General features: G+C 44.6%; 2 protein-coding genes across 2 annotated transcripts; both read left to right on the top strand.

Annotated features, from left to right (window-relative positions):
• Positions 1-12,210: 12,210 nt before the first annotated feature.
• Positions 12,211-13,146, top strand: LOC311105796 (olfactory receptor 8I2-like; the record flags this gene model as incomplete). Its single annotated transcript, XM_084147996.1, has 1 exon — positions 12,211-13,146. One exon carries the CDS (start codon positions 12,211-12,213, stop codon positions 13,144-13,146), a length of 936 nt encoding a protein of 311 aa, XP_084004122.1.
• A 28,478-nt stretch (positions 13,147-41,624) lies between these two features.
• On the top strand, positions 41,625-70,841 carry LOC311105795 (olfactory receptor 8I2-like; the record flags this gene model as incomplete). Its single annotated transcript, XM_084147995.1, has 2 exons — positions 41,625-41,918; positions 70,203-70,841. 2 exons carry the CDS (start codon positions 41,625-41,627, stop codon positions 70,839-70,841), a joined length of 933 nt encoding a protein of 310 aa, XP_084004121.1.
• Between the last annotated feature and the right edge of the window lie 1,248 nt (positions 70,842-72,089).

The following is a 72,089-nucleotide window of genomic DNA, read 5'->3' as shown; positions in this document are numbered from 1 at the left end:
TCCGCTTTAATGATTTTCAATTTGAGCGTCATTATTTCTATATAGCCAACTCTTTCTCGTTGTAAACTTCTAACGCTAGTGGGACGGGTGTGGCTTCTTGACAATGATCAAGAGCAGCTGCTAACCAATTTGATAGCTCCAAAGCACTTACACCTTCGACACTGCCAAAACATAAGCTATGTGGGTTTCGGCTATCACCGGTTAACGCTTGATCTGATTGAATCTAGGCCTTAATGAGAACCCACTCTAACACACAGTTATGTTAACTGTATTGCACTTTTCATGTAGACTACCTTTGGTGCAGGTTGGCATTTATTGTAATGAGTCTTGCTCTGGAGGCAGCTCTTCAGAGTGGTCACTAGCTGGCACAGCCACAAAGTCATAAAATCTGATTTTAACCGTAACCGTAACCCTAACCTAAACCACACTGCTAACCATAACCTTAAATGAAGACCAAAAAGCAAATGTTTGTTTTCATGAATTTTTACGATATAGGCACTTTTGACTTTGCAGCTGACTCATCTAGCGGAAAACACTCAGTTCTGCCTCCAGGGCAAGATTCATGACAATAAACGTCAACCTGTACTTTTGGCCAGCTAATAGCCTAATCACCGATCAAGCAACATTATGGACTAAAAGTTCAAATCATATTACTGCAGGATTATTTTACTGTGACAATATAGGTCAAATTAAGATCCTGCATCTGTAACACCTATGCTTCACTATTTTCTAATATTCCAGCCACTTTTCAATCCAATTATAGATGGAGTGAGGATGACCAAAATAAGACTGGCTTGTAAATACTAGGTCTATACCCTAAAATATAAGTTAATCTTCTGATTGTTTGATTGTGCTATTGAATTATGTGGCTATTTACTTATAGTTGCAATCACTGACTGTACAAATGGCAATGGAATTTCACTGTTGCTCAAAGACTATTAATCTTTTGCATTCAAGTTGATCAGTTTGTATTTAACATTTATTATATGCCTCTTGCCATATCATCTTCATATTCATACCCAGTAACATGATAAGGAACACATCCACATATGACAGTATTACTTCACAGTTTCTAGTAATAAATAGTTCATTGTCATGTTGTTTCATTACTTTATAATGGCATAAGGGGTGCCAGTGCAGGCTGTGTCTGAATTGCACACATACACAATCTATTTCTGAATTGTCTCAAGGCTTAAAATTCCTTCTTTAACCTGTCTCCTCCCTTTCATCTACACTGTTTGAAGTGGATTTAACAAGTGACATCAATGAGGGATCATAGCTTTCATCTGGATTGACCAGGTCAGTCTATGTAATGGAAAGAGCAGGTGTTCTTAATGTTTTGTATACTCAGTGTATATTTATATTCTGACAAAAGGAAGGTCTATATTAATGTTCTGAAAATTCAAATGTATGTAAATTATTGAAAATGAACTACAGACATATCTAATTTACATAAGTATTCCATACATGTTAGAATCCCCTTTGGCAGCGATTACAGCTGTGAGTCTTTCTGGGTAAGTCTCTAAGAGCTTTGCACACCTGGATTGTACATTATTTTTGAAATTCTGTCTTGTTCGTTGTTGATCATTGACAGACAGCCATTTTCAAGTTTTGCCATAGATTTTCAAGCCAATTTAAGTAAAAACTGTAACTAGGATACTCAGGAACATTTAATGTAATCTTGGTAAGCAACTCCAGTGTATATTTGGCCTTGTGTTTTAGGTTATTGTCCTGCTGAAAGGTGAATCTGTTTCCCAGTTTCTGTTGGAAAGCAGACTGAACCAGGTTCAGAAATTTGCCTGTGCTTAGCTCTATTCCTTTTATTTTCATCCTAAATACTCTGTCACGATCGTTACAGGAAGCGGACCAAGGCGCAGCGTGCTATGCGTACATCTTTTAATGAGTACTTTTCAACCAACTACAAAACAACAAAACGATACGTGAAGTCCTAAGGTTAACAAAACACAAACCTCTCCGGAACAAGATCCCACAAATGACAAGTGCAAAACAGGCTGCCTAAGTATGGTTCCCAATCAGAGACAACAAGCCACAGCTGCCTCTGATTGGGAACCACCCCGGCCAACATAGAAACACATGAACTAGAAACTAACACCCTGGCTCAACATATAAGAGTCCCCAGAGCCAGGGTGTGACAGTTCCCGCTGGCCGGAGCTGGACTGGACACCGGTGGAGCGGATTGAACAGGCACGGGCTGTGCCGGACTGACGACGCGCACCACTGGCTTGGTGCGGGGAGCAGGAACAGGCCGGACCGGGCTGACGACGCGCACCACTGGCTTGGTGCGGGGAGCAGCAACAGGCCGGACCGGGCTGGCGACGCGCACCACTGGCTTGGTGCGGGGAGCAGGAACAGGCCGGACCGGGCTGGCGACGCCCACCACTGGCTTGGTGCGGGGAGCAGGAACAGGCCGGACCGGGCTGGTGACGCGCACCACTGGCTTTTTGCGGGGAGCAGGAACAGGCCGGACCGGGCTGGCGACGCGCACCACTGGCTTGGTGCGGGGAGCAGGAACAGGCCGGGCCGGGCTGGCGACGCGCACTACAGGCTTGGTGCGAGGGGCAGGAACAGGCCGGGCTGGAGACGCGCACCACAGGCTTGGTGCGAGGGGCAGGAACAGGCCGGGCCGGGCTGGCGACGTGCACCACAGGCTTGGTGCGAGGGGCAGGAACAGGCCGGGCCGGGATGGCGACACGCACCACTGGCTTGGTGCGAGGTGCAGGAACATGAACTAGAAACTAACACCCTGGCTCAACATATAAGAGTCCCCAGAGCCAGGGAGTGACATACTCCCTAGTCCTTGCTGATGACAAGCATACCCATAACACAATGCAGCCACCTCCATGCTTGAAAATATGAAGAATGGTCATCTATGGTGTCAAATCCGATTCAAAAGTTGAACGCGCACGAAAATAATTGCGTAAGCAAACACTGAGTCGAGTGAGAAGAGGATGGGTCCCACGAGTGTGCAGGCCATTCGAGAGTGCAAATGCCAGAGGGGAGTCTTTGGAAGAGTGGGTAGAACGGGTCGGTGATGATCTTTCCTGCACGCTTTCTTGCCCTGGAGTCATGCAGGACCTCGATGGAGGGCAGGTGACAATCTGTTACAGTGATGGAGGAGGTGAGGATGGACTCGATGATGGTTGTTTAGAACTGAATCAATACACACAGCAATCAAAGGAGGTCTGAGGACAAAACAACACTAAACATTGCACTGAGGAAAACAGATTTGTTTTATAGTAATTGTCTGATTCGGAACTACCATTGTCTATCAATTATAGAATCTCAATTTCAATTTGTCATTGGAAGTTTTATTGAATACAGTCAGTAATATCTCAAATTTGTTCAATTTGGCATTGGAAGGTTTATTGAATACAGTCAGTAATACAGCAGTCAAATTGCATAGGGAGTCTCATCAGATCAGATGTTATCAGCAAGCCAGAGCCATCTGTGGAAAGAGCACAAGTAGAACCAATATATAAGTGCAAACAGAATGTATCATTCAATATAAGTTTCTACCTAAAACAATGACATGAGCTCTGTCCTAATTAATCTCTGCTCTACTCCCCACTTCCTCTACTTACATCTTTCTCAAAACCCGTTGGAGGTCTGAGGTGAGGAACCTTGGGTCGTCTCCTCCAATGGAGATTTAGAAGGAGACGTGATGGTCAGTCCTCGCATCCATAGCTCTGTCTATGAATTTGAGAGTGCTTACATTTCTCCAGCCCCATCCCTCAGCTTTTTAATGAAACAGGAGCAGGGAGTATGCTTTGTTACCGTTTCAACTGCTGATTGCCACTTTAAAAAACACATAAATGAGCACACAAAGTATGTTTAAGCATACATGACTGTTGGGAGTGTGATGCCATACCTTTAGCTCCCAGGTGCAGCAGAGCTGACACAGTAAAGATGAAGTTGCAGCAGATGTCTTGACCACCCTCTGGCTGTTCCAGGCACTGTTTATGGCCACGTAACCTCCCTTAGAACCAGTGAAGATCTCCAGGTTCTTACATTGGGGCATCAGCATAATCTACAGTATAGAGAGGGCAGAGCAGTACAGGAGATGGAATTAGATTTAGTATGGAGTCCAAGTCCCAACTTAAAATCCTTCTACAATCCATAGACATTGGTAAAACGGTAAACAAAAGTAGGGCACTGGAGTTTTTGTATGATGTGCTGAGTTGTGTAAGGCATAGGATGAGTTGGTGAACGGCTGGTCCATCCTCTGCCTCGTTGGTGTACTCGTCCAGGGTGATGAAGTAGAAGCCTGCCTCCACCTGGTCAAACATGTTCTCTCTACAAACACTGACCTGTCTCCTGAGAACAACTGGAGTGAGAGAGAGAGAGAGAGAGAGAGAGGAAAATAAGATGTCAGAAAATGTCACAGAGTTAAATTGGAGTTTAAATGTTTTAACATCTTAATGTCGCATTCAAGGTAACAGTCCATGATAAGACTGCTGTGGCTGTATCAAAAGAGGCAACTATGGATAATAATTTAGTCAAATAAGTGATAACACACGATTTGGGACTGGACTGAGCCGAGCTGTAGAGCAATTCCTCGGTACAGAGTGATGCTGACACTCAGATTTTTCACTTTAAAATGTATGTCAAACAAAAAACAATTATTTCAAAGTGAAACAAACCATACAACTCAACAATACATACTGTGCATACAATGCAACATGCACAAGGACTACTTTTAACAATTTGCAATCATTGGTTTGTTTTACATATACATTGAAAAAATACATAAGCCAACATGCAACAATTTCAAAGATTTTACTGATATATAAGGAAATCAGTCAATTTAAATAAATTCATTAGACCCTAATCCATGGATTTCACATGACTGGGAATACAGATACGCATCTGTTTGTCAAAGATTCCTTCTTTTTTTTTAAAGGTAGTGGCGTGGATCAGAAAACCAGTCAGTGTCTGGTGTGACCACCATTAGCTTCATGCAGCGCAACACATATTCTATGCATAGAGTATATCAGGCTGTTGATTGTGGCCTGTGGAATGTTGTCCCAGTCCTGTTCAATGGCTGTGAGAAGTTGCTGGATATTGGCGGGAACCGGAACACAATGTCGCACACGTCGATCCAGTGCATCCCAAACAAGCTCAATTGGTGACATGTCTAGTAAGTATGCAGGCCATGGAAGAAATGGGACATTTTCAGCTTCCAGGAATTGTGTACAGATCCTTGCAACATGGGGCTGTGCATTATCATGCTGAAACATGAGGTGATGGCGGTGGATGAATGGCACCACAATGGGCCTCAGGATCGCGTCACGGTATTTCTGTGCATTCAAATTGCCATCAATACAATTGTGTTTGTTGTCGGTAGCTTATGCTTGCCCATACCATAACCACACTGCCAAAATGGGGCACTCTGTTCAAATCAAATCAAATTGTATTTGCCACATGCGCCGAATACAACAGGTGTAGACATTACAGTGAAATGCTTACTTACAAGCCCTTAACCAACAATGCCATTAAAAAAAAAAAATATATATATATTAAAAAAGTGTTAAGTAAAAATATAAAAGCAAATAACTAAAGAGCAGCAGTAAAATAAAATAACAGTAGGGAGGCTATATACAGGGTGGTACCGGTACAGAGTCAATGTGCGGGTGCACCGGCTAGTCGAGGTAATTGAGGTAATATGTACATGTGGGTAGAGTTAAAGTGACTATGCATATATAATAAACAGAGTAGCAGCAGCGTAAAAGAGGGGGATGGGGTGGGGTGGGGGGGGGGCAATGCAAATGGTCAAGGTAGCCATGATTAGCTGTTCATGAGTCTTATGGCTTGGGGGTAGAAGCTGTTGAGAAGTCTTTTGGACCTAGACATGCACCGCTTGCCGTGCGGTAGCAGAGAGAACAGTCTATGACTAGGGTGGCTGGAGTCTTTGACAATTCTTAGGGCCTTCCTCTGACACCGCCTGGTATAGAGGTTCTGGATGGCAGGAAGCTTGGCCCCAGTGATGTACTGGGCCGTACGCACTACCCTCTGTAGTGCCTTGCGGTCGGAGGCCGAGCAGTTGCTATACCAGGCGGTGATGCAAGCAGTCAGTATGCTCTCGACGGTGCAGCTGTATAACTTTTTGAGGATCTGAGGACCCAAGCCAAATCTTTTCAATCTCCTGAGGGGGAATAGGCTTTGTTGTGCCCTCTTCACGACTGTCTTGGTGTGTTTGGACCATGATAGTTTGTTGGTGATGTGGACACCAAAGAACTTGAAGCTCTCAACCTGTTCCACTAAAGCCCTGTCGATGAGAATGGGGGCGTGCTCAGTCCTCTTTTTTTTTCCTGTAGTCCACAATCATCTCCTTTGTCTTGATCACGTTGAGGGAGAGCTTGTTATTCTGGCACCACATGGCCAGGTCTCTGACCTCCTCCCTATAGGCTGTCTCATCGTTGTCGGTGATCAGGCCTACCACTGTTGTGTCGTCTGCAAACTTAATGATGGTGTTGGAGTCGTGCCGGGCCATGCAGTCATGGGTGAACAGGGAGTACAGGAGGGGACTGAGCAGGCACCCCTGAGGGGCCCCCATGTTGATGATCAGCGTGGCAGATGTGTTGTTACCTACCCTTACCACCTGGGGGCGGCCCGTCAGGAAGTCCAGGATACAGTTGCAGAGGGAGGTGTTTAGTCCCAGGGTCCTTAGCTTAGTGATGAGCTTTGAGGGAACTATGGTGTTGAACGCTGAGCTGTAGTCAATTAATAGCATTCTCACGTAGGTGTTCCTCTTGTCCAGGTGGGAAAGGGCAGTGTGGAGTGCAATAGAGATTGCTTCATCTGTGGATCTGTTGGGGCGGTATGCAAATTGGAGTGGGTCTAGGGTTTCTGGGATAATGGTGTTGATGTGATCCATGACCAGCCTTTCAAAGCACTTCGTGGCTACAGACATGAGTGCTATGGGTCGGTAGTCATTTAGGCAGGTTATCTTAGTGTCTTTGGGCACAGGAACTATGGTGGTCTGCTTGAAACATGTTGGTATTACAGACTCAGTCAGGGACATGTTGAAAATGTCAGTGAAGACACTTGCCAGTTGGTCAGCGCATGCTCGGAGTACACGTCCTGGTAATCCATCTGGCCCTGCGGCCTTGTGAATGTTGACCTGCTTAAAAGTCTTACTCACATCGGCTACGGAGAGCATGATTAGATAGTCATCCGGAACAGGTGATGCTCTCATGCATGCTTCAGTGTTGCTTGCCTCGAAGCGAGCATAGAAGTGATTTAGCTCGTCTGGTAGGTTTGTGTCACTGGGCAGCTCGCGGCTGTGCTTCCCTTTGTAGTCTGTAATAGTTTTCAACGAGCATCAGAGCCGGTGTAGTACGATTCAATTCTTTGCCTGTTTGATGGTTCGTCGGAGGGAATAGCGGCTCTACCCTTTAGCTCAGTGCGGATGTTGCCTGTAATCCATGCATTCTGGTTGGGGTATGTACGTACGGTCACTGTGTGGACGACGTCATCAACGCACTTATTGATGAAGCCAGTGACTGATGTGGTGTACTCCTCAATGCTATCGGAAGAATCCCGGAACATATTCCAGTCTGTGCTAGCAAAACAGTCCTGTAGATTAGCATCTGCGTCATCTGACCACTTTTTTATTAACCGAGTCACTGGTGCTTCCTGCTTTAGTTTTTGCTTATAAGCAGGAATCAGGAGGATATAATTATGGTCAGATTTGCCAAATGGAGGGCGAGGGAGAGCTTTGTATGCGTCTCTGTGTGTGGAGTAAAGGTGGTCTAGAGTTTTTTCCCCCTCTGGTTAAACATTTAACATGCTGGTAGAAATTAGGTAGAACAGATTTAAGTTTCCCTGCATTAAAGTCCCCGGCCACTAGGAGCGCTGTCTCCACTAGGAGCGCTGTCTCTGGATGAGCGTTTTCCTGTTTACTTATGGCCTTATACAGCTCATTGAGTGCAGTCTTAGTGCCAGCATCGGTTTGGGGTGGTAGATAGACAGCTACGAAAAATATAGATGAAAACTCTCTTGGTAAATAGTGTGGCCTACAGCTTATCATGAGATACTCTACCTCCGGCGAGCAAAACCTTGAGACTTCCTTAGTATTAAATTTTATGCACCAGCTGTTGTTTACAAATATACACAGACAGCCACCCCTTGTCTTACCGGAGTCAGCCGTTCTATCCTGCCGATGTAGCGTATAGCCCGCTAGCTGTATGTTATCCATGTCGTTTTTCAGCCACGACTCGGTGAAACATAAGATATTACTGTTTTGAATGTCCCGTTGGTAGGATAGCCTTATCTTAGGTCGTCCAATTTGTTTTCAAATTATTGAACATTGGCTAATAGGATTGATGGAAGAGGCAGTTTACTCGCTCGCCGTCGGATCCTTTCAAGGTACCCCGACCTACGTCCACGATATCTCTGTCTCTTTCTCATGCGAATGACAGGGATTTGGACCTTGTCGGGTGTCTGTAGGATATCCTTCGCGTCCGACTCGTTAAAGAAAAAATCTTCGTCCAATACGAGGTGAGTAATCGCTGTCCTGATATCCAGAAGCTCTTTTTGGTCATAAGAGACGGTGGCAGAAACATTATGTACAGAATGAATTACAAATAATGTGAAAAAACACTCATTATAGTACAATTGGTTAGAGGGCTGTAAAACAGCAGCCATCTTCTCCGGCGCCACTCTAGTCACAAACGTTGACATCAGCAAACCACTCGCCCACACGACGCCATACATGCTGTCTGCCATCTACCTGGTACAGTTGAAACTGGGATTCATCTGTGAAGAGCACACTTCTCCAGCGTGCCAGTGGCCATCGAAGGTGAGCAATTGCCCACTGAAGTCGGTTACGACGCCGAGCTGCAGTCAGGTCAAGACCCTGGTGAGGAAATCTGCCCCTTTTTTTCTCTGTACCCAACGCACTAGAAGACCAGTTCTTAAAGCCTTTAGCCATATCCTTATTCTACTCCTCCTCTGTTCCTCTGGTGATGTAGAGGTTAACCCAGGCCCCGTAGCCCCCAGTATCACTCCTACTCCCCAGGCGTTATCATTTGTTGACTTCTGTAACCGTAAAAGCCTTGGTTTCTTGCACGTTAACATCCGAAGCCTTTTGAGTTATTCACTGTATTAGCACGCTCCGCCAACCCTGATGTTTTAGCAGTGTCTGAATCCTGGCTTAGGAAGGCCACCAAAAATTCAGAAATGTCCATCCCCAACTACAACATTTTCCGTCTCGATAGAACTGCCAAAGGGGGTGGGGTTGCAATCTACTGTAGAGATAGCCTGCAGAGCTATATCATACTATCCAGGTCTGTGCCCAAACAGTTTGAGCTTCTACTTCTAAAAATCCACCTTTCCAGAAATAAGTCTCTCACTGTTGCCGCTTGCTACAGACCCCCCTCAGCCCCGAGCTGTGCCCTGGACACCATATGTGAACTGATCGCCCCCCATCTATCCTCAGAGTTCGTATTGCTTGGTGACCTAAACTGGGATATGCTTAACATCCCGGCCAACCTACAATCTAAACTAGATTTCCTCAATCTCACACAAATTATCAACGAACCTACCAGGTACAACCCAAAATCTGTAAACATGGGCACCATCATAGATATCATCCAGACAAATGTACCCTCTACAACTCATCCAGAATGCCGCAGCCCGTCTGGTGTTCAACCTTCCCAAGTTCTCTCACGTCACCCCCCTCCTCCGCACACTCCACTGGCTTCCAGTTGAAGCTCGCATCCGTTACAAGACCATGGTGCTTGCCTATGGAGCAGTGAGGGGAACGGCACCTCTGTACCTTCGGGCTCTGATCAGTCCCTACACCCAAACGAGGGCATTGCGTTCATCCACCTCTGGCCTGCTGGCTCCCCTTCCTCTGCGGAAGCATAGTTCCCGCTCAGCCCAGTCAAAACTGTTCGCTGCTCTGGCACCCCAATGGTGGAACAAGCTCCCTCACGACGCCAGGACAGCGGAGTCACTCACCACCTTCCGGAGACATTTGAAACCCCACCTCTTTAAGGAATACCTGGGATAGGATAAAGTAATCCTTCTACCCCCCCCCCACAAAAAGTGTAAAGTGGTTATCCCACTGGCTATAGGGTGAATGCACCAATTTATGAGTCGCTCTGGATAAGAGCGTCTGCTAAATGACGTAAATGTGCCCTTGAGCAAGGCACTCAACCCTAATTGCTCCTGTAAGTCGCTCTGGATAAGAGCGTCTGCTAAATGACTAAAATGTAAATGTAAATGTAAATACACCCCCGCTCTCTTTAACCAGGATCTCAGCGATCACTGCCTTATTGCCTGCGTCCGTAATGGGTCCGTGGTCAATCGACCACCCCTCATCACTGTCAAACGCTCCCTAAAACACTTTAGCGAGCAGGCCTTTCTAATTGACCTGGCCCGGGTATCCTGGATGGATATTGACCTCATTTCGTCAGTAGAGGATGCCTAGTTGTTCTTTAAAAGTGCTTTCCTCTCAATCTTAAATAAGCATGCCCCATTCAAAAAATTCAGAACTAAGAACAGATATAGCCCCTGGTTCTCCTCAGACTTGACTGCCCTTGACCAGCACAAAAACATCCTGTGGCGTACTGCATTAGCATCGAACAGCCCCCGCGATATGTACCTTTTCATGGAAGTTAGCAACCAATATACACAAGCAGTTAGGAAAGCAAAGGCTAGCTTTTTCAAACAGAAATTTGCAATATTGTTATTTATTTTGCTAATTTGCACCCCAGTATCTCTATTTGCACATAATCTTTCGCACATCTATCATTCCAGTGTTAATACGAAATTGTAACTATTTTGCACTATGGCCTATTTATTGCCTTACCTCCATAGTTTACTACATTCGCACACACTGTATATATATTTGCTGTTGTATTTTTGAATTTATGTTTTGTTTACCCCATATGTAACTCTAGTTGTTGTTTTTATCGCACTGCTTTGCTTTATCTTGGCCAAGTCGCAGTTGTAAATGAGAACTTGTTCTCAACTGGCTTACCTGGTTAAATAAAGGTAAAAATAATAATTTCAAAAAACTGCCATGAGGCCTGTGAACAGTCCGCTGGGAGTAGATAGATGACACGGACTACTTCAATATCAACTTAATGAAGGTTATAGTACTTTGTACAAAGACCCGTTTTTATACACTCTGACAATATTTTACAGTGCATTTTGCACAGGATTTTTTTTCTTTACATACATTTGTATCATTAATTCATGCAGAAACTAGCTACTACCAAAGTCTAGCCCTCCTCTGATTCACTTCCTGGAGATGAACAGGGTTAAAAAAAGATTTCCACAGATGTGAGCTAAACTTTGCTGAGATCTGTACATTTTGTGGAAAGTCTTTAGAGACAAATAAAAATGTACCCTTGTGGTCCAAATACCAATTAGGAATTTGGCAATGCTTTAAACAAGTTCTGTTCAAAATGTAGCAAGGTGCCAAAAAAACTTGAACTTGAACAACATTACTTGAAAACATAAAAATTGCACAGAAGTGAACTAAACTTTGCTGAGATCTTTGTATTTTTTGGAAAGTGTGAATATGAACCAACAATATTACCTTACTACATAAACCAAATCTTGTTCTATCTATCTCATATCACATCTCCTAATCGGTCTTATTGACATGGTCTCATTAGGAAGGTAACCTCCAGCGTGAGCAGTGTGTATCTGAGGGGTTCATCTGTCTGTCACTCCATACATCTCACACGTTGCTATGGCAGTTGAGACACTCAGATACTGCCCCATAAAGGAGTGGTGCGGAGAGTGGTGAAGTGTCATACCTAGGTATGATCTGGTCTGCGCAGGTGGAGGTGGTCTGCTCTGGCCATCAGTACAGAGATACAGAGACCATACAAATACACAGACCGTACCAATGATCATCTTCAAGGAGAACTTTGAAGAAATTTTTTAAAATACTGGTCTGTGTGCTCACTGCATTGTACTGTAGGTGGCTGCTGAAGCTGGTTGGTTTTGGGTTGACTTGTCCTGCAATCAAAATAATGTTTGACATCTGAATACCAACAACACTGAAGGAGAGCTATCATTGTTGAGAGGCTGACAGACTGCTATATGGTTGGCAGTTAATGTTAAAGTGTCATCAAATTGTTTTTAAATAGACCAACCAACAAAACTTGGATAAACTGAACATTCTCGGGTCTTTCGTAAACTAACCATGTGTGCCTGCTGTCAATGACAATGGAGTTCAACTCCTCCCAGGAGATAGTGTTTGTTCTGCATGGACTGAACGCGACACAGACACACAAACACATCTACTTTGCATTTACTCTCATCCTATACCTCTTCACCATTGTTGTGAATCTGACACTGATCGTTACCATTTTTCTGGAGAAAATGTTGCATGACCCTATGTATTTATTCCTCTGTAATCTGTGTATTAATGGTATCTATGGCGCTTCAGCTTTCTACCCAAAGATACTTTATGACCTTTTATTTGAATCTCATGTGATAACATACATAGGGTGCATGACCCAGATATTAGTCATCTACTCCTATGTTTTCTGTGAATTCACCAGCTTGACAGTGATGGCATATGACAGGTATGTTGCCATCTGCAAGCCTTTACAATACCACTCTATCATGACTACTCGAAAAGTGTGGACACTGCTTCTTCTTACGTGGCTTTTCTCATGGCTAGAAAGTAGCATTGGGATGGGACTAACAGCTAGGTTACCCCTCTGTGGCCTCGACATCGATAAACTCTACTGCTCAAACTGGGCCGTCGTGAAGCTCTCATGCGTTGACACCACTCTGAACAACCTCTATGGCTTCTTTCTCACGTTTTCTCATTTTTCTCAAACTATACTCATCCTGATTTCCTACATGAACATCATCAAAGCCTCTTTGCGTTCCCGGGTGGAGAGGAAGAAGTTCATGCAGACCTGTCTGCCTCATCTGATCACCCTGACTAACTTCACCATATCCCTCACCTTCGATTTGATGTACGCTCGATACGGTAGCAGCACCAGCCTGCTGGCCCTGAGGAATATCATGGCGGTGGAGTTCCTAGTTGTGCCTCCTCTCGTGAACCCTATGATATACGGGATGAAACTCACTCAGATTCGGACTAGAGTTGTACAGATGTTCAACCGGAAAGTTGCTGCCCTAAGCTAAATGTATTGTGGTGATGCACTTGTGTGTATCAACATACCTTTTTTGTTGATCTAAAGGTGTAATATGTTTTACATAAAGCTAGATTGACACTTTTCATGTGTTCTTTTTCATGGACATTAGGAAGGAATAGGTGCAACTCTCGCTCACAATTAAAATCTTGGTACTTTTTCATGGACATCATGTGGAATAACTTTTCCCCTCTTATTTGTTGTCAATGACTGAGATTCAAGTGTTTGGCTTCATGGAGTCATCTTGTTACCCTGACCAACTAACTGAAAATAACTGTGTATAGCCTGCTTTATATATGTACTGTATATATCCTGCCCTTACACTTTTAGAAAAAAAGTTGCTATCTAGAACCTAAAAGGGTTCTTCGGCTCTCCCCGTAAAATAACAATTTAAAGAACAATTTTTGGTTCCAGGTAGAACCCTTTTGAGTTCCATGTAGAACCCTTTCCACAGAGGGTTCTACATGGAACCCAAAATAGTTCTACCTGGAACCAAAAGGGGTTCTCCTATGGGGACAGCTGAAGAACCCTTTGACTTAAGAAGCCATTTCCACTCCTGTGGTGAATTTTTATCTTAGGCCTACTACTGATTCACGTTAGGGCTCTATTCAATCAGATCCGCTTTAGCCGACATCCACATAGTGGTTGTTTTGGCGGTGTCGGAGTTGGAACTGCGTTAGAGCTGTCAAATCAACAAGCGACTTCTGGCATTATACCTAAACCGGACATTGCCATTGGCTGCATGAAGTCGCATTAACAGAAATCTCATGCAGCCTTGTTTACAAGTTCGAAGACTGGAATGTGAGATGTAATCTACACCTCGATTAGGCTGATAGAAATCCGAATTATTTATTTTAAAGGTGCACTATGCAGAAATCGCTCTCTGCCATTTCCTGGTTGCAAAAATTCTAATAGTTTCAGTTTATGTGACAAAACAAGCAGGTATAGTGTAGAGAATCTTTGTACCATCTAAACCGCTGTGAAATATATTTTCCATAACCAAAAATATTGTGTTTTCAACTGTTTGAAGCTTGTGTACAAAAAAAAAGTTAGTAAAAGACGCAAAAACAAAACTTAAGAAAGGGAAGCATATAAATAGCGCGCATAGAACAGATCTACCGCTTCTTAGACTTGCTTTCAATGAGAATGACAGATCTATAACTCACATTTCTATGTGAATTTGGTTGAGTCGCCCCAAAGAGTTACATATTTCAGCTTTAATGATTTTCAATTTGAGCGTCATTATTTCTATATAGCCAACTCTTTCTCGTTGTAAACTTCTAACGCTAGTGGGACGGGTGTGGCTTCTTGACAATGATCAAGAGCAGCTGCTAACCAATTTGACAGCTCCAAAGCACTTACACCTTCGACACTGCCAAAACATAAGCTATGTGGGTTTCGGCTATCACCGGTTAACGCTTGATCTGATTGAATCTAGGCCTTAATGAGAACCCACTCTAACACACAGTTATATTAACTGTATTGCACTTTTCATGTAGACTACCTTTGGTGCAGGTTGGCATTTATTGTAATGAGTCTTGCTCTGGAGGCAGCTCTTCAGAGTGGTCACTAGATGGCACAGCCACAAAGTCATAAAATATTATTTTAACCGTAACCGTAACCGTAACCCTAACCTAAACCACACTGCTAACTGTAACCTTAAATGAAGACCAAAAAGCAAATGTTTGTTTTCATGAATTTTTACGATATAGGCACTTTTGACTTTGCAGCTGACTCATCTAGCTGAAAACACTCAGTTCTGCCTCCAGGGCAAGATTCATGACAATAAACGTCAACCTGTACTTTTGGCCAGCTAATAGCCTAATCACCGATCAAGCAACATTATGGACTAAAAGTTCAAATCCTATTACTGCAGGATTATTTTACTGTGACAATATAGGTCAAATTAAGATCCTGCATCTGTACCACCTATGCTTTACTATTTTCTAATATTCCAGCCACTTTTCAATCCAATTATAGATGGAGTGAGGATGACCAAAATAAGACTGGCTTGTAAATACTAGGTCTATACCCTAAAATATAAGTTAATCTTCTGATTGTTTGATTGTGCTATTGAATTATGTGGCTATTTACTTATAGTTGCAATCACTGACTGTACAAATGGCAATGGAATTTCACTGTTGCTCAAAGACTATTAAACCTTTGCATTCAAGTTGATCAGTTTGTATTTAACATTTATTATATGCCTCTTGCCATATCATCTTCATATTCATACCCAGTAACATGATAAGGAACACATCCACATATGACAGTATTACTTCACAGTTTCTAGTAATAAATAGTTCATTGTCATGTTGTTTCATTACTTTATAATGGCATAAGGGGTGCCAGTGCAGGCTGTGTCTGAATTGCACACACACAATCTATTTCTGAATTGTCTCAAGGCTTAAAATTCCTTCTTTAACCTGTCTCCTCCCTTTCATCTACACTGTTTGAAGTGGATTTAACAAGTGACATCAATGAGGGATCATAGCTTTCATCTGGATTGACCTGGTCAGTCTATGTAATGGAAAGAGCAGGTGTTCTTAATGTTTTGTATACTCAGTGTATATTTATATTCTGACAAAAGGAAGGTCTATATTAATGTTCTGAAAATTCAAATGTATGTAAATTATTGAAAATGAACTACAGACATATCTAATTTACATAAGTATTCCATACATGTTAGAATCACCTTTGGCAGCGATTACAGCTGTGAGTCTTTCTGGGTAAGTCTCTAAGAGCTTTGCACACCTGGATTGTACATTATTTTTGAAATTCTGTCTTGTTCGTTGTTGATCATTGATAGACAGCCATTTTCAAGTTTTGCTGTAACTAGGATACTCAGGAACATTTAATGTAATCTTGGTAAGCAACTCCAGTGTATATTTGGCCTTGTGTTTTAGGTTATTGTCCTGCTGAAAGGTGAATCTGTTTCCCAGTTTCTGTTGGAAAGCAGACTGAACCAGGTTCAGAAATTTGCCTGTGCTTAGCTCTATTCCATTTATTTTCATCCTAAATACTCTGTCACGATTGTTACAGGAAGCGGACCAAGGCGCATCGTGCTATGCGTACATCTTTTAATGAGTACTTTTCAACCAACTACAAAACAACAAAACGTGAAGTCCTAAGGTTAACAAAACACAAACCTCTCCGGAACAAGATCCCACAAATGACAAGTGCAAAACAGGCTGCCTAAGTATGGTTCCCAATCAGAGACAACAAGCCACAGCTGCCTCTGATTGGGAACCACCCCGGCCAACATAGAAACACATGAACTAGAAACTAACACCCTGGCTCAACATATAAGAGTCCCCAGAGCCAGGGTGTGACAGTACCCCCCCCCAAAGGCGCGGACTGCGACCGCGCCACACAAACTCAAGAGGGTAGGGGCTGGGTGGGCATTCCGCCTCGGAGGCGGATCCGACTCCGGGCGTGACCACCACTCTCTCGCAACCCCCCTGTAGCGCCCCTGGTCTGGTCCCGCTGGCCGGAGCTGGACTGGACACCGGTGGAGCGGATTGAACAGGCACGGGCTATGCCGGACTGACGACGTGCACAACTGGCTTGGTGCGGGGAGCAGGAACAGGCCGGACTGGGCTGACGACGCGCACCACTGGCTTGGTGCGGGGAGCAGCAACAGGCCGGACCGGGCTGGCGACGCGCACCACTGGCTTGGTGCGGGGAGCAGGAACAGGCCGGACCGGGCTGGCGACGCGCACTACTGGCTTGGTGCGGGGAGCAGGAACAGGCCGGACCGGGCTGGCGACGCGCACCACTGGGTTGGTGCGGGGAGCAGGAACAGGCCGGGCCGGGCTGGCGACGCGCACCACAGGCTTGGTGCGAGGGGAAGGAACAGGCCGGGCCGGGATGGCGACACGCACCACAGGCTTGGTGCGAGGGGCAGGAACAGGCCGGGCCGGACTGGGAACACGCACCACTAACTTCGTGCGGGGAGCAGGAACGGGTTGGGCCGTACTGGGAACACGCACCACTAACTTAGTGCGGGGAGCAGGAACGGGTTGGGCCGGACTGGGAACACACACCACTAACTTAGTGCGGGGAGCAGGAACTGGTTGGGCCGTACTGGGAACACGCACCACTAACTTAGTGCGGGGAGCAGGAACGGGTCGGGCCGGACTTGGAACACACACCACTAACTTAGTGCGGGGAGCGGGAACGGGTCGGGCCGGACTGGGAACACGCACCACTAACTTAGTGCGGGGAGCAGGAACGGGTTGGGCCGTACTGGGAACACGCACCACTAACTTAGTGCGGGGAGCAGGAACGGGTTGGGCCGTACTGGGAACACACACCACTAACTTAGTGCGGGGAGCAGGAACGGGCCGGACCGGACTGGTGACACACACCACTTGCTTGGTGCGAGGAGCGGGACTGGGTTTCCTCATAAACCTCCGCTCCCTCTGCTGCCTACTCAGTTCCTCTCGCCATGCCTCCACACTCTCCTTCTCCCTCCTGACCAATGGCCCCCGTAACCTGGTGGCCTCCTCTCCTAGTCCACAAACTCGCCCTGTAGCTGCCTCCAGCAGCCCCGTCGTCCATGCTGTGTGCCCCCCCAAAAATGTTTCTTGGGGTTGCCTCTCGCCTGTCCGACGACGGCCCGGTTGGCGCCGCTTCTCCTCTCCTGCCTGGACATCCTCCCTCATCGCCCTCCGGTAGCGGACGGCCTCCTCCTCGGTGATCTTCCCCCAACCGAGGAGGACATCCACTAGCGTTACCTCCGGCGTTTGCTCCTGGACACGCTGCTTGGTCCTTATTTGGTGGGATCTTCTGTCACGATCGTTACAGGAAGCGGACCAAGGCGCAGCGTGATATGCGTACATCTTTTAATGAGTACTTTTCAACCAACTACAAAACAACAAAACAATACGTGAAGTCCTAAGGTTAACAAAACACAAACCTCTCCGGAACAAGATCCCACAAATGACAAGTGCAAAACAGGCTGCCTAAGTATGGTTCCCAATCAGAGACAACAAGCCACAGCTGCCTCTGATTGGGAACCACCCCGGCCAACATAGAAACACATGAACTAGAAACTAACACCCTGGCTCAACATATAAGAGTCCCCAGAGCCAGGGCGTGACATACTCCCTAGTCCTTGCTGATGACAAGCATACCCATAACACAATGCAGCCACCTCCATGCTTGAAAATATGAAGAATGGTCATCTATGGTGTCAAATCTGATTCAAAAGTTGAACGCGCACGAAAATAATTGCGTAAGCAAACACTTGAGTCGAGTGAGAAGAGGATGGGTCCCACGAGTGTGCAGGCCATTCGAGAGTGCAAATGCCAGAGGGGAGTCTTTGGAAGAGTGGGTAGAACGGGTCGGTGATGATCTTTCCTGCACGCTTTCTTGCCCTGGAGTCATGCAGGACCTCGATGGAGGGCAGGTGACAATCTGTTACAGTGATGGAGGAGGTGAGGATGGACTCGATGATGGTTGTTTAGAACTAAATCAATACACACAGCAATCAAAGGAGGTCTGAGGACAAAACAACACTAAACATTGCACTGAGGAAAACAGATTTGTTTTATAGTAATTGTCTGATTCGGAACTACCATTGTCTATCAATTATAGAATCTCAATTTCAATTTGTCATTGGACGTTTTATTGAATACAGTGTGGTAAACAAGACCGAGCTTTTGCTGGTAATGCCGTAGTGATAAGAAGATCCGCCGACACTGTACTCTGTTTTCAAAGGTTTATTATAACAAAGGTTCCAGCATCAGAATTTGACAGATTCTGCAGATATCTGTGAGACAGCACAGCCAATCAGTATTTTGCTGTTCCCCCTCTCTGTTCAAGACATGGCATTTATATCATACATGGCCAGAGCATGGCGTGATTCTAACATCCAATCCCTGGCCATTACCTATCCTCTTTTCCAGGAATTTAGTAATGCTTTCCAGATGTTTCCAGCACTGTAGAATAGAGTTACATCATTTTGCCACATCAGCAAAATCTTAGGGCCACGTTTCCTACTTTAAGCAACGGTCAGCATTTCTAGACTGTTTAAGATACTACATATTCCCCCCTTCGAGACTAATTAAGTCTCGAAAACAAAAAGAATAGGATTATGACAAATAACAATTCTTGCTCTTGAGTAACTTTAACAATAAACCAAAATTAATGGAGATTAAACACATGTTTATATAGACACATTTTTGTATGTAGTGTAAATACATTATTATGGAGTGTAAATAAATTGTTATGGAGTGTAAATGAATTGTCATGGAGTGTAAATGAATTGTCATGGAGTGTAAATGAATTGTCATGGAGTGTAAATGAATTGTCATGGAGTGTAAATGAATTGTCATGGAGTGTAAATGAATTGTCATGGAGTGTAAATGAATTGTCATGGAGTGTAAATGAATTGTCATGGAGTGTAAATGAATTGTCATGGAGTGTAAGAGCGAAAAACCTGTCTGGCAGCTTTCATTCCAAATATCCATCAGTCAGTCAAGACAGGAAAATTCTCTCACGGCCCCTCTGCCCTAGGCGACCACCTAAGTACTCCAGATCAATTCACACATCTTCATGAATACATTTTAAGCTATGATGCAATTGAATACATATGAAAACCCCAGCAAACAAAATACAATCAAAATGTCCACATTCAGGCTGGTCGACCCATCGGACCCTCCTGTGGATTCTCTCTTTCCTTGCCTAGACCCCATATCCCTAAACTTCAACGAAATAAACAAAAACATCTGAGGTCCCCACATGTACCCAACAACAGAAAACATAATTCTTCAAAAATTAATACAGAAAGAATATAACACTGGAATATAGTCCACTACACTTCATCTCCTCCACAGTGTCGTCTTTCAATGCGACGTTGATGATGGAATCGGAACATTTCCACTCCTTCCTTGTTCCACTTCCTCCAGTCCATTCATATTGTCCATGTTTGAGTATTTGAGTCCCTCTACATATTCCCCCATATGCTTCTGGAAGAAAAGAAAATACCAAACAGTATCTTTTGCAAAACAACACATGCAAATTAAAATATCAATGTCAACTAAAATTGATATATAAAATTAGATATAAAATGAATGACATTCCATTTCCCCCCTTTGATTCATATCAAAACACTAAATATCACAATAATATGTAAAGACGTGAAAAATGATCGGATATTTAAAATGGATATCTATCCATCAATACTCCATCTAGCTCTACTTGTTTATCTCCATCCAGTTCAGTAACAGCTAACAACGGCATCTGAGTGTTGTCCCCAGGCATCACAACTCCAACCCATCTCAATATCATAGCCTTCGCAAAAGTCAACAACAGAGTACAAAAACAAAACATCACACACAGCGCTATAAGAGCTGCTACTAAAATCTGAACTATCACTGCTCCCACTGGGCCCAACTGATCTTGCAACCAAGCCTTCGCTGACCATCCAGCTCCTTCTGACTGACCAAACGCATCCCTTATACTCTTCAATGCATCTATAACACTAGTGATATTATCGGAACTATCGGGGATCAAAGTATAACAATCATCTCCCGTCAGATTCATAGCCACACATAAGCCACCTTGTTTGGCTAAAATATAGTCAAGAGCCATGTCATGTTTCAACAACGTCAGTCTGTGACTTCTCTGAGTATTTGACAGAAGATCAAACCCTCGTATTGTTTCATTTGCAAAACCCTGCAAAGTATAGGTAATATTATCAATGTGATCTGCCAAAAATGTTACACCATACCATGGAAAAAGTCCAAGTCCCCACTTCTCTCCTAGACTTATCCTCCAATGGTAGGACTCCAAACTATTAAATTGTGCCATTTCCCTTTTCACCCTATTTCCAGACCTAGAATCAGATTTAGCAGTGTCCGATGCCTTTCCCTTTTGGATAGTATAGACCTCATATGGAAGTTTCAACGTCGACATGTAACAACATCCTGTCCATCCATAGGGTAAGAATATATATGCTTTATCACCACAAACCCACCAAATATCTCGAAAATTCCCAATAGTCACATTTCCAGGCAAAAGCTGATCTTTTACCATCAAAGTCCTTCTATTCTTACTAGATGGAACATGAAAAGTTACTTTATATGTCTCACCACTAACCTTACGTTCATGCTTATCCAAAGTCATCATATACTCATCACAATCTGATATACCCATAAACATACCTGGTCCATCATATGTTTTATTTGAACAAAAACAGCTTCTAGCCCTTATTGGTTTTACCTCCAATGCTTCAGGAATCGCTGTTAACTGATTTTCATTCTGATCTAACAAATTGACATAGGGTAATTCATTTAACCAAGAGCAATTAAACTTAGGCCTAAATAAATGTCTCGACAATGACATCATCATATCTGTTACTGATTGTTGCTGATACAACAACCATGATAAAGCATAAGATTGACACGCGGTTGATAGAGGTTGAGCCACTGTCTCTAAGATTGAACCCCACGTGCCTGGTGATGGAATTCTCAGCAGACATGGACCCTCAAGATTCCTCACTGATCTTACAGAATGAGTTAACTGCTGGAACCATAAATTCCTACCTGCCCATCCATCTTTAATTTGCAAAACAGAAGAGTCAAATCCATATGCTTTCCATTTAGTTTCTCTCTTCCCTAACGAGCGGTATTGATCAGATATATGTTCTTGCCTTCCATCAAAATCCAAGAACTCATTCTGTACCCCCGGGATAGTATTCTCCACTATTTCAGATGAATGTACATGATTCACTGCTACCATCTGTTCTCCTGTTTCAACACTATCCTTACTACCATTTACAGCACTCTCCATCTGTATCACAGACTTCTGAGTCACGTTTACTACATCCTTTAGTTTCAGGAAAGTTGTTATTGGTGTCTGTGTCACATTTCCGGGGCTTGTTATCGCTGTTGTAACATTCATTTCTTCCAAAGTTATTGTTAAAATAGTGGCTTTAGTTGATGTATTAACACTTTTGATTAGGTCCAGTGGCAAAGTTACAGATGTCTTCTGTGTATTATTTTTTGTTGGAGTAGCTACTGTAGTATGCTGCTCCTGAACTCCTTTGGTAACTGTGGAAACTTCAACAGACTCTAAAGTTTCTATCATAAGCGTCACCTTACGGGTTACATAGCCTTCTAACCAGTAATTCTTAACCGGAACAAATTTGAATGCTGGCTCTAAATAAGTACAAGTATATTCTCCCTGATCTTCCCATGTAATATTACGCAAAATGAGTGAGCAATCACTCATAACCCTTTTCCATTTCATATCGTTGTACAAAATATACTTCCTTTGGCTAGGTGGCACAGCTTCTACTTCTAGTCCTGATAACAACAATTCTTCTCCATAATTATCTCTCCACGTGGGAGGAATATCACCACCCCCACTCCGTCTCTCACATCTACAAGGAAGATGAGCTGTACCACCCATCCTAGCCCTAATGACAATATTTTTGTCTAAAATTGGTGTTGGAACGAGTTTCTGAGGCGCCATTGTAATGAAATGTGATACATTTATAGCTTTAACAGCTGTCAATGTTGAAAGAGTTGAATTGCTTCTTACTGTTGTTGCATTAGGTTGGAGTGTTGATGTAATAGTTGTGGATTCATCTATTTTCCCTATACCTTGGAGCTCTTTACTTATACTTCCATCTATCACCACTAGTGTCACTACATTAACTCTTAGTCCCGACTCTAATCCCTCACTTTCAAACTGTGGATTATAAAAAATACATTTATAATCACCTTGATCCTCCTGCTGGGAATTGTACACATAGAGAGTACAATCACCCTCAATCTTCATTCTTCTCTTATCATTCAGCAACGCATACTTTCTCAATGCAACTGCTCCTAATAGATCTAAACTCCTGCCATGGTTGTCTTCCCACTGAACTCTAAATTTCCCTTCACCACTGTTCTCTCTCGTGCACTGGCATGGAAGCTGAGCTGACTTTCCTAGGGTTACTTCTACCCTAGTTTTCGTAACGTTTTGGTCTGACTTTTCTCCTAACTGGTCTGGGCCTACTTTGTCTAACTGAATCATCAGCTTCTCCTGTAACAGAGTTGCCCTTGGTGATCTCTGTGGTTTCACAGTCCACTGAAGTATTCCCTGTTGTGTATGGGACGTATTGAAAGTCAATGTCCCCAAATCTCTTTTCCTTCCCATCCATTGCAGAGTCATCTCTGGCATCATCAGAAGTGTACACATTATCATCAATGTTGTCCACAACATGAACAATCTCTCCTTCCGGGTGTTGACTCTGGATATTGTCAGGCATCTCTCCTTCCACCTGTTCTTCCCTATCGTCATCCTGCTCTCTTGAGCCTTCAACATCCTCTCTCTCTATGCGTGGCACCACTTCTCCAGGCGCTTTAACGCAATGTGACAAATGATACCACGTTGGAGATCCTTTAACCTGCACAGCTGTTCCAGTACTACGAACAACCTCAAATGGTCCCTCACGACGTTCGTTATACCACTTCCTTCTAAATACCTTCACGAACACCTTGTCCCCCGGTTGCACTGTACTCCTTTTTTGCTCATCAAGCTTCTCCTGCACCTCTTCTTTTCTTTGCCTGTCAGAAACATACGTGGACAGCTTTTTATGAAAATTGGCCATATATGTAACGTATGCTCTCATTTCATCTTCCAGGAGAGCCAAGCTTGGACCCTTTCCGCTTGTTCGCAAACAAGGCGTAGGCATCCTTCTTCCTGTGACCAGTTCATGGGGTGTCATACGTAGATCACGCAACTCACTTGAGTGACACACCATTAATGCTAAAGGAAGCGCCGCTATCCAGTTTAGACCCGTATGCTGGCAAATTTTGATAATGCGATTTTTCAAGACACCGTTCATTCTTTCACAAATCCCTTGACTTTGTGGGTGATAAACTGCTCCTAGACGTTGCTTAATTCCCAATTTTTGCAACGTCAATTTCACTGATTTATCCACAAATTCTTTCCCATTGTCTGAGGATATTCGGTCGGGAAATCCCCACCTGCTTATGACTTCTTTGCACAAGAACTTTGCAACCGACTGAGCATCTTTTAGCTTAGTTGAACATCTTATGAACCTCTTGGTATATGAATGTAACCAAGAATAACAGTCACACATTATTTTTCAGACAGATTATGCACCTACCTATGACATAGTCAATCTATTCAAGAAAATATAGTTCCCAAAAACTATACTCCTTTGTGATTTTTATCCTAATCTCCCATTTACAACATAAGCTATCCCATAGCTTACTAAATCATCATGGTTTCTCCAAAACAATAATTGATTGCTACTCTAACGATTTTTCTATCGTCTTCAAAACACTTGCTTTTGAAAGTCCTTCAATTTCTGGTTCAATCCCTTGGATTTCTTCATCTTTCAATGGATACTGATTCTTCCAAGGAGGTCTGCCTCCTCAACTTTCATCTCAATTGAGCTGATTTCACAAATCCAATATCAGTCCTACTTTGATATCTCAAACATTCTTGAACCTTTTTCAACATCTCTTCTTCCATAGATTCTCAATTCATCTTCACACTTCAAATATATTCATTTGTCTTCCGTACAGCTTATGACTCTCCTTGTCCTTGAGTCAAAATCATCATTTTCAGAAATCGCTGATCTTCACTCCTCCAAATCCTTCTCCTAATTTAGTTGATTTGACATAGTGAGATGTGTAACCTCTTCAGGCTGAACACAGATAAAAGCTTTTCTGCTATCCATCATCACTTCCCATAGTCCATTGTTTATTTTCACTTCAATTGTTGGATCTTTTTCTCTTCTTCTCTAATCGGTGCTATCAGCCGAAACTCCTCCTTTTCGGATCTTCTGGGCACCTCTAGAATTCTTGCTCCTTTCCCCTAAAGGTTCACCTGTCCTCCAGATGATCTTCACTTGCTCCTGTATCTTCCTCTGAAATTATTTCTTTCCAGAAACTATCTATGGATATGAAACAATTGGTACCGCTATTGGTGTCTGGTACAATTGTATTTGACCTTGTTCAGTTGAAGCTGTAGCAGTGATTGTTATTTGGTTCACACTGATTCTGCATAACCAATGCTTCTCTTCTCCTTCTTCTCCTCCAGTTGTATTTGATTGAGTTTTCTGAGAGTTTCTTGGTCCTGTTCTTTCTGGTTGTGTTCCTTTTTCCGGTACAGATCCACTTGATGGGCTATATGATCTGTATAGACGCCTTTTGTCATGCTCCCAAGTCCAACCACTTCTGCCAGTTTGCTCCTTACCGGTGAGGGCAGTCCCATCTGTAGTTTAGCTCTCAAGATTGACTGCTCAATTTGACTCACATCTGGATCATTTCCGGTAATATTTCTCCACACTTGATGAACTCTTGACACGTAGGCTCTCGGATTTTCTTGTTGTCCTAGTGGGTCAATCAGAATGTTGTCAGGATGCACATTTGTTGGAAACGTATCTTTCAGTGCTCTCCACAGCCGATTCCTGCTTGCAGCCAACAATTCAGGATCATTCACAGCAGTTCCCACGTATCTATGAAGTCCAGCTCTCTGAAAAATTTCTTCCATGCCTGGAATCCCAAGGAGATTAGCCAAAAGTCTCTTAATGTCTCCTATTGCAGACTGTGTTCCCACCGTAATTTCTTCCAACTTTGAAATCCAAGGATATGCTCCATCTTGAAGAGTAGGCAGCTTCTCAAGTATATCTGACATATCGGTATTCTGCAAAGGCTTATATTCTAGGTTTTGTCCTCGAATGATCACCGGCATAATTTTCTTACTAGTGCCATCTTTCCTTGGCCTCAATGTATATCTCTTCTCAGATTCTTGGGATTCTTTTCTCAGCAGCTTCTTCTCCTTTGTCTTCAGCTTTTTGAGTTGTTCTTCCAGTTCTTTTACTTCTTCTAAGTTATTGGCCTTATACAGGTATGATACGCATCGGTCTATATCTCTTTCTATTTCTTCTGTGTTAGTCATTGGAGGATAAAATCCTCTTGAACATGAAGCACCTTTAGTCTCCAAATCTTCATCGCTGTCTCCATCTTTATTTTCATCAGGGCTTGAATCGCTTGTATTCTTCTTTTTCCAACTTCCATCACCCCTTCTTTCCGCTCTGGCCAACCTCTGTCTGATGACAGGGTCATATCCACCCATGATCTCTTCTGAATCACTCTGATCATCATCATCATCATCATCATCATCATCATCAAGTTCCATCCTCCTTGACCTCACTCTACCCTTAGTCTCCAGACATCTCGTTGTCTTCCTGCCTTTGGAGTTTGGATTCATCTTTATGGTCGTTTCTGCTTGTCCTCTCTCTATTATTCGTTCATCCTCATCTCTGATGCAATAATCACCTTCCTGAATGATCACTGGAAGCTGAGGATAAACGTCCTTAAACTTGGCTTCTTTCTCATAAGGTGGGGGTGTTTTTGCTGAATCCATATATGAGAAAGGTGTATTGACTTCTGCAATCAGTTTTTCTGTCACCTTCACCTCTTTTGCCATTTTCTCTGCACCTCTGTCTCTCTTATCTTTTGTGTCTTTTATCAGTTTTTGTCCTTCATTTTCAAAAAGCTTAAGAACACCCAGCTCTCTTTGTCTTTTTTCTTTACGAAATTTTCCTTTCTTCCCCTTCTTTTGATCTGTCTTATACGTGGATACAAGCACTTGCATTATCTTGATGACGTCTGGATTAAGCGTGCCTTCCAATGGCCATGGTTGTTCAATGTCAGGCCAACGTTTATTCCATTTTTCAGATAATTTTGCTATACCATTAACTAGTGGATTACTATTCTGTACTACATGAAGAGGAGTAATTGCTTTTGTAGTTTTGATGTCCTTTTTCCCCATTGTAATGACTATGTTATGTGTTTCCCTCTAGTTTCCCCCCTTTTTTTTTTTTTTTTTTTTTTTTTTTTTTTAAATTAAAAAATAATTAATCAATTAATCCAATCAATCAATTAACCAATTCAAATCAATACATCAATCAACCAATTCAATCAATCAATCAATCAATCAATCAATAAATTCAATCAATCAACGAAATCAAATCAATCAGTCAATCAATTACTAATGAAAGCAATCAATCAATTAATCCAACCAATGAACTAACTAAATCAATCAATCAATAAATCAAATTTAATCAATCAATCAACTAATGAACCAATCAATCAATCAATCAACAAATCAAATCAATAAATCAATCAACTAATTCAATCAATTAATCAATCAATCAATTACCAATGAAATCAATTAATCAATGAAATCAAATCAATCAGTCAATCAATTACTAATGAAATCAATCAATCAATTAATCCAACCAATGAACTAATCAATCAAATCAATCAACCAATCACTAATCAAATCAATTAATCAATTAATCCAATCAAGTCAATCAATCAAATCAATCAATGGATTACCAATCAATCAAATCAATCAATGAATTACTAATCAATCAAATCAATCAATGAAGTACTAATCAATCAATCAATCAATTAATGAAAGCAATCAATCAATCAATTAATGAAATCAATCAACCAATCAACCAATCAAATCAATCAAATCAATCAATCAAATCAATCAACTAATCAATCAATCAATCAATTAATGAAATCAATCAATCAATCAATTAATCAAATAATGAATTACTAATTATTCTGTGAATTTTATTTTACCAAATTATTGATTAGTGGCAATCTTACCACATCCGATGAGGAAGAGTAAAGGAAAGTAGTCAACTCCAGAGCAATTCAATAATAAAAAATAAAATAAAAACCTGTACCAGCAACACTACCCAATTGCTTAATAAGCAATTAATTACCTTAATTTTACAGAATAATTTCAATGCTGGATTTCCAACACAACTCTAATCAAAACAAGTCATTGACAAAAACTCTAATGTGCAATTATCAATTACATGAATTCATCAGTCTGTTGCCAAGCTCTTGCGAAATGGTCACAACATGAAATATTCTATGTAAACACAATGTATCAATTATATCCTGTAAGGGAAAGTAGATTTGTGAATAATAACAGCACTGGCCTTGATTTGGACTGGGTTGCCGTCTCTGATGTCAGTTGATGTCAGCCCCTCCTCTCTCTCCCTCTCTCTCTGTCTCCTCCTTCTCGTCTCTCGTATGACAGAAGGACAAAAGGACAAGCAAGAATTTAGTTCATCATTATTTATATATATATAAATATATATATATATATATATATATATTCTTTTCACATTCACGCTAAGAAATAAGCAAACAGCTTAACTCAGGAATATTATAAATAGCTCAATAACATTTTATTTTATTCATTTATTTTATTATTATTATTTTAAATCCGTCAATATATCTCTCATTCACCAACTCAACCGATTATCAACCAAACAGTTTTACAGTCAAGCAATAGTTAATTCAAAAGAAGATTTCACTTGTGTGCAAAATTCCCCCTCCCGTTTTCTTTTTTGGCTGCACTGAAGTGGACTCTCCCAATCAGTTCAGTGCAGGGGAGTGGCTAAAGTCATAAATCCTACGCGTGCGCAGTTCAGTCACCAATGTGATTTCAGAGTGTAAGGACCGGACAGAGCAGACTGTTGCTCCGTTCTCTCCTCCCATAGACAATAACACTTAAGACTTTAACAGAGCTCACAAACTGAACACATAGAACATACAGAACACAGAACACAAATCCCACTTCCAAGTTATGTTATCTTTCACTTGTCCTAGTTTGCAGATTGATAGTTATGCTGTTATAAATTACAAAACATCTCTATACACTCTTAAAAAGTCCTCCCTGTAGGGTCATGCTATTGTAATAGTTAATGAACATTCTCATTTTATAGAGAATCATAAGGTTTGACCTTAACTAACATATTTCCTTACAAAAGAGTAAAGCCCTGTATTCGACACACATCTGGAAGTAATCAGAGAAGCAGCCCCCCCCTTCACTCTGTTTCACACACACGCAGACACAGAGACATACAGGATCCATTTATCGCCGTTCCTATTTCTTTATATTTCTTTTGCTAAATTTCTGCTACCTTAAGTTGCCGACATTAAATGAGAGGTCACATTGGACATACAATTCGTCAACCATATTCCAAGAGGTAACATACAATTTAATATATGTCGTACAAACTCACTGTTCCCAGAACAGACTTTGAGAGTTAATCTAATAACTATCAAGATTTATGGCCCATCTCTAATGATCGCCTCGTTTGAGGGCTTCCTTAAATTAACGGCGCCCTAAAAGTATACTGTCAACTCATTTCAAGCGTTATCCTCTAAGCCTTTCCTTGGACACTCCTTGCACTTTTATTCAAGCCAAAACATCGGTGTCCTGTCGGTGTGTCCTACAGACACTCAAACTAATTTAGAAAATTTAGAACGGAATTCCTATCACACAGCAAAAAGAACCAGCAAAATGCACGCATAAGTAATTTAACGGTACATCTTGAACGCACACACTCTGGACTCACAAAACGACCAGCGCCCAATGATTTAGTGATAAAAAGCTCACCTTTTTGTTTTTTTGCCGGCTTCTTTGAGCGGTAGTCACTTTGTAGCCCAGGAGTGGAATGCAAAGAAAAGACGTAACACGCCCCAAAAAGAATAAAAATAAAATAAAACTACCTCGTCGCCATTAAATGTGGTAAACAAGACCGAGCTTTTGCTGGTAATGCCGTAGTGATAAGAAGATCCGCCGACACTGTACTCTGTTTTCAAAGGTTTATTATAACAAAGGTTCCAGCATCAGAATTTGACAGATTCTGCAGATATCTGTGAGACAGCACAGCCAATCAGTATTTTGCTGTTCCCCCTCTCTGTTCAAGACATGGCATTTATATCATACATGGCCAGAGCATGGCGTGATTCTAACATCCAATCCCTGGCCATTACCTATCCTCTTTTCCAGGAATTTAGTAATGCTTTCCAGATGTTTCCAGCACTGTAGAATAGAGTTACATCATTTTGCCACATCAGCAAAATCTTAGGGCCACGTTTCCTACTTTAAGCAACGGTCAGCATTTCTAGACTGTTTAAGATACTACAACAGTCAGTAATATCTCAAATTTGTTCAATTTGGCATTGGAAGGTTTATTGAATACAGTCAGTAATACAGCAGTCAAATTGCATAGGGAGTCTCATCAGATCAGATGTTATCAGCAAGCCAGAGCCATCTGTGGAAAGAGCACAAGTAGAACCAAGATATAAGTGCAAACAGAATGTATCATTCAATATAAGTTTCCACCTAAAACAATGACATGAGCTCTGTCCTAATTAATCTCTGCTCTACTCCCCACTTCCTCTACTTACATCTTTCTCAAAATCCGTTGGAGGTCTGAGGTGAGGAACCTTGGGTCGTCTCCTCCAATGGAGATTTAGAAGGAGACGTGATGGTCAGTCCTCACATCCATAGCTCTGTCTATGAATTTGAGAGTGCTTACATTTCTCCAGCCCCATCCCTCAGTTTTTTAATGAAACAGGAGCGGGGAGTATGCTTTGTTACCGTTTCAACTGCTGATTGCCACTTTAAAAAACACATAAATGAGCACACAAAGTATGTTTAAGCATACATGACTGTTGGGAGTGTGATGCCATACCTTTAGCTCCCAGGTGCAGCAGAGCTGACACAGTAAAGATGAAGTTGCAGCAGATGTCTTGACCACCCTCTGGCTGTTCCAGGCACTGTTTGTGGCCACGTAACCTCCATTAGAACCAGTGAAGATCTCCAGGTTCTTACATTGGGGCATCAGCATAATCTACAGTATAAAGAGGGCAGAGCAGTACAGGAGATGAAATTAGATTTAGTATGGAGTCCAAGTCCCAACTTAAAATCCTTCTACAATCCATAGACATTGGTAAAACGGTAAACAAAAGTAGGGCACTGGAGTTTTTGTATGATGTGCTGAGTTGTGTAAGGCATAGGATGAGTTGGTAAACGGCTGGTCCATCCTCTGCTTTGTTGGTGTACTCGTCCAGGGTGATGAAGTAGAAGCCTGCCTCCACCTGTTCTCTCTACAAACACTGACCTGTCTCCTGAGAACAACTGGAGTGAGAGAGAGAGAGAGAGGAAAATAAGATGTCAGAAAATGTCACAGAGTTAAATTGGAGTTTAAATGTTTTAACATCTTAATGTCGCATTCAAGGTAACGGTCCATGATAAGACTGCTGTGGCTGTATCAAAAGAGGCAACTATGGATAATAATTTAGTCAAATAAGTGATAACACACGATTTGGGACTGGACTGAGCCGAGCTGTAGAGCAATTTCTAGGTACAGAGTGATGCTGACACTCAGATTTTTCACTTTAAAATGTATGTCAAACAAAAAACAATTATTTCAAAGTGAAACAAACCATACAACTCAACAATACATACTGTGCATACAATGCAACATGCACAAGGACTACTTTTAACAATTTGCAATCATTGGTTTGTTTTACATATACACTGAAAAAATACATAAGCACAACATGCAACAATTTCAAAGATTTTACTGATATATAAGGAAATCAGTCAATTTAAATAAATTCATTAGACCCTAATCCATGGATTTCACATGACTGGGAATACAGATACGCATCTGTTTGTCAAAGATTCCTTTTTTTTTTTTTAAAGGTAGTGGCGTGGATCAGAAAACCAGTCAGTATCTGGTGTGACCACCATTTGCTTCATGCAGCGCAACACATCTTCTATGCATAGAGTATATCAGGCTGTTGATTGTGGCCTGTGGAATGTTGTCCAACTCCTGTTCAATGGCTGTGAGAAGTTGCTGGATATTGGCGGGAACCGGAACACAATGTCGCACACGTCGATCCAGTGCATCCCAAACAAGCTCAATTGGTGACATGTCTAGTAAGTATGCAGGCCATGGAAGAAATTGGACATTTTCAGCTTCCAGGAATTGTGTACAGATCCTTGCAACATGGGGCTGTGCATTATCATGCTGAAACATGAGGTGATGGCGGTGGATGAATGGCACCACAATGGGCCTCAGGATCGCGTCACGGTATCTCTGTGCATTCAAATTGCCATCAATATAATACAATTGTGTTTGTTGTCGGTAGCTTATGCTTGCCCATACCATAACCCCACTGCCAAAATGGGGCACTCTGTTCAAATCAAATCAAATTGTATTTGCCACATGCGCCGAATACAACAGGTGTAGACATTACAGTGAAATGCTTACTTACAAGCCCTTAACCAACAATGCCATTAAAAATAAAAAATAAAAATATTTAAAAAGTGTTAAGTAAAAATATAAAAGCAAATAACTAAAGAGCAGCAGTAAAATAAAATAACAGCAGGGAGGCTATATACAGGGTGGTACCGGTACAGAGTCAATGTGCGGGTGCACCGGCTAGTCGAGGTAATTGAGGTAATATGTACATGTGGGTAGAGTTAAAGTGACTATGCATAAATAATAAACAGAGTAGCAGCAGCGTAAAAGAGGGGGATGGGGTGGGGTGGGGTGGGGGGCAATGCAAATAGTCAAGGTAGCCATGATTAGCTGTTCATGAGTCTTATGGCTTGGGGGTAGAAGCTGTTGAGAAGTCTTTTGGACCTAGACATGCACCGCTTGCCGTGCGGTAGCAGAGAGAACAGTCTATGACTAGGGTGGCTGGAGTCTTTGACAATTCTTAGGGCCTTCCTCTGACACCGCCCGGTATAGAGGTTCTGGATGGCAGGAAGCTTGGCCCCAGTGATGTACTGGGCCGTACGCACTACCCTCTGTAGTGCCTTGCTTAGTGATGAGCTTTGAGGGAACTATGGTGTTGAACGCTGAGCTGTAGTCAATTAATAGCATTCTCACGTAGGTGTTCCTCTTGTCCAGGTGGGAAAGGGCAATGTGGAGTGCAATAGAGATTGCTTCATCTGTGGATCTGTTGGGGCGGTATGCAAATTGGAGTGGGTCTAGGGTTTCTGGGATAATGGTGTTGATGTGATCCATGACCAGCCTTTCAAAGCACTTCATGGCTACAGACATGAGTGCTATGGGTCGGTAGTCATTTAGGCAGGTTATCTTAGTGTCTTTGGGCACAGGAACTATGGTGGTCTGATTGAAACATGTTGGTATTACAGACTCAGTCAGGGACATGTTGAAAATGTCAGTGAAGACACTTGCCAGTTGGTCAGCGCATGCTCGGAGTACATGTCCTGGTAATCCATCTGGCCCTGCGGCCTTGTGAATGTTGACCTGCTTAAAAGTCTTACTCACATCGGCTACGGAGAGCATGATTAGATAGTCATCCGGAACAGGTGATGCTCTCATGCATGCTTCAGTGTTGCTTGCCTCGAAGCGAGCATAGAAGTGATTTAGCTCGTCTGGTAGGTTTGTGTCACTGGGCAGCTCGCGGCTGTGCTTCCCTTTGTAGTCTGTAATAGTTTTCAACGAGCATCAGAGCCAGTGTAGTACGATTCAATTCTTTGCCTGTTTGATGGTTCGTCGGAGGGAATAGCGGCTCTACCCTTTAGCTCAGTGCGGATGTTGCCTGTAATCCATGGATTCTGGTTGGGGTATGTACGTACGGTCACTGTGTGGACGACGTCATCAACGCACTTATTGATGAAGCCAGTGACTGATGTGGTGTACTCCTCAATGCTATCGGAAGAATCCCGGAACATATTCCAGTCTGTGCTAGCAAAACAGTCCTATAGATTAGCATCTGCGTCATCTGACCACTTTTTTATTAACCGAGTCACTGGTGCTTCCTGCTTTAGTTTTTGCTTATAAGCAGGAATCAGGAGGATAGAATTATGGTCAGATTTGCCAAATGGAGGGCGAGGGAGAGCTTTGTATGCGTCTCTGTGTGTGGAGTAAAGGTGGTCTAGAGTTTTTTCCCCCTCTGGTTAAACATTTAACATGCTGGTAGAAATTAGGTAGAACAGATTTAAGTTTCCCTGCATTGAAGTCCCCGGCCACTAGGAGCGCTGTCTCCACTAGGAGCGCTGTCTCTGGATGAGCGTTTTCCTGTTTACTTATGGCCTTATACAGCTCATTGAGTGCAGTCTTAGTGCCAGCATCGGTTTGGGGTGGTAGATAGACAGCTACGAAAAATATAGATGAAAACTCTCTTGGTAAATAGTGTGGCCTACAGCTTATCATGAGATACTCTACCTCCGGCGAGCAAAACCTTGAGACTTCCTTAGTATTAAATTTTATGCACCAGCTGTTGTTTACAAATATACACAGACAGCCACCCCTTGTCTTACCGGAGTCAGCCGTTCTATCCTGCCGATGTAGTGTATAGCCCGCTAGCTGTATGTTATCCATGTCGTTTTTCAGCCACGACTCGGTGAAACATAAGATATTACAGTTTTTAATGTCCCGTTGGTAGGATAACCTTATCTTAGGTTGTCCAATTTGTTTTCAAATTATTGAACATTGGCTAATAGGATTGATGGAAGAGGCAGTTTACTCGCTCGCCGTCGGATCCTTTAAAGGTACCCCGACCTACGTCCACGATATCTCTGTCTCTTTCTCATGCGAATGACAGGGATTTGAACCTTGTCGGGTGTCTGTAGGATATCCTTCGCGTCCGACTCGTTAAATAAAAAATCTTCGTCCAATACGAGGTGAGTAATCGCTGTCCTGATCTCCAGAAGCTCTTTTTGGTCATAAGAGACGGTGGCAGAAACATTATGTACAGAATGAATTACAAATAATGTGAAAAAACACTCATTATAGTACAATTGGTTAGAGGGCTGTAAAACGGCAGCCATCTTCTCCGGCGCCACTCTAGTCACAAACGTTGACATCAGCAAATGTCTGCCATCTACCTGGTACAGTTGAAACTGGGATTAATCTGTGAAGAGCACACTTCTCCAGCGTGCCAGTGAACATCGAAGATGAGCAATTGCCCACTGAAGTCGGTTACGACGCCGAGCTGCAGTCAGCTCAAGACCCTGGTGAGGACGACGAGCATGCAGATGATCTTCCCTGAGATGGTTTATGACAGTTGCAGAAATTATTTGGTTGTGCAAACCCACAGTTTCATCAGCTGTCCGGGTGGCTGGTCTCAGACAATCCCGCAGGTGAAGAAGCCGGATGTGGAGGTCCTGGGCTGGCATGGTTACACGTGGTCTGCTGTTGTGAGGTTGGTTGGACGTACTGCCATATTCTCTAAAACAACGTTGGAGGCAGCTTATGGTAGAGAAATGAACATTCTCTGGTGGACATTCCTGCTGTCAGCATGCCAATTACACATTCCTTCAAAACTTGAGACATCTGTGGCATTGTGTTGTGTGACAACACTGCACAATTTAGATTGGCCTTTTATTGTACCCAGCACAAGGTGCACCTGTGTAATGATCATGCTGTTTAATCAGCTTGTTGATATGCCACACTTGTCAGGTGGATGGATTATATTGGCAAATGAGAAATACTCACTAACAGGGATGTAAACAAATTTGTGCACAAAATGTCAGATAAATACGCTTTTCATGCGTATGGAACATTTCTGGGATATTTTATTTCAGCTCATGAAACATGGGAGCAACACTTTACATGTTGCGTTTATATTTTTGTTCAGTATATTTTAAAGTGAAAAATCTGAGTCTCAGCATCACTCTGTTATCGTAGAATTGCCCTGTACCAATACAAGCCACTTGTCAATCAGCATGGCTGTCACGATCGCCAATGAAGTATGACCAAAGCGCAGCGTTGGGAGTGAACATGATGATTTTAATTTTGAAACACACGACAAAACAAAAACACGATCCGTGAAGTCCTCAGTGACAACTACTGAACAATGAACAAAAACCCACAACCACAAGGTGAACACAGACATTTAAATATGGCTCCCAATCAGAGATAACGAGCCGACAGCTGACACTCGTTACCTCCGATTGGGAGTCACTGACCAAACATAGAACGCGAACACCTAGACACTACCCACAGTACACAACACACGGAAATCTACACACCCTGACTAAACACAAAAAGTCCTAGAACCAGAGTGTGACAGTACCCCCCCCCAAAGGCGCGGACTGCGACCGCGCCTAACTACAAGCAAACAGGGGAGGGCTGGGTGGGCATTCCTCCTCGGCGGCGGCTCCGGCTCCGGGCTTCCTCCCCACTTCCTCTCCAACCCCCCAAAGTACCCCTGGTCCTGTCTAGCCCCGCTGGCCGGAACCGGACTGACGACACGCGCCCCTGGCTTGGTGCGTGGATCCTGGCTGGACGGCTCTGGCGGATCCCGGCTGGACGGCTCTGGCGGATCCCGGCTGGACGGCTCTGGCGGATCCCGGCTGGACGGCTCTGGCGGATCCCGGCTGGACGGCTCTGGCGGATCCTGGCTGGACGGCTCTGGCGGATCCTGGCTGGAAGGCTCTGGCGGATCCCGGCTGGACGGCTCTGGCGGATCCCGGCTGGACGGCTCTGGCGGATCCTGGCTGGACGGCTCTGGCGGATCCTGGCTGGACGGCTCTGGCGGATCCTGGCTGGACGGCTCATGGCTGGCTGACGGATCTGGCTGCTCATGGCTGGCGGAAGGCTCTGGCTGATCCTGTCTGGCGGAAGGCTCTGGCTGATCCTGTCTGGCGGACGGCTCTGGCTGGACAGGGCTGACGACGCACCCCGTAGGCTCGGTGCGTTGAGCAGGAACAGACAGAACCGCACTGGGGACACACACCCCTGGCCCTACACGGGGATCAGGAACGGGCCGGACCGGACTGGAAACACCCCCCAGTACCTCTCGCCGTGCCTCCACACTTTCCATCCCCTTCGTAACCAGTGGCCCCCTTAAACTGGCGGCCATATCTGCCAACCTCTTGCACTCCTCCGGGCCGTACACCTTCTGCCCCGACGTCGTGAGCCCCCCCCTAAAAATTTTCTGGGGGTCTCTCCTCTCGGTGGACCAGGCCTCCATAGTCCTCTCCCAACCTTCGCTCTTCTGGCTCCACCACTCGTATTCCAACTGCTGCTTGGTCTCGTTGTGGTGGGTTTTTCTGTCACGATCGCCAATGAAGTATGACCAAAGCGCAGCGTTGGGAGTGAACATGATGATTTTAATTTTGAAACGCACGACAAAACAAAAACACGATCCGTGAAGTCCTCAGTGACAACTACTGAACAATGAACAAAAACCCACAACCACAAGGTGAACACAGACATTTAAATATGGCTCCCAATCAGAGATAACGAGCCGACAGCTGACACTCGTTACCTCCGATTGGGAGTCACTGACCAAACATAGAACGCGAACACCTAGACACTACCCACAGTACACAACACACGGAAATCTACACACCCTGACTAAACACAAAAAGTCCTAGAACCAGAGTGTGACAATGGCTCAGTATTGAACAGCCTGCTTTCATTTCATGCCTAACCCACCTTGTGAAGAGCTATCCTCCAATAGGTTTTCACTTCATATTTTACCTACACTACTCATATTGTTTAGCAATGACTATCACATACATTCAGTATAGAACCATCTTTCTAACCAACAGACAGCAGCCGGTCATTATCCTCTCTATGTGACAAATGTCCTATGCACAATAAGCTGACATATGGAATTGTTTTAAGATGGTCATACCATGGATCATTTAGATATTTGATTTTGAATTTTAGAACCTATTTAGGTATCAAAAGAATGCATAAAACATTATTTGATAAAATACTGAATTTGGCCTTTAGTACCAAATCCCATAGAAACGCATTGAAAAACACATTCATAAATGGCAAAAAAGACAGTTAGAAAATAACTCATAAGGAATAAGGTATTGAAGTGTCTGTCCTATATCTAGGAGATATAAGAAAGCTCAGGAAATTCAGTGGGGAAAAAAAGTATTTAGTCAGCCACCAATTGTGCAAGTTCTCCCACTTAAAAAGATGAGAGAGGCCTGTAATTTTGATCATAGGTACACGTCAACTATGACAGACAAAATGAGAAAAGAAAATCCAGAAAATCACATTGTAGGATTTTTAATGAATTTATTTGCAAATTATGGTGGAAAATAAGTATTTGTTCAATAACAAAAGTTTCTCAATACTTTGTTATATACCCTTTGTTGCAATGACACAGGTCAAACGTTTTCTGTAAGTCTTCACAAGGTTTTCACACACTGTTGCTGGTATTTTGGCCCATTCCTCCATGCAGATCTCCTCTAGAGAAGTGATGTTTTACATTTACATTTTACATTTACATTTTAGTCATTTAGCAGACGCTCTTATCCAGAGCGACTTACAGTTAGTGAATACATATTTGTTTTATACTGGCCCCCCGTGGGAAACAAACCCACAACCCTGGCGTTGCAAACGCCATGCTCTATCAACTGAGCTACATCCCTGCCGGCCATTCCCTCCCCTACCCTGGACGACGCTGGGCCAATTGTGCGCCGCCCATGAGTCTCCCGGTCGCGGCCGGCTGCGACAGAGCCTGGATTCGAACCAGGATCTAGTGGCACAGTTAGCACAGCGATGCAGTGCCTTAGACCACTGCGCCACTTTTGAGGCTATCGCTGGGCAACACGGACTTTCAACTCCCTCCAAAGATTTTCTATGGGGTTGAGATCTGGAGACTGGCTAGGCCACTCCAGGACCTTGAAATGCTTCTTACGAAGCCACTCCTTCGTTGCCCGGGCGGTGTGTTTGGGATCATTGTCATGCTGAAAGACCCAGCCACGTTTCATCTTCAATGCCCTTGCTGATGGAAGGAGGTTTTCACTCAAAATCTCACGATACATGGCCCCATTCATTCTTTCCTTTACACGGATCAGTCGTCCTGGTCCCTTTGCAGAAAAACAGCCCCAAAGCATGATGTTTCCACCCCCATGCTTCACAGTAGGTATGGTGTTCTTTGGATGCAACTCAGCATTCTTTGTCCTCCAAACACGACGAGTTGAGTTTTTACCAAAAAGTTATATTTTGGTTTCATCTGACCATATGACATTCTCCCAATCCTCTTCTGGATCATCCAAATGCACTCTAGCAAACTTCAGACGGGCCTGGACATGTACTGGCTTAAGCAGAGGGACACGTCTCGCACTGCAGGATTTGAGTCCCTGGCGGCGTAGTGTGTTACTGATGGTAGGCTTTGTTACTTTGGTCCCAGCTCTCTGCAGGTCATTCACCAGGTCCCCCCGTGTGGTTCTGGGATTTTTGCTCACCGTTCTTGTGATCATTTTGACCCCACGGGGTGAGATCTTGCGTGGAGCCCCAGATCGAGGGAGATTATCAGTGGTCTTGTATGTCTTCCATTTCCTAATAATTGCTCCCACAGTTGATTTCTTCAAACCAAGCTGCTTACCTATTGCAGATTCAGTCTTCCCAGCCTGGTGCAGGTCTACAATTTTGTTTCTGGTGTCCTTTGACAGCTCTTTGGTTGGTTGTGGACAGGTGTCTTTTATACTGATAACAAGTTCAAACAGGTGCCATTAATACAGGTAACAAGTGGAGGACAGAGGAGACTCTTAAAGAAGAAGTTACAGGTCTGTGAGAGCCAGAAATCTTGCTTGTTTGTAGGTGACCAAATACTTATTTTCCACCATAATTTGCAAATCAATTCATTAAAAATCCTCCAATGTGTGTTTCTGGAGAAAAAAAATATCAATTTGTCTGTCATAGTTGACGTGTACCTATGATGAAAATTACAGGCCTCTCTCATCTTTTTAAGTGGGAGAACTTGCACAATTGGTGGCTGACTAAATACTTTTTTTCCCCACTGTATATATATATATATATATATATTTTCTTTCTTACACATACAGTAGCATCTTTGCTGAACGTCTCCTCTGACAGTTGTTTTGTGATTCTACAAGGCAGCTATGATACTCCATATCTTCCACCTATACTTTGCACTATTTTATTAGTTTATTTTCCAATATGTCCACCACTTTTTAATCTTACTGTGTATGGTGTTAGGATGGCTTAAATCAGGCAGGCTTCTAAAAAGGTACTAGACCTTAAACAAAACCAGATTTATTTTTGTAATACTGAATGGTGTGTTTTGTTAGTTATAGTTGCTATAATTGACTACAAATATGTGCCATTTTGGCATAATTTCATCTGTATCCAAAAGTTTATTTAAAAAATTGCATCAAATGTATCATGTATTGTCACTGAGAATGTTTTATTTCATTTTAGGTACCTGATTTTTATAATTCACCAAATAAAAATGGTGTTCCCAGGGTTCTGTTCTAGGACTGTTCTGGATTTCTACAGTTTTCAGTATTTGGGTGAAAATTTTTATTCTGCTGGCAAACGTTTGGATTGGTTAATACAGTGCATTCGGAAAGTATTCAGACCCTTTCCCTTTTCCACATTTTGTCCCGTTACAGCCTTATTCTAAAATGGATTAAATAAATAAAAAGTCCTCATCAATCTACACACAATACCCCATAATGACAAAGCGAAAACAGGTTTTTAGATATTTTTTCAAATGTATAAATGTATAAATAAAATATACCTTATTTACATAAGTATTCAGCCCCTTTGCTATGAGACTCGATATTTGAGGTCAGGTGCATCCTGTTTCCATTGATTATCCTTGAGATGTTTCTACAACTTGATTGGAGTCCACCTGTGTTAAATTCTATTGATTGGACATTATTTGGAAAGGCACACACCTGTCTATATAAGGTCCCACAGTTGACAGTGCATGTCACAGCAAATATCAAGCCATGAGGTCAAAGGAATTGTCCGTAGAGCTCCGAGACAGGATTGTGTCAAGGCACAGATCTGGGGAAGGTCTCCAAAAACACAGTGGCCATAATTCTTAAATGGAAGAAGTTTGGAACCAGCCAGACTCTTCCTAGAGCTGGCCGCCCGGCCAAACTGAGCAATCGGGGGAGAAGGGCCTTGGTCAGGGAGGTGACCAAGAACCCGATGGTCACTCTGACAGAGCTCCAGAGTTCCTATGTGGAGATGGGAGAACCTTCCAGAAGGATAACATCTCTGCAGCACTCCACCAATCAGGCCTTTATGGTAAAGTGGGCAGACAGAAGCCACTCCTCAGTATTGTGTGTAGATTGATAAGGGGGGAAAAAACGATTTAATCAATTTTAGAATAAGGCTGTAATGTAACAAAATGTGGAAAAAGTCAAGGGGTCTGAATACTTTCCGAATGCACTGTACATAAAGAGACTGAGTAAATAGAATCAAATTAGTTGCATGTCATAAACTCAATATAGTTCCATCTCTATGGAGTGGTTACATGTTGACACTGAAACTACAATCCCATGTGAGCATACACTATGATATATTTAGAGGCTAACAGGACAAGTTATTGGAGCAGTATCCCTCTGTCAAGCAAGAAGACATTTCATGGACACAAGTTTCTTTATTTCTTTTACACCTCAGAAGTCTGATAATATACAGATATTATCTGGATCTTTTTTTATTTTTAAGAATAATAGTTTGATGGAGGAGGTGAATTTGTTTTGTTAAAACGATTGTGTTTAGTTTGAGCCTACACAGAATCAAAAAATTCAGACTCGCATTCATTCACATCCATACACACTCAAGCCTTGTAAGGACTAAGAATTGCTGCATTGACCAGAGAAAGAAAATGAACAATGGAGAACTCAACGCAAGTCAAGTTCTTTTACCTATTTGGCTTACAAGAGACATTTAACAACAAATCATTATATTTTATCTTGTCTCTTATCACATACCTTCTCATCATCACTGTGAATTTGACTCTGATCATTACAATCATTCAGGAGAAAGGCCTCCATGAGCCCATGTATATCTTTCTGTGTAGTCTATGTGTCAATGGATTGTACGGAACCGCTGGTTTCTACCCCAAGTTCTTACTGGACCTTCAGTCAGATGTTCAGGTGATATCTTATGGTGGATGTTTGATTCAAGCCTATGTAATATACACATCTGTCATGTGTGAAATGTCTATTCTAACAGTGATGTCTTATGACAGGTATGTGGCAATATGCAGACCATTACTATACCATACCATTGTGACATCTTTAACTGTTAGAAAGTTACTCTTATTTTCTTGGTGTTATCCTTTGTTTATAGCACTCATTACACTTAGTTTAACAGTCAGACTTCCTTTGTGTGGATCTCGCATTGACAAAATCTTCTGTGACAATCCGTCTATACTGAAACATGCATGTTTACCCATAACCATCAATCAGATTTGGAGCAAATGTATAATAGTGGGTTATGTTTTACAGATACTTTTCATTGCCTTTTCTTACTGTCAGGTTGTAAGGACTTGTGTAAAGTCAGCTGAGGGAAGGATGAAGTTCACACAGACATGTGTGCCACATTTATTGACAATGGTTATTTTCATCACAGTGACCCTGTTTGACAATTTGCAAGGGTGGAATAGTAATGTTAATATTACTCTAAATATGCGTAATGCAATGGCTGTACAATTCCTTGTTATACCACCTGTATTAAACCCTGTCATATATGGACTTAACCTCCAGAAAATTAGAAGGGCAATTTTTAGAAAGTGTAATATAAATAAAATCCTTGATATGAGACGTTAGTTACATGATGTTACACAACAGGGAGACTTCCTGATATCAGAAGTCAACAAAAATAAAGGTAAAATCTGCCAAAAGTGTTGCAAGGTTGAATGGGCCCTCATTCCTTGATATATCTATCGCCCTATTCTGGGAAAGTGATTTACAAATATTCCAAGAATAGAGTAATTGTAGCACACTTCCTGAGCAGAATAATGCCTGAATATGTCCCAAATGGCACCCTATTCCCTATATAGTGCAGTACCTTTGACCAGAGCCAAAGTAGTGCACTATAAAAGGAATAGGGTGTAATTGATAGCATAAATATGTTACTCCTTATGCAGTTAAGAACTTTCTAAAGAAGTTATTCTTAAATATATATTTTCCCCACCGGGTGATTTATTGTTAATACAGTCCCCCCCCAAATAATGTCAATAACGCTTGTAGTTACAGTACTGTAAAATAGTTATTTTTGTAGGTTATTGAGTTATGATAACGCATCTATGTGCTTATAGCCAGGCCTCTTCCTCAATGCATCTCTAAAAATAAATGGATATTTACGACCGCTTTAGAAGGCAATTCATTGTTTCATTGGTGCAATAACAATATGCATGTAACTAGAAAGTATGGTTGAATGTAGGCTACACATTTGGAGTGATATAAATTGCTTAAACAAGATACAAGAAATACTGAACAGAAATATCACATTCTGAATTTCCATTGAATTTAATCACTACATTTGTATTTTTATCCAAGTTGAACATACTGCATATTCTATATTTATATACTGAAAAAAGGATGATGTATTTTCACTGTCTTATGGTGGTATGAATGATTGTTTTAGCAATGAAACCAAGTAGGCTATGTATAGCTTCAGGCAGTAAATCAAACGATTTACACTCGTCATTGGACAAACCTTGCATCTTGAGTTGGATTGACATATTGACTAGCCAACCATTGATTGTAGCGTTGCTGGACCTTCCCTTTCTGATTAGGTAGTGGTAATGTTATGATTTTTTCTATTGGGATAACAGGACGAAAAATAGCCTACTATACAGAGGTCACTATTGGATCAAACATTTGTGAGAAATGCAAACTAAGCAAAATGCATGCTTTTTTCTCGGTCCCATAAGCCAGATTTTAATTATTTTGTAATAACTCATTTGAATGGTACAGAAATTGAGTTCCTTCCTTCCAACACATTTTTTGGTATCTGGCTTGATGACAAACTGTCATTTAAAAAACATGTCACTGAGCTGGTGAAGAAGTTGAAGTTCAAGGTTGGTTTATTTTACAGAAAGAAAGCATATTTTACAGAAAGAAAGCATGTCTGACTTTTGTTAATAGGAAGGAAATTGGCCAGGCCATGTTTATGTCTATTTTAGATTATGGGGATATTATCAATATGCAAGTGTAACAGTACTCTTCTTGCGTTGTAAACAATAATCGACAAGGACTCCAGCATGTAGCACCAGTCATGGATTTATTATCTGATAGAAAAACAGCACGGATAGTACGTAATGCAATGCAGCCACCACAGATAATTCTACTCTCTTCATGCGCGCTGTACAAAATACATAAAACACCCCCAGACACCGTGAATAACCAGCTTGCATTTGCTGAAATTATATTCAACAAAATGTACCACAAGTATTCACAAACAAAACACCATATCTCATTTACAATATTCCAGCAATGTTTACAAACAAATGTATATAACTTGTACATTCCGATCTGCACTTAAGAGTATAAAAATCACTTTGGATGTACAGTGCTTTGCAACAGTTAATTTACCGCTGGTTTGGTGCTTGTTGACTGGGATTATTCTAACTCAAACACCACCCTTCGTAAGCAAGCAATGCAAACCAGCTAGTAAGATTCCATGTTGATTAGGTGAAGGTAATACCAAAACAAAAACCAAAAAACGAATTGGCTTACAATAGAGTGGCTACGGGAATCACCAATAATAACCCTGTTACACTCCCCCCTACTGAATTCCACTTGCAAACTAAACAGAAAATACACAACTGCACTATGCAAACATACCAGGTACAGGAACACTCAACACACTGTATGTAGAAAATGATGCAGAATAATTTTCTTTACAACTTAGAAGAGAAAATAAAAAGGTAGAGATGTGTATTGAGGATGCAGACCCTACTTCTAAAACAGTCACTAAATATTCCAGTCGTCAGACTATTCTCCACGAGAATTAGAGTGAAAAGAGGTTGATCAGTCCCCTTAGCCCTCATAGGTAAACATGCCTGTCACATGTTAATTATACTCAGTGACTTGAAAGGACCTCAAATAAAAAAGAAAACCACAATAAGGGACTTATTAGATCCTCCTCTCATTCTTTGACATCTAACCATGTCCACAGGGTTGTAAAAAAAATAAAAAACAAAAAATATGTAAATACCTTTGACCCTCTGTATTCACATATTAGCCTTTAACAAAACAAAATACTCATAAGAGAGATACCTCACATTTACATTTACATTTACGTCATTTAGCAGACGCTCTTATCCAGAGCGACTTACAAATTGGTGCATTCACCTTATAGCCAGTGGGATAACCACTTTACAATATGTTGTTTTTTTTTGGGGGGGGGGGGTAAGGGGGTGTTACTTTATCCTATCCCAGGTATTCCTTAAAGAGGTGGGGTTTCAAGTGTCTCCGGAAGGTGGTGAGTGACACCGCTGTCCTGGCGTCGTGAGGGAGCTTGTTCCACCATTGGGGTGCCAGAGCAGCGAACAGTTTTGACTGGGCTGAGCGGGAACTGTGCTTCCGCAGAGGTAGGGGGGCCAGCAGGCCAGAGGTGGATGAACGCAATGCCCTCGTTTGGGTGTAGGGACTGATCAGAGCCTGAAGGTACGGAGGTGCCGTTCCCCTCACAGCTCCGTAGGCAAGCACCATGGTCTTGTAGCAGATGCGAGCTTCAACTGGAAGCCAGTGGGGTGTGCGGAGGAGCGGGGTGACGTGAGAGAACTTGTGAAGGTTGAACACCAGACGGGCTGCGGCATTCTGGATGAGTTGTAGGGGTTAATGGCACAGGCAGGGAGCCCAGCCAACAGCGAGTTGCAGTAATCCAGACGGGAGATGACAAGTGCCTGGATTAGGACCTGTGCCGCTTCCTGTGTAAGGCAGGGTCGTACTCTCCGAATGTTGTAGAGCATTTTTTTTGCGTGCAGGGACCACCAGGTTAGAGTGGCAGCAGCCATGCGGTGTGAGGCGTTTGTATAGCCTGTGCGGAGAGGAGAGAACAGGGATAGACAGACGCATAGTTGACAGGCTACAGAAAATGGCTACAATAATGCAAAGGAGATCGGAATGAAATGAACTAAACATCTGGGAAAGCGAGAGAGCGGGGCCTCCCTCACTTACGTTACACTGAAACACCCAAATATAACTCTCCCAACTTCCACCTCAGAAACTATAATTGTTGTAAACTACAGCGGTTCAATGTTTTCTAGGAATAGACTAGCTTAGTTTATTCAGCTAGCTAACTTGGTACAGTATTCTTCCGTGAAAACCGTCCAGGGCACCGAATCCTATGATGCCACAGCCAACTAGCATGCCAGCCTCCAACAACATGGTTTAGCACCAATACTCGGCCACAACAAACCACCAGTGTGTCAACATGCCAAGCAGTGTCACACCCTGGCTCTGGGGACTCTATATGTTGAGCCAGGGTGTGTAGTTTCTATGTGTTTTGTTCTATGTTCACAGTCTAGTTCTTGTATTTCTATGTTGGCCAGAGTGGTTCCCAATCAGAGGCAACGAGTGTCAGCTGTTGCTGGTTGTCTCTGATTGGGAGCCATATTTAAACAGTCTGTTTTCCCTTAGTGTTTGTGGGATCTTGTTCCGTTTGGTTTGTTCCGTGTTGGTTGTTTAACCTAGGACGTCACGTCATCGTTTTGTTTGTGTATTCACTTTGGAAAATAAAGTATGTTCGCTCATCACGCTGCGCCTTGGTCTACTCTCTACGACGATCGTGACAGAAGATCCCACCATACCAGGACCAAGCAGCGTGTCCAGGAGCAGGCAGCCTGGACATGGGAGGAAGCGCCGGGAAAGGAGCTGGAGAGGTTGGCGATGGCCCAGGTGGGCAAAGTGTGGTCCTGGGAGGACATGCTCGGGGGAAAAGGGCCATGGGCTAAGATTAAGGCCCTGGCGAGAGAGGAGCAACGGCGTCAACAATGTCGTCGTCGGACGGACGAGAGGCAACCCAAATTTTTTTTTAGGGGGGGTCACACGGCATGGGCGACTGGGCAGCAGGAGGCTGCCACAGGGCGAATTGGGAGGTTGGCAGAGGAGGCCGCCAGGTTACAGGGGCCACTGGTCAAAGAGGGGAAGGAAGGTGTAGAGGCACGGCGAGAGGTACTGGGGTGTGTTACCAGTCCGGTCCGGCCCGTTCCAGATCCCTGCGTAGGGCCAGTGGTGTGTGTCCCCAGTACGGTCCGGTCTGTTCCTGCTCCCCGCACCAAGGTAATGGTGCGTGTCGCCAGCCCGGCCCGGCCTGTTCCTGCTCCTCGCACCAAGCCTACGGTGCGCGTCGCCAGCCCGGCTCGGCCTGTTCCTGCTCCCCGCACCAAGCCTACGGTGCGCGTCGCCAGCCCAGCCCGGCCTGTTCCTGCTCCCCGCACCAAGCTAACGGTGCACGTCGCCAGCCCGGCCCGGCCTGTTCCTGCCACTCGCACCAAGCCTACGGTGCGCGTCGCCAGCCCGGCCCGGCCTGTTCCTGCCACTCGCACCAAGCCTACGGTGCGCGTCGCCAGCCCGGCCCGGCCTGTTCCTGCCACTCGCACCAAGCCTACGGTGCGCGTCGCCAGCCCGGCCCGGCCTGTTCCTGCCACTCGCACCAAGCCTACGGTGCGCGTCGCCAGCCCGGCCCGGCCTGTTCCTGCCATTCGCACCAAGCCTACGGTGCGCGTCGCCAGCCCGGCCCGGCCTGTTCCTGCCACTCGCACCAAGCCTACGGTGCGCGTCGCCAGCCCGGCCCGGCCTGTTCCTGCCACTCGCACCAAGCCTACGGTGCGCGTCGCCAGCCCGGCCTGGACTGTTCCTGCTCCACGCACCAAGCCAGGGGTGCGAGTCGTCAGCCCGGTCCGGCCCGTTCCTGCTCCACGCACCAAGCCAGGGGTGCGCATCGTCAGCCCGGTCCGGCCCGTTCCTGCTCCACGCACCAAGCCAGGGGTGTGCGTCGTCAGCCCGGTCCAGCCCGTTCCTGCTCCACGCACCAAGCCAGGGGTGCGAGTCGTCAGCCCGGTCCGGCCCGTTCCTGCTCCACGCACCAAGCCAGGGGTGCGCATCGTCAGCCCGGTAAGGCCCGTTCCGGATCCACGCACCAAGCCAGGGGTGCGCATCGTCAGCCCGGTCCGGCCCGTAGCTGCTCCACGCACCAAGCCAGGGGTGCGCATCGTCAGCCCGGTCCGGCCCGTTCCTGCTCCACGCACCAAGCCAGGGGTGCGCATCGTCAGCCCGGTCCAGCCCGTTGCTGCTCCACGCACCAAGCCAGGGGTGCACATCGTCAGCCCGGTCCGACCCGTTTCTGCTCCACGCACCAAGCCAGGGGTGTGCGTCGTCAGTCCGGCACAACCCGTGCCTGGGTCACCGGTGCCTGGTCAGGTACCGGTCAGCTGCTCCACACCGGAGCTGAAGCAATCCGCTCCTACGATGTCCAGTCCAGCTCCAGCCAGCGGGGCCAGACCGGACCAGGGGCGCTACGGGGGGATTATTGGAAGGTGGTGGGCAAGCCCGGAGCCGGAACCGCCTCCGAGGAGGAATGCCCACCCAGCCCTCCCCTGTTTGGTTTATGTGGAGGCGCGGTCGCAGTCCGCGCCTTTGGGGGGGGGGGTACTGTCACACCCTGGCTCTGGGGACTCTATATGTTGAGCCAGGGTGTGTAGTTTCTATGTGTTTTGTTCTATGTTCATAGTCTAGTTCTTGTATTTCTATGTTGGCCAGAGTGGTTCCCAATCAGAGGCAACGAGTGTCAGCTGTTGCTGGTTGTCTCTGATTGGGAGCCATATTTAAACAGTCTGTTTTCCCTTAGTGTTTGTGGGATCTTGTTCCGTTTGGTTTGTTCCGTGTTGGTTGTTTAACCTAGGACGTCACGTCATCGTTTTGTTTGTGTATTCACTTTGGAAAATAAAGTATGTTCGCTCATCACGCTGCGCCTTGGTCTACTCCGTTCAACGATCGTGACAAGCAGATCATTCGTGTCCATGTCTAACGTTGTGTAATGTTCTGGGTTAGTCCTGACAGCTTGAGTGAGTCTGACGTCAACTTATTCAGCCAGTTAGTTAGCTAGAATAGCTAGCATACTAGCTAGCCATTGCTTTCTGCCAACGAAAAAAACCCTCCTCCCATGGCACGAACACACAGAGAGAGCCAAGCTAACGTTAACTAGTCACCAATGTCCCGAATTCCCTTGAACGACTCTGGTTACCAGTATGTAAAAACAAAACACAAATGTAGGTTAACTTACCCCTAGCAGCTACTGTTAGCTATCCAAGGGCAAAGCTAGCCACTGAATCGACTCAGCCAGTTTGCATCTATTCGCTAGGTCGTTCCAGCTATTGTTTAGTTAGCTATCCAGGTAGCAACAAGCTAGCTACATTTCGAGCACAGTAGCTACTAACTACCTAACGTTAACGCTTCAGACAATGAGGTTAGAAAAACAGCTGAATGGTAGGCAGCTAGCTGGCGTAATTACAGGTACTCTCAAGCGTGAAACAACTTTCCACAGTTGCTAATAGTTACCAGTAGCTACCCGCTAGCTAGTCCAGGTAGTGGGTTAGCTAGCCTCGTGCTTCACCGGGCTCAGCCGAATACAATACTTACCTAGAATAATTACATACAATAACCTACGATAACTACAATAACCTACGATAACTACCTACAATACCTAACTACAATCTAAATACATGGTTTAAGCTTTACTCGACACCATATAAGCCATATAAGCCAAGCTTACCTCCCGCCAGAGAGAGACACAACCTCACCCGACGACTTCACCTTCACATAGGTATGAAAACCTTTCAATCTCTAACTCTCTGCTGATTACTAATCTCAATAAATCTCGACACTGGTGGAAGTAGTCTTCCTGCCCTTAACCTAATACGACCCAGAGAACCTTCAACTACACAAGGGGTGACAGTGTCGTGTGCTGTGGTGATGGTGGGTGCGTCAACACAGTCAGTGTGTAACTGGTCAGGTAAGGAATGGTCAGAGTTTGGTAGGTCAGTATGGGGATGGTCAGAAGGAGACTGGTCAGTGTTCTCACTCACTACACTGTTAAGTTCTGAGCCAGAGTCTCGAGGACTCTGATTGAGGCAGGACCTCAGGCTACGATACTGTAAGGGTTGGTGTGAGGTGTGACCCAGGTGCGGTGCAGGATAGACAGTAGGCAGTAGGCAGAGATGGTGAAACAAGGATCTTTACTGGTGGTCCCAAATACAGGATACAAAATAACGGACTTGTCGCGATAAAATAAATGAGGAGCAAATTGGTCTCCAAAAACAGGCTGACAGCAAAAATACGAAATACTAACTACGACTGAAACAACAATGAAACAGGGAAAACACTTCTCAAGTATCTGTACATACGCCTCGTGATCAGACACTGATTCGTACTGCTTGGCATCGAGAAACTAGCAGAGAAAACTGAGCAAGGGAACACAGGGAAGTGAGGGCATAAATACACAGGTGAACAGGTAGACACAGGTGACACCAATAGGATCATGATTAGTCCAGACTGTGAGTGAGGAGGTGCCTAAGGTTGTCGGAGGAGGACACCTAGTGGGTCGCTCCGGAACTGCGACCCCCTCCGTAACACGATATATCTGGAACAGAATCAAGATGTGAAATGTCCTGAGCATCCAAGGATCACACATCATCCTCCAGGCTCGTGTCACCTGTTCCTTCTGAGGGCAGCTCCGACACCCACACCTTTGTTCTGTACTCAGCATCACTATCATCATCATCATCCACTGCAGGAAATCGGCAAAGCCTGTGGTCTCATGGATTGTACAGTTGTATGCATACGTGAGAGACTTCAGACCCTGAGGCCATCTGTGCTTTGCTCTCGCCGGCAGAGCCCAGGTCATGTTTCCCAATGTCCTATTCAGCCTTTCACAGGACCCATTGCCCATCAGATGGTATGGCATGGTGTGGGACTTCTGGACGCCTGCAACGCTCAAGAGCTCTGCGATTAGAGTACTCTCCAAGTTGGCTCCGTGATCTGAGTGTATACCGTGAGGTAACCCGTAGACACAGAAGTAGTTGTTCCATAACTGATGAGCCACAGACTTAGCAGACTGGTTCGGACACAAGAAGGCATGAGCCAATTTGGTGAAGTGGTCAGTAACAACGAGCACATCCAGGGACTTGTTTGTGGAATCTTCTGCAGACCAAAAGTTAATGCACACTAGGTTGAGAGGCTCAGTTGTGATTATACTCTCCAGCGGAGCTCTGGCCTCCGGATCAGGAGTCTTGTTCACGACGCATCTCCTGCAGCACCGCACATACTCCTTGACATCCCTCTCCAGACCATGCCAGAAGAACCTCTGTCTTGTCAGGTACATAGTCCTCTGTTGTCTCTGGTGGCCAGCTTCATCATGGACACCCTTCAACACCATGGCTCTCATGGAGACTAGGACCACATACAGGTAAGCTTTCCTCTTTGTAACCACGTTCTTCGAAACGCGATACAATACACCCATCTTTATGGTCAACTTATTCCAACTTCTGAGAAGACGCAGAACCTCGACAGACACGTGAGGACGCTCTCTCCGTGACAGTCTTCATCCCCGCTCCACAAAGAAGATCACTCTGCTCATCACGTCGTCATCACGCTGCTTACTCAACAGTTGGTCTTGTGGCAGCACATCGACATCGGACTGCTCTGATGGCATCACAGCCTGTGGAAGCTGTGGCAACAGCAGTGCACGGGAACTCACATCCTCCACCCAGCGCCTGTGTGAGTGAAGAACAGCAGCAACTTCCTGTCTTGATAAAGCACCAGATGGGGTGTCAACAGCAGTCTGGCAGTTAATGACTACCTCGTTGGTGTTAAAGGCTTTGTCAAAGGGATGGGTGGACCAGCGAAACACATCTTGCACTTGGTCTGTGCGCACAGCATTAGCTTCGGTTAGTAATGTCTCGTACGGAACTGGGTCGTATGAAGTACTCTCTCTGCTCAGGGCATCTGCAACAAAGTTTTTGGGACCAGGGATGTACTTGATGTCAAACTTGTACGGTGCCAGCTTGGCAACCCATCTCTGCTCACAAGCATCAAGCTTTGCTTTTGTCCGAATGTATGTCAAGGGATTGTTATCTGTCCATACGGTGAATTGCTGCCCCCGTAGCCAATGGTGGAACTTATCGCAGATAGCCCATTTCATGGCAAAGAACTCAAGCTTTTGTGCAGGATACCTCGACTGCGCATAACTGAGAGACTTGCTCACGAAGGCTATTGGTCTCGCTGTAGATCCCCCTTTTTGTACCTGGGATAGCACAGTCAGCTGCTATCAGCTTCCTGACAGGTGAGTGTCGCTTCTTCATATTGCAGAGTGGAGCCTTGTGCCCAGTTGTCAACCCAAAGAGAGGCTTTGCGATGGTCGAGCAGCCTTCAATGAACTGTTGGTAATACACCTCCATCCAGAGGAATGACTCCAATTTCTTCTGAGAGGGGATGTCAGTACCGTCTTCCATCAGGTCAGCTTCCGTCACGCCTGCAATGGCCTTCACTTTCTCAGGATCTGTAGCTAGCCATCCGCACTGATGATATGCCCCAAGAACATCACATACCTCTGTGAAAAAGTGACACTTTTTCTGGGGCCAGCTTCAGGTTGTGAGCCTTGAGACATTGTTATGATGAGTTTTCTGGTATCGAGGAGTTCAGGATGCAAGAGAATAGTTAAAACACTTACAGTTGAAGTCGGAAGTTTACATACACTTAAAACTAGTTTTTCAACCACTCCACACATTTCTTGTTAACAAACTATAGTTTTGGCAAGTCGGTTAGGACATCTACTTTGTGCATGACACAAGTCATTTTTCCAACAATTGTTTACAGACAGATTATTTCACTTATAAAGCACTGTATCACAATTCCAGTGGGTCAGAAGTTTACATACACTAAGTTGACTGTGCCTTTAAACAGCTTGGAAAATTCCAGAAAATGATGTCATGGCTTTAGAAGCTTCTGATAGGCTTAATGACATCATTTGAGTCAATTGGAGGTGTACCTGTGGATGTATTTCAAGGCCTACCTTCAAACTCAGTGCCTCTTTGCTTGACATCATGCGAAAATCAAAAGAAATCAGCCAAGACCTCAGAAAAAAAATTGTAGACCTCCAAACACCTGAAGGTACCACGTTCATCTGTACAAACAATAGTACACAAGTATAAACAACATGGGACGACGCAGCCGTCATACCGCTCAAGAAGGAGACGCGTTCTGTCTCCTAGAGATGAACGTACTTTGGTGCGAAAAGTGCAAATCAATCCCAGAACAGCAGCAAAGTATCTATATCCACAGTAAAACAAGTCCTATATCGACATGACCTGAAAGGCCACTCAGCAAGGAAGAAGCCATTGCTCCAAAACCGTCATAAAAAGCCAGACTATGGTTTGCAACTGCACATGGGGAAAATATTGTACTTTTTGGAGAAATGTCCTCTGGTCTGATGAAACAAAAATAGAACTGTTTGGCCATAATGACCATCGTTATGTTTGGAGGAAAATGGGGGTTGCTTGCAAGCCGAAGAACACCATCCCAACCGTGAAGAGCGGAGGTGGCAGCATCATGCTGTGGGGGTGCTTTGCTGCAGGAGGGACTGGTGCACTTCTCAAAACAGATGGCATCATGAGGAAGGAAAATTATGTGGATATATTGAAGCAACATCTCAAGACATCAGTCAAGAAGTTAAAGCTTGGTCGCAAAAGGTATTGGAGTGGCCATCACAAAGCCCTGACCTCAATCCTATATAAAATGTGTGGGCAGAACTGAAAAAGCGTGTGCGAGCAAGGAGGCCTACAAACCTGACTCAGTTATACCAGCTCTGTCAGGAGAAATGGGCCAAAATTCACCCAACTTATTGTGGGAAGCTTGTGGAAGGCTACCCAAAACGTTTGACCCAAGTTAGACAATTGAAAGGCAATGCTACCAAATACTATTTGAGGGTATGTAAACTTCTGACCCACTGGGAATGTGATGAAAGAAATAAAAGCTGAAATAAATCATTCTCTCTACTATTATTCTGACATTTCACATTCTTAAATTAAAGTGGTGATCCTAACTGACCTAAGACAGGGACATTTTACTAGGATTAAATGTCAGGAATTGTGAAAAACTGAGTTTAAATGTATTTGGCTTAGGTGTATGTAAACTTCCGACTTCAACTGTACATGGAGAGTTGATTCAAAGTGTTTAATATTGCGGTACTGGGTTCACATAGCAAACGGCCCGTGGGTGGCCCACTGCTATATGAACTAACTGAACAAAGGAAATCTCTTAGCTTATATACTTGTTTGCAAGCTAATTCTATCCAACAGTTGCCAACCATTATTGAGTGTCACTCCTCGCCACATATAGAGGATCACCCTATATGAAATCGTGTTGCACCCTAGTCAGGATATTCCATCACATACTCATTCTAAGATTAGCACCAGTGGCACCAGAAGGTATGCGGACCAGCTATCTTGGTCCGCATACCTTTTGGCACCCACCAGTGACAGAAATAAATACATGGAATGTCCTCATCCTCCAAATCCTTATGCAGCTCTCAATTATCAAACATTAACTAATCCTGTATAAAATACGTAATATCAGACATTCAAAGACCATTTCTAGTCACTGCAAAGCCAGGTCTTCAGTGGGCGCATAGACGAAGACATCATCAAGGTAACACAGCAGGCTAAGAAAGTTCTGATCCCCGAAGATATTTAGCATCATCCTCATGAATGTTGCATAACTATTAGATAACCCCTGTGGCATACGGTTGTATTCATACAATCCAAATGTCGATGTAAAGGCTGTGAATCTCTGGTCATCCTGATGTATTTCCACATTGTAGTAGCCAGAGATAAGGTCCATCGTGGAGAAAAAGGCATTTCCACCTAAAGTAGCCAGCGCGTCAGCCTGGTGAGTGAGTGGGTGAGCGTCTTTGATGGTACGAACATTGAGCCAATGAAAGTCAGTACAGAGTCTCAGGTCTCCAGACTTCTTCCAGACAAGGAAAAGGGGTGAGGCGAACTCACTAATAGACTTCCTTATGATTTCACGTTCTTCCATCTAATTCAATGCTTGCTTGAGCTTCTCATACTGATTAGGTGAAAGGTGTCGGTATGGCATCCAAAAGGGTTCTCGTCACTGAGTCGGATGCGATGAAAACAGCCAGTAGCTTTTCCACAATCCAACTAATGCCTGGAAAAGATGGACTGGTACTCAGCTATGAGCTTGGTTACTTTGGGTACTCCACCAGCTGGGCTCAGAGCTGCGGCCTTGGGGCACTGAGAGCGTGCATGGCCAGCTGCATGACAGAGAAAGCAGAGGTGATTGGCCCTGCAGTGAAAGTGAGTATTGTGTCCAGTATTCCCACACACTTCACATGGCCCATAAGACCTCACTTTGTTCCTATTCCCTTTTTGGAACTGACTGTTAGACTGTTGTGGCCTCTGCTCCAGCACACACTAGCATTGCAATGATACGGTCCATCGCCTCAGCGGAGCCCTGAGTAGCCTGGGCTGGGGAAGGCGGTACAGTGACGGGTCTAACAGCAGGCATGGTGGGAGGTGTGAAAGCACTAACCTCTCGCTTCAATGTTGTGATGGCTGGGTCCAACTTAGATGAGTGTGAGTACCTTCGCTCCCTCCTATACTTGTCCAGCCTCTCGTGAACATCTGCAACTTAAATTGCAGTCAGAGTGCAGTATGTGGCAAATACTGCATCCAAAGTAACAGTTTTTTTTACTGCAGTAATTTTGCAGTGTAACTGCAGTTAGAGTGCAGTATAACTGCAGTTTACATTTTTGTCATTTAGCAGACGCTCTTATCCAGAGCGACTTACAGTTAGTGAGTGCATACATGTTTTTTTTTTGTTTTTTTCATACTGGCCCCCCGTGGGAATCGAACCCACAACCCTGGCATTGCAAGCGCCATGCTCTACCAACTGAGCTACACTGCAGTTATTCTGCAATTACTGCGCCCAAAATACCAATCGACTGCAGTTACTGCACCTTTACTGCAGTTTCAAAACGGCAATCTTTTGTGGTAAGGGAGGTGCTGTACAAAATACATAACACACCCCCAGACACACTGAATAACCAGCTAGCATTTGCTGCAATTATATTTGACAAAATGTACCACAAATATTCACAAAGGAAACTCCCAGTGACGATTTTAGCATGCAAATCTTGGTAGGGCAAACTCAACCACTTTTTTGGATGCATGCCAGCAAAGCCACTACACAACACAACACTAAACAACACTTATTTTTTAAATATATTATTTTATTGAGTCTGATAAACACTCCAAACAGCCTACCCGACCGCTCGGAGGCGTCCGCATGGTCCTAAAGCACACCGTAATCTCGTTTTGTATCACATTCCAATGATAAAACTGGGGGGGGGGGGGATAAAAATGCAATTTCAGAATGTGAGGGGGACGTGTCCCCCCCGTCCCGAGTGAAAGTTGCGCCCCTGCATCTAATACTACAATAATTGCTAGCATTTCATCATTCCATCTCTGTACCGTTTACTGCAACACATAGACATTTCTGTTTCATGTTTGATAGGCCTACAATCCATTTACATTTTATAACCAACCTTTTCTTACCCTTCTCTGAGTGGGCGTGATGTTTATAGTGCAGATGAACATTCGCAAGACTCATGAGGTAGGTTTATTTAATTCAATGTATGGTTTCCTTTGTTCATATTTTCCGGGTTATGTCGAAGTTCCATTTGTCTGTGTCCTAGTCTCTGTCATTTTTGTTGTGCGTAATAGGAGCGTGCACACCTTATGAAGCTTGCATTTGAAAAATGCACCATAAGCGAGGCTCTTCACTTGCACTCTCCAAACTCCCGCCATGGAGAGTCACGTAGCCTAGAAATAGGCTACGTGTCCTGCGCTCCACGCTTTGGAGTCAGAAGAATGTTGAATAAGAGAAAATGATTGTTCCATGTATGTATGGTGTTGAAATATCATTAATAATCATTAAATCTGATTAAGACGAATGTACCAATGTAACAATGGATGTGGAAATTGTATTTTACATTGTAGAACCAGTTTATTGGACGTAATTGCCAATTGTTAGACAGATTCGATTTGGTTTCTCAAGGGGAGTGTGTACAGTCTTGCCATCTACCGGTGTCCATTCAGATAGGACAGGTTAAACGTGATACTGAGGCTATTTTCTTTGGGCTATTACCCCTGTATATTTGATGAAACTACTTGTATATTCTGTATGATATGACGCTTTCATCATTGGGTCACCAAGACCTGTAAATAAATCTACTCTCTGAAGACTTCAACTTACATTTACATTTACATTTACGTCATTTAGCAGACGCTCTTATCCAGAGCGACTTACAAAGTGGTGCATTCACCTTATAGCCAGTGGGACAACCACTTTACAATTGACCATTTTTAAAAAAGGGGGGGGGGGGGGGGGGGGGGTAGGGGTAGAAGGATTACTTTATCCTATCCCAGGTATTCCTTAAAGAGGTGGGGTTTCAAATGTCTCCGGAAGGTGGTGAGTGACTCCGCTGTCCTGGCGTCGTGAGGGAGCTTGTTCCACCATTGGGGTGCCAGAGCAGCGAACAGTTTTGACTGGGCTGAGCGGGAACTATGCTTCTGCAGAGGAAGGGGAGCCAGCAGGCCAGAGGTGGATGAACGCAATGCCCTCGTTTGGGTGTAGGGACTGATCAGAGCCTGAAGGTATGGAGGTGCCGTTCCCCTCACAGCTCCATAGGCAAGCACCATGGTCTTGTAACAGATGCGAGCTTCAACTGGAAGCCAGTGGAGTGTGCGGAGGAGCGGGGTGACGTGAGAGACTTGGGAAGGTTGAACACCAGACGGGCTGCGGCATTCTGGATGAGTTGTAGGGGTTTAATGGCACAGGCAGGGAGCCCAGCCAACAGCGAGTTGCAGTAATCCAGACGGGAGATGACAAGTGCCTGGATTAGGACCTGTGCCGCTTCCTGTGTAAGGCAGGGTCGTACTCTCCGAATGTTGTAGAGTATGAACCTACAGGATCGGGTCACCGCCTTGATGTTAGCGGAGAACGACAGGGTGTTGTCCAGGGTCACGCCAAGGCTCTTCGCACTCTGGGAGGAGGACACAACGGAGTTGTCAACCGTGATGGCGAGATCATGGAACGGGCAGTCCTTCCCCGGGAGGAAGAGCAGCTCCGTTTTGCCAAGGTTCAGCTTGAGGTGGTGATCCGTCATCCATACTGATATGTCTGCCAGACATGCAGAGATGCGATTCGCCACCTGGTTATCAGAAGGGGGAAAGGAGAAGATTAGTTGTGTATCGTCAGCATAGCAATGATAAGAGAGGCCATGTGAGGATATGACAGAGCCAAGTGACTTGGTGTATAGCGAGAATAGGAGAGGGCCTAGAACTGAGCCCTGGGGAACACCAGTGGTGAGAGCACGTGGTGCGGAGACAGCTTCTCGCCACGCCACTTGGTAGGAGCGACCGGTCAGGTAGGACGCAATCCAAGAGTGAGCCGCGCCGGAGATGCCCAGCTCGGATAGGGTGGAGAGGAGGATCTGATGGTTCACAGTATCAAAGGCAGCAGACAGGTCTAGAAGGACAAGAGCAGAGGAGAGAGAGTTAGCTTTAGCAGTGCGGAGAGCCTCCGTGATACAGAGAAGAGCAGTCTCAGTTGAATGACCAGTCTTGAAACCTGACTTGTTTGGATCAAGAAGGTCATTCTGAGAGAGATAGCAAGAGAGTTGGCTAAAGACGGCACGCTCAATAGTTTTGGAAAGAAAAGAAAGAAGGGATACTGGTCTGTAGTTGTTGACATCAGAGGGATCGAGTGTTGGTTTTTTGAGAAGGGGTGCAACTCTCGCTCTCTTGAAGACGGAAGGGACATAGCCAGCGGTCAAGGATGAGTTGATCAGCGAGGTGAGGTAGGGGAGAAGGTCACCGGAGATGGTCTGGAGAAGAGAGGAGGGGATAGGGTCAAGCGGGCAGGTTGTTGGGCGGCCTGCAGTCACAAGTCGCAAGATTTTATCTGGAGAGAGAGGGGAGAAAGAAGTTAAAGCATAGGGTAGGGCAGTGTGAGCAGGACCAGCAGTGTCATTTGACTTAACAAACGAGGATCGGATGTCGTCAACCTTCTTTTCAAAGTGGTTGACGAAGTCATCCACAGAGAAGGAGGGGGGGGGGGAGAATGTGGCAAAGAGCTTCCTAGGGTTAGAGGCAGATGCTTGGAATTTAGAGTGGTAGAAAGTGGCCTTAGCAGCAGAAACAGATGAAGAAAATGTAGAGAGGAGGGAGTGAAAAGATGCCAGGTCCGCAGGGAGTCTAGTTTTCTTCCATTTCCGCTCAGCTGCCCGGAGCTCTGTTCTGTGAGCTCGCAATGAGTCATCAAGCCACGGAGCTAGAGGGGAGGACCGAGCCGGCCGGGAGGATAGGGGACATAAAGAGTCAAAGGATGCAGAAAGGGAGGAGAGGAGGGTTGAGGAGGCAGAATCAGGAGATTGGAGGGAGAAGGATTGAGCAGAGGGAAGAGATGATAGGATGGAAGAGGAGAGAGTAGCGGGAGAGAGAGAGCGAAGGTTGCGGCGGCGCATTACCATCTGTGTAGGGGCAGAGTGAGTAGTGTTGGAGGAGAGCGAGAGAGAAAAGGATACAAAGTAGTGGTCGGAGACATGGAGGGGAGTTGCAGTGAGATTAGTAGAAGAACAGCAACTAGTAAAGATGAGGTCAAGCGTATTGCCTGCCTTGTGAGTAGGGGGGGACGGTGAGAGGGTGAGGTCAAAAGAGGAGAGGAGTGGAAAGAAGGAGGCAGAGAGAAATTAGTCAAATGTAGACGTAGGGAGGTTGAAATCCCCCAGAACTGTGAGGGGTGAGCCATCCTCAGGAAAGGAACTTATCAAGGCGTCAAGCTCATTGATGAACTCTCCAAGGGAACCTGGAGGGCGATAGATGACAAGGATATTAAGCTTAAATGGGCTAGTGACTGTGACAGCATGGAATTCAAATGAGGAGATGGGTTAGGGGAAAAATTGAGAATGTCCACTTGGGAGAGATGAGGATTCCTGTGCCACCACCCCGCTGACCAGATGCTCTCGGGGTATGCGAGAACACATGGTCAGACGAGGAGAGAGCAGTAGAAGTAGCAGTGTTTTCAGTGGTAATCCATGTTTCCGTCAGCGCCAAGAAGTCGAGGGACTGGAGGGTAGCATAGGCTGGGATGAACTCTGCCTTGTTGGCAGCAGAACGGCAGTTCCAGAGGCTGCCTGAGACCTGGAACTCCAGGTGGGTGGTGCGTGCAGGGACCACCAGGTTAGAGAGGCAGCAGCCACGCGGTGTGAGGCGTTTGTGTAGCCTGTGCGGAGAGGAGAGAACAGGGATAGGCAGAGGCATAGTTGACAGGCTGCAGCAAATGGCTACAATAATGTAGAGGAGATCGGAATGAAATGAACTAAACATCTGGGAAAGGAGAGAGCGGGGGCTCCCTCACCACAACTCCCAAATATAACTCTCCCAACTTCCACCTCAGAAACTATAATTGTTTCACTGAAACACCCGAATATAACTCTCCCAACTTCCACTTTAGAAATTATAATTGTTGTAAACTACAGCGGTTCAATGTTTCTAGGAATAGACTCTAACTTACTTTATTCAGCTAGCTAACTTGGTACAGTATTCTTCCATGAAAACCGCCCAGGGCACCGTATCCTATGACGCCATATCTAACTAGCATGCTAGCATCCAAAAACACACGGTTTAGCACCAATACTTGGTTACAACAAACTACCAATAGTGTGTTAACACACTAAACAGATAATTCGTGTCCGTGTCTAGTTCCTTTCATAACGCAGCAATAATTAAACGTTGGCTAGCTAGCACAAAGTCAGTCATGCTAGCTACACAAGTGGACTACACATCTCGAATGTTCAGAAAGGGAAGCTTTATGTTGCAAAATTCTCATTGACTAAAATTATATTGTATTTAGCTGCTACAGTACTGCTAGCTGGTAGTGTTGGCTAGCTAGCAATGGCTGTGGTGTTGACTTTGTTTGAAAAACGGCGTCGCTGCGAACGAATGTAGCTGGCTAAAATGATATTGTATTTAGTTGCTACAGTACTGCTAGCTGGTAGTGTTGGCTAGCTAGCAATGGCTGCTGTGTTGACTTTGTTTGAAAAACGGCGTCGCTGCGAACGAATGTAGCTGGCTAAAATTATATTGTAATTAGTTGCTACAGTACTGCTAGCTGGTAGCGTTGGCTAGCTAGCAATCGCTGCGGTGTTGACTTTGTTTGAAAAACGGCGTCGCTGCGAACGAATGTAGCTGGCTAATATTATATTGTATTTAGTTGCTACAGTACTGCTAGCTGGTAGCGTTGGCTAGCTAGCAATGGCTGCGGTGCCTTGCCTTCAGCTGATTTCATGCCCTTATGACAGCTACAAGGTCCATATTTTACAATTATATAAGCTAACAAAAATATGTTGTAGACAAAATAATGAAAAGAGCTGTCTGGTAGCCTCAATAAATATACAAAGATTTGTAGAACAAGTCGTTGCATGTACAGTACCAGTCAAAAGTTTGGATACACCTACCCATTCAAGGGTTTTTCTTTATTTTTACTATTTTTTGCATTGTAGAATAATAGTGAAGACATCAAAACTATGAAAGAACACATACGGAATAATTTAGTAACCAAAAAATTGTTAATCAAATTATATTTCAGATTCTTTAAATAGCCACCCTTTGTCATGATGACAGCTTTCCACACTCTTGGCATTCTCTTAACCAGTTAACATTTACATTTTAGTCCAGAGCGACTTACAGGAGCAATTAGAGTTAAGTGTCTTGCTCAAGGGCACAGCGACAGATTTTTCACCTAGTCGGTTCGGGGATTAGAACCAGCGACCTCTCGGTTACTGGCACAACACTCTTAACCACTAAGCTACCTGCTTCACCTGGAATGCTTTTCCAACAGTTTTGAAGGAGTTCCCACATATGCTGACAAATTTCCACCGGTCTAATGTCCAATGTTCGTGTTCCTTGGCCAAAGCAGGTCTCTTCTTATTATTGGTGTCCTTTAGTAGTGGTTTCTTTGCAGTAATTCAACCGTGAAGGCCTGATACACACAGTTCCCTCTAAACAGTTGACGTTGAGATGAGTCTGTGACTTGAACTCTTTGAAGCATTTATTTGGGCTGCAATTTCTGAGTACAAGATAAATAATAAATTAATGAAAAATAATACAAAAAATACAAAAAATATATATATAAAACAAAGGAAAATTATAAATATACTCAAAAAATTAAGAATTAAAACATTTGAAATTATTAAAAAATAAATTGTAAAGTGGTTGTCCCACTGGCTATCATAAGGTGAATGCACCAATTTTTAAGTCGCTCTGGATAAGAGCGTCTGCTAAATGACGTAAATGTAAATGTAAATGTACTATTTCACTGTATAGCCCCCAGCCCAGCTCAACCTGCCTTAGACAGCTCCTTTGTTCCACCCCCCATACACGAGGAGACCGACTCAATCGGTGCCTCCAGTGATGCTATCTCTTTCATCGTTACCCAACGCTTAGGTTTACCTCCATTGTACTCATATCCTTCCATATCCTTGTCTGTACATAATGCCATGAATCTATTCTAAAACGCCCAGAAATCTACCCCCTTTTTTTCTCTGTACCCAACGCACTAGAAGACCAGTTCTTAAAGCCTTTAGCTGTATCCTTATTCTACTCCTCCTCTGTTCCTCTGGTGATGTAGAGGTTAACCCAGGCCCTGTAGCCCCCAGTATCACTCCTACTCCCCAGGCGTTATCATTTGTTGACTTCTGCAACTGTAAAAGCCTTGGTTTCTTGCACGTTAACATCCGAAGCCTCCTCCCTAAGTTTGAGTTATTCACTGCATTAGCACACTCCGCCAACCCTGATGTTTTAGCAGTGTCTGAATCCTGGCTTAGGAAGGCCACCAAAAATTCAGAAATGTCCATCCCCAACTACAACATTTTCCGTCTCGATAGAACTGCCAAAGGAGGTGGGGTTGCAATCTACTGTAGAGATAGCCTGCAGAGCTATATCATACTATCCAGGTCTGTGCCCAAACAGTTTGAGCTTCTACTTCAAAAAATCCACCTTTCCAGAAATAAGTCTCTCACTGTTGTCGCTTGCTACAGACCCCCTTCAGCCCTGAGCTGTGCCCTGGACACCATATGTGAACTGATCGCCCCCCATCTATCCTCAGAGTTCGTATTGCTTGGTGACCTAAACTGGGATATGCTTAACACCCCGGCCAACCTACAATCTAAACTAGATTTCCTCAATCTCACACAAATTATCAACGAACCTACCAGGTACAACCCAAAATCTGTAAACATGGGCACCATCATAGATATCATCCTGACAAATTTACCCTCTAAATACACCCCCGCTCTCTTCAACCAGGATCTCAGCGATCACTGCGTCCGTAATGGGTCCGCGGTCAAACGACCACCCCTCATCACTGTCAAACGCTCCCTAAAACACTTTAGCGAGCAGGCCTTTCTAATTGACCTGGCCCGGGTGTCCTCGATGGATATTGACCTCATTTCATCAGTAGAGGATGCCTGGTTGTTCTTTAAAAATGCTTTCCTCTCAATCTTAAATAAGCATGCCCCATTCAAAAAATTCAGAACTAAGAACAGATATAGCACCTGGTTCTCCTCAGACTTGACTGCCCTTGACCAGCACAAAAACATCCTGTGGCGTACTGCATTAGCATCGAACAGCCCCCGCGATATGCAACTTTTCAGGGAAGTTAGGAACCAATATACACAAGCAGTTAGGAAAGCAAAGGCTTTCAAACATAAATTTGCATCCTGTAGCAAAAAAGTATTGGGACATGGAGAATAAGAGCACCTCCTCCCAACTGCCCACTGCACTGAGGCTAGGAAACACTGTCACCACTGATAAATCTACAATAATCGAGAATTTCAACAAGCATTTTGCTACGGCTGGCCATGCTTTCCACCTGGCTACCACTACCCCGGCCACCAGCTCTGCACCCTCCGCTGCAACTTGCCCATGCCCCCCCCCGCTTCTCCTTTACACAAATTAAGACAGCTGATGTTCTGAAAGAGCTGAAAAATCTGGACCCCTACAAATCAGCTGGGCTACACAATCTGGACCCTTTCTTTCTAAAACTAGCCGCCGAAATTGTCGCAACCCCTATTACTAGCCTGTTCAACCTCTCTTTCGTAACGTCTGAGATCCCCAGAGATTGGAAAGCTGCCGCGGTCATCCCCCTCTTCAAAGGGGGTGACACTCTAGATCCAAACTGTTACAGACCTATATCCATCCTGCCCTGCCTTTCGAAAGTTTTTGAAAGCCAAGTTAACAAACAGATCACCGACCATTTCGAATCCCACCGTACCTTCTCCGCTATGCAATCTGGTTTCCAAGCTGGTCATGGGTGCACCTCAGCCACGCTCAAGGTCCTAAACGTTATTATAACTGCGATCGATAAAAGACAGTACTGCGCAGCCGTCTTCATCGACCTAGCCAAGGCTTTCGACTCTGTCAACCACTGCATTCTTATTGGCAGACTAAATAGCCTTGGTTTCTCAAATGACTGCCTCGCCTGGTTCACCAACTACTTCTCAGATAGAGTTCAATGTGTCAAATCGGAAGTCCTGTTGTCTGGACCTCTGGCAGTCTCTATGGGGGTGCCACAGGGTTCAATTCTCGGGCCGACTCTATTCTCTGTGTATATCAATGATGTTGCTCTTGCTGCTGGTGATGCTCGGATCCACCTCTATGCGGACAACACCATTTTGTATACATCAGGCCCTTCATTGGACACTGTGTTAACAAACCTCCAAACGAGCTTCAACGCCATACAACACTCCTTCCATAGCCTCCATCTGCTCTTAAACACTAGTAAAACTAAATGCATGCTTTTCAACCGAACGCTGCTTGCACCCGCCCACCCGACTAGAATCACTACTCTCGGTAGGTCTGACCTAGAGTATGTGGACAACTACAAATACCTAGGTGTCTGGTTAGACTGTAAACTCTCCTTCCAGACTCACATTAAGCATGTCCAATCAAAAGTTAGATCTAGAATTGGCTTCCTATTTCGCAACCAAGCCTCCTTCACTCATGCTGCCAAACATGCCCTCGTAAAACTGACTATCCTAACGATCCTTGACTTCGGCGATGTCATTTACAAAATAGCCTCTAACACTCTACTCAGCAAATTGGATATAGTCTATCACAGTGCCATCCGTTTTGTCACCAAAGCCCCATATACTACCCACCATTGTGGGTAGTATATGGACCTGTACGCTCTTGTTGGCTGGCCCTCACTACATATTCGTCGCCAAACCCACTGGCTTCAGGTCATCTATAAATCACTTCTAGGCAAATCCCTGTCTTATCTTAGCTCACTGGTCACCATAGCAACACACACCCGTAGTCTGCGCTCCAGCAGGTATATCTCACTGGTCATCCCCAAAGCCAACACCTCCTTTGGCCGCCATTCCTTCCAGTTCTCTGCTGCCAATGACTGGAACGAACTGCAAAAATCTCTGAAGCTGGAGACTCTTATCTCCCTCACTAACTTTAGGCGTCAGTTGTCAGAGCAGCTTACCGATCACTGCACCTGTACACAGCCCATCTGTAATTAGCCCATCCAACTACCTCATCCCCATATTGTTATTTATTTTGCTAATATGCACCCCAGTATCTCTATTTGCACATCATCTTTTGCACATCTATCATTCCAGTGTTAATACGAAATTGTAACTATTTTGCACTATGGCCTATTTATTGCCTTACCTCCATAATTTACTACATTCTGTACACTGTATATATATTTTCTGTTGTATTTTTGACTTTATGTTTTGTTTACCCCATATGTAACTCTGTGTTGTTGTTTTTATCGCACTGCTTTGCTTTATCTTGGCCAGGTCGCAGTTGTAAATGAGAACTTGTTCTCAACTGGCTTGCCTGGTTAAATAAAGGTAAAAAAATTAATAAAATTAAACTGCCATTTTACTTGTTAGTCATTTAGCAGACACTCTTATCCAGAGCGACTTACAGGAGCAATTAGGGTTAAGTGCCTTGCTCACGGACACATCGACAGATTTTTCACCTAGTCAGCTCGGGGATTAGAACCTGCGACCTTTCGGTTACTGGCACAACGCTCTTAACCACTAAGCTACCTGCCGCCCCTGCCATGACGCCTGTGAACAGTCCGCTGGGAGTAGAAAGATGATATGGACTACTTCAATATCAACTTTATGAAGGTTATAGTACTTTGTACAAAGACCCGTTTTTATACGCTCAGACAATATTTTACAGTGCATTTTGCACAGGATTTTTTTTCATTACACACATTTGTATAATTAATTCCTGCAGAAACTAGCTACTACCAAAGTATAGCCCTCCTCTGATTCACTTCCTGGAGATGAACAGGGTTAAAAAAAGATTTCCACAGATGTGAAATAAACTTTACTGAGATCTGTACATTTTGTGGAAAGTCTTTAGAGACAAAGAAAAATGTACCCTTGTGGTCCAAATACCAATTAGGAATTTGGCAATGCTTTAAACAAGTTCTCTTCAAAATGTAGCAAGGTGTCAAAAAAACTTGAACTTGAACAACATTACTTGAAAATATAAAGATTGCACAGAAGTGAACTAAACTTTGCTGAGATCTTTGTATTTTGTGGAAAGCATGAATATGAACTTCAACAATATTACCTTGCTACATAAACCAAATCTTGTTCTATCTATCTCATATCACATCTCCTAATCGGTCTTATTGGCATGGTCTCATTAGGAAGGTAACCTCCAGCGTGAGCAGTGTGTATCTGAGGGGTTCATCTGTCTGTCACTCCATACATCTCACACGTTGCTATGGCAGTTGAGACACTCAGATACTGCCCCATAAAGGAGTGGTGCGGAGAGTGATGAAGTGTCATACCTAGGTATGATCTGGTCTGCGCAGGTGGAGGTGGTCTGCTCTGGCCTTCAGTACAGAGATACAGAGACCATACAAATACACAGACCGTACGAATGATCATCTTCAAGGAGAACTTTGAAGACTTTGAAATTACTAACTTTTTTTTTAAAATTCTGGTCTGTGTGCTCACTGCATTGTACTGTAGGTGGCTGCTGAAGCTGGGTGGTTTTGGGTTGACTTGTCCTGCAATCAAAATAATGTTTGACATCTGAATACCAATGACCCTGAAGGAGAGCTATCATTGTTGAGAGGCTGACAGACTGCTATATGGTTGGCAGTTAATGTTAAAGTGTCATCAAATTGTTTTTAAATAGACCAACCAACAAAACTTGGACAAACTGAACGTTCTCAGGTCCTGTGTACACTAGTCGTGTGTGCCTGCTGTCAATGACAATGGAGTTCAACTCCTCCCAGGAGATAGTGTTTGTGCTGCATGGACTGAACGCGACACAGACATACAAACACATCTACTTTGCATTTACTCTCATCCTATACCTCTTCACTATTTTTGTGAATCTGACACTGATCGTTACCATTTTTCTGGAGAAAATGTTGCATGACCCTATGTATTTATTCCTCTGTAATCTGTGTATTAATGGTATCTATGGCGCTTCAGCTTTCTACCCAAAGATACTTTATGACCTTTTATTTGAATCTCATGTGATAACATACATTGGGTGCATTGTCACGATCGTCTAGGAGTGAAGGAGACCAAAGCGCAGCGCGTTGAACGAACATGACTTTAATTAGAGTAAAGCACGTAAAATACAAAACAAAAGACGACTCGTGAAGTCCACAGTACAACGACTGAAACACGGAACAATAACCCACAATGCCCACAGGAAAACATGCAGTATAAATATGGCTCCCAATCAGAGATAACGAGCCGACAGCTGACACTCGTTACCTCCGATTGGGAGTCAATGACCAAACCTAGAAATAAACGTGACAGAAATGCAAACATAGAAAATCACCCAAAACCCAACAAAACACAATACACCCTGGCTCAAATACCAAAGTCCCGGAGCCAGAGTGTTACAGTACCCCCCCCTAAAGGTGCGCACTCCGGGCGCACCAGCATACAGTCTCGGGGAGGGTCTGGGTGGGCGTCTGTCCACGGTGGCGGTTCTGGCCCTGGTTGTGGTCCCCACCCCACCTTAGTCACCACCCGCTTCCCTAGCCTCCTCCACATGACCACCCCCCCATTAAACCCCACTGGATTAAGGGGCGGCACCGGACTAAGGGGCAGCACCGGACTAAGGGGCAGCACCGGACTAAGGGACAGTACCGGGATAAGGGGCAGCACCGGGCTAAGGGGCAGCACCGGGCTAAGGGGCAGCACCGGGCTAAGGGGCAGCACCGGGCTAAGGGACAGTACCTGACTAAGGGGCGGATCCTGGCTGGCTGGCTCTGGCGGATCCTGGCTGGACGGCTCATGGCAGGCTGAAGGATCTGGCTGCTCATGGCTGGCTGACGGATCTGGCTGCTCATGGCTGGCTGACGGATCGGGCTGCTCATGGCTGGCCGACGGATCTGGCTGCTCATGGCTGGCCGACGGATCCTGGCTGGCAGAAGGCTCTGGCTGATCCTGTCTGGCAGAAGGCTCTGGCTGATCCTGTCTGGCAGAAGGCTCTGGCTGATCCTGTCTGGCAGAAGGCTCTGGCTGATCCTGTCTGGCAGAAGGCTCTGGCTGATCCTGTCTGGCAGAAGGCTCTGGCTGATCCTGTCTGGCGGAAGGCTCTGGCTGATCCTGTCTGGCGGAAGGCTCTGGCTGATCCTGTCTGGCGGAAGGCTCTGGCTGATCCTGTCTGGCGGAAGGCTCTGGCTGCTCCTGTCTGGCGGACGGCTCTGAAGGCTCAATACAGACGGGCAGTTCCTGCGGCGCTTGGCAGACGGACAGTTCAGACGGCGTTGGGCAGACGGGCAGTTCAGGCGCCGTTGGGCAGACGGGCAGTTCAGACGGCGTTGGGCAGACGGACAGTTCAGGCCCCGTTGGGCAGACGGCAGACTCTGGCCGTCTGAGGCGCATCGTAGGCCTGGTGCGTGGTGCCGGAACAGGAGGTACCGGGCTGAGGACACGCATCTCAGGGCTAGTGCGGGGAGAAGCAACAGGGCATGCTGGACCCTGGGACCGCACATAAGGGCTATTGCGGAGAGCCGGAACAGGGCATGCTGGGCCCTGGGGACTCACATTAAGCCTAGTGCGGAGAGCAGGAACAGGCCGGGCTGGGCTGGCGACGCGCACCGTATCTCTGGTGCGAGAGGCCGGAACAGGCCGGGCCGGGCTGGCGAAGCGCACCGTATCCCTGGTGCGTGGAGTAGGAACAGGCCGGGCCGGGCTGGCGACGCGCACCGTATCCCTGGTGCGAGTGGCCGGAACAGGCCGGGCCGGGCTGGCGAAGCGCACCGTATCCCTGGTGCGTGGAGTAGGAACAGGCCGGGCTGAGCTGGCGACGCGCACCGTATCCCTGGTGCGTGGAGTAGGAACAGGCCGGGCTGGGCTGGCGACGCGCCCCGTAGGCTTCGTATGAGGCTCAGGAACAGGCCGGGCTGGGCTGGCGACGCGCACCGTACACTTAGTGCGAGGGGCCGGAACAGGCCGTACCGTACTGGGGACACACACTACTGGCTGTACCTCGGGATTAGGAACGGGCCGGACCGGACTGGATACACACCTCAGTCTCTCACGCCGTGCCTCTACATCTCCTTTCCCTACTTTGGCCAGTGACCCCCTTAACCTGGTAGCCTCCTGAATCCGTCCCTTCTCTGCCTCCGTCAGCCCCCTTAACCTGGTAGCCTTCTGAATCTGCCTTGTGGCAGCCTCCTGCTGCTCAGTCGCCCAAGCCATGTGCCCCCCCCCAAAAACTTTTTGGGGTTGCCTCTCGTCCTTCCGACGATGGCCCTGCCGATGCCGTTGCTCCTCTCGCCGTCGCCTCTCCACCGTCTCGCTCCATGGACGGCGATCCATACCCTCCAGGATCTCCTCCCAAGTCCAGGACCCTTTACCGTCCATCAGTTCCTTCCATGTCCAGACCCTTTGCTCCTGGACGCGCTGCTTGGTCCTTTTAAGGTGGGTTATTCTGTCACGATCGTCTAGGAGTGAAGGAGACCAAAGCGCAGCGCGTTGAACGAACATGACTTTAATTAGAGTAAAGCACGTAAAATACAAAACAAAAGACGACTCGTGAAGTCCACAGTACAACGACTGAAACACGGAACAATAACCCACAATGCCCACAGGAAAACATGCAGTATAAATATGGCTCCCAATCAGAGATAACGAGCCGACAGCTGACACTCGTTACCTCCGATTGGGAGTCAATGACCAAACCTAGAAATAAACGTGACAGAAATGCAAACATAGAAAATCACCCAAAACCCAACAAAACACAATACACCCTGGCTCAAATACCAAAGTCCCGGAGCCAGAGTGTTACATGCATGACCCAGATATTAGTCATCTACTCCTATGTTTTCTGTGAATTCACCAGCTTGACAGTGATGGCATATGGTAGGTATGTTGCCATCTGCAAGCCTTTACAATACCACTCTATCATGACTACTCGAAAAGTGTGGACACTGCTTCTTCTTACGTGGCTTTTCTCATGGCTAGAAAGTAGCATTGGGATGGGACTAACAGCTAGGTTACCCCTCTGTGGCCTCGACATCGATAAACTCTACTGTTCAAACTGGGCCGTCGTGAAGCTCTCATGCGTTGACACCACTCTGAACAACCTCTATGGCTTCATTCTCACGTTTTCTCATTTTTCTCAAACGATACTCATCCTGATTTCCTACATGAACATCATCAAAGCATCTTTGCGTTCCCGGATGGAGAGGAAGAAGTTCATGCAGACCTGTCTGCCTCATCTGATCACCCTGACTAACTTCACCATATCCCTCACCTTCGATGTGATGTACGCTCGCTATGGCAGCAACACCAGCCTGCTGGCCCTGAGGAATATCATGGCGGTGGAGTTCCTAGTTGTGCCTCCTCTCGTGAACCCTATGATATACGGGATGAAACTCACTCAAATTCGGAATAGAGTTTTACAGATGTTCAACCGGAAAGTTGCTGCCCTAAGCTAAATGTATTGTGGTGATGCACTTGTGTGTATCAGCATAACTTTCTTGTTGATCTAAAGGTGTAATATGTTTTACATAAAGCTAGATTAACACTGTTCATGTGTTCTTTTTCATGGACATTAGGAAGGAATAGGTGCAACTCTCGCTCACAATTAAAATCTTGGTACTTTTTCATGGACGTCATGTGGAATAACTTTTCCCCTTTTATTTGTTGTCAATGACTGAGATTCAAGTGTTTGGCTTCATGGAGTCATCTTGTTACCCTGACCAACTAACTGAAAATAACTGTATATAGCCTTCTTTATATATCCTGCCCTTACACTTTTAGAAAAAAAGTTGCTATCTAGAACCTAAAAGGGTTCTTCGGCTCTCCCCGTGAAATAACCCTTTAAAGAACCATTCCACAGTCTGCATGAACCCTTTCCACAGAAGGTTCTACATGGAACTCAAAAGAGTTCTACCTGGAACCAAAAGGGGTTCTCCTATGGGGACAGCTGAAGAACCCTTTGACTTAAGAAGCCATTTCCACTCCTGTGTTGAATTGTTATCTTAGGCCTACTACTGATTCACGTTAGGGCTCTATTCAATCAGATCCGCTTTAGCCGACATCCACATAGTGGTTGTTTTGGCGGTGTCGGAGTTGGAACTGCGTTAGAGCTGTCAAATCAACAAGCGACTTCTGGCATTATACCTAAACCGGACATTGCCATTGGCTGCATGAAGTCGCATTAACAGAAATCTCATGCAGCCTTGTTTACAAGTTCGAACACTGGAATGTGAGATGTAATCTACACCTCGATTAGGCTGATAGAAATCCTAATTATTTATTTTAAAGGTGCACTATGCAGAAATCGCTCTGCCATTTCCTGGTTGCAAAAATTCTAATAGTTTCAGTTTATGTGACAAAACAAGCAGGTATAGTGTAGAGAATCATTGTACCATCTAAACCGCTGTGAAATATATTTTCCATAACCAAAAATATTGTGTTTTCAGCTGTTTGAAGCTGGTGTACAAAAAAATTGTTAGTAAAAGACGCAAAAACAAAACTTAAGAAAGGGAAGCATATAAATAGCGCGCATAGAACAGATCTACCGCTTCTTAGACTTGCTTTCAATGAGAATGACAGATCTATAACTCACATTTCTATGTGAATTTGGTTGAGCCGCCCCAAAAAGTTACATAATATATGGATGATTTTCAAGTACATATGTTGTAGAATTAAACACCTATATGCCTTAAAATCTTTATGGA

Source organism: Coregonus lavaretus, assembly GCF_964263955.1.
Source record: "Coregonus lavaretus genome assembly, chromosome: 30".
Taxonomy (NCBI): Eukaryota; Metazoa; Chordata; class Actinopteri; order Salmoniformes; family Salmonidae; genus Coregonus; species Coregonus lavaretus.
Note: the sequence above shows the minus strand (reverse complement) of the source record. Positions and strands in the feature narration are given on the sequence as shown.